We start from the raw sequence: 72089 nt of genomic DNA, 5'->3' as shown, positions 1-72089 counted from the left end.
TTGTCCTTAACGTAAGTTAGTTTAAGTTAGATTAAGTAGTCTATAAGCCTAGGGACCGATGATCTCAGCAGTTTGATCCCATAGGAACTTCCCACAAATTTCCCCGCACTTATACGTACGGTCCCTGTTTCACGCATTCGACGATCTACAGTAGCAAACGATATGTGAGAAGGTAAAACACGCTTTGGGAAACGTTTTGTGTAAGTACAGGGTTATTACAAATGATTGAAGCTATTTCATAAATTCCCTGTAGCTCCATTCATTGACATATGGTCACGACACACTACAGATACGTAGAAAAACTCATAAAGTTTTGTTCGGCTGAAGCCGCACTTCAGGTTTCTGCCGCCAGAGCGCTCGAGAGCGCAGTGAGACAAAATGGCGACAGGAGCCGAGAAAGCGTATGTCGTGCTTGAAATGCACTCACATCAGTCAGTCATAACAGTGCAACGACACTTCAGGACGAAGTTCAACAAAGATCCACCAACTGCTAACGCCATTCGGCGATGGTATGCGCAGTTTAAAGCTTTTGGATGCCTCTGTAAGGGGAAATCAACGGGTCGGCCTGCAGTGAGCGAAGAAACGGTTGAACGCGTGCGGGCAAGTTTCATGCGTAGCCTGCGGAAGTCGACGAATAAAGCAAGCAGGGAGCTAAACGTACCACAGCCGACGGTTTGGAAAATCTTACGGAAAAGGCTAAAGTAGAAGCATTTCTTAAACAGGTGATTGGAAAACCGATGGATCGGTCGTGGTGGAGATCATGATCAACACTTCATGTCATGGCCTCCACGCTCTCCCGACTTAACCCCATGCGATTTCTTTCTGTGGGGTTATGTGAAAGATTCAGTGTTTAAACCTCCTCTACCAAGAAACGTGCCAGAACTGCGAGCTCGCATCAACGATGCTTTCGAACTCATTGATGGGGACATGCTGCGCCGAGTGTGGGAGGAACTTGATTATCGGCTTGATGTCTGCCGAATCACCAAAGAGGCACATATCGAACATTTGTGAATGCCTAAAAAAACTTTTTGAGTTTTTGTATGTGTGTGCAAAGCATTGTGAAAATACCTCAAATAATAAAGTTATTGTAGAGCTGTGAAATCGCTTCAATCATTTGTAATAATCCTGTACGTTTTGCTGCAAACGCATTGGAATTAGCAGCACCATAACAGAGAGGCATGTATGCAAGCTCGTTAAATTTTAACCGATTCATCGTAGTCTTGTATTAAAACTACCGCTAGCACTCTCGTGCTACAGCGCATAATCCAAGAGCGAAAACAGAGTAGCTAGCGGAGCGGTGTATAGCACTGCCATCCTGCCGAGGAGGGTAGGGTTAGAAGTACACCCGCTTCACGTGCGGCGAGATACGTCACCGTTAACATTTGTCATCCACTTTTGAGGTATTTCCCAACATTTGCGTCCCCAAGTTTCTCATATTAAATTACTTGACTCAGCGTAATCTGCATCGCGTCGAGGGTTTTTAAAAAGTTAATAAGAATCACACTGTGAAAAAAATGGAGTAGTTGCAGTTGTGTTGAGAGACGTGACACTGCGAGAAGAATTTGGCAGAGCTCTGGAATGGTTGTCTCAAGGCAGGGCCTCTGAAGTGGACAACATTCCCGAAGCTTGTTTGGTCCTTTGAAGACGCAGCTATAATAAATTATTCCACCTGGCATACAAAATATATCAGACAGGTAAAAGACCCTCGGTATTCAGTGTGAATCTAATAATTCGTCGTCATTATCGTTACTGTCTGAATGAAATGACTTATTGCAGCTGTTGTCTTCAATCCAAAGACTCTTTGACGCAGCTCTCGACGCTAGTGTATCCTATGCAAGTATCTTCGTCCCTGCACAATTATTACAACTTACATCCGTCTGAAGCTGTTTTCTGTATTCATGCCTTGGTCTCCCTCCAAAATTTTTATCCCTCACTTTTCCCTGCTTTGTTCGCCCCGATAGCTGAGTGGTGCCGGCACGGTAGCTCAGCGTGTTCGGTCAGAAGGTTAGCTGTCCTCTGTAATAAAAAAACTGAGTTAATCGATTAACGACGAACTGAAAAGGGTGTCTCACGATGTCCGCCCCGAGCAGATGCAACGAACGTAAACGAACAAAATGAGATTAAAAAAAAAAAAAAAAGTGGTCAGCGTGTCGGCTTGCCAAGCCAAGGGGCCCTGGTTCGATTCCCGGCTTGGTCGGATATTTTCTCCGCTCAGGGACTGGGTGTTGTGTTGTCCTCATTATTATCTTTTCTTTATCATCAGTAGAAAGCAACGGAAACCACCACTGGAATCACTTCCCAAGACGCTCATGAGGTGGACCTCTCTGACGAGGCTCTCTCATGACAAGACCTGTTGTAAGGCAGAACAAAAAGTCAAATAAGTTCCCTCCTTTTGCAAACACGATTCCTTAATGCCTCAGGATATTGTCCTGTCTTCTAATACCTTCTTTTAGTCTGGCTGAATCAGAAATAACGTTTTTTTCCAGTTCGGTTCATTACCAGCTCATTAGTTATTCGATCTACCCGTCTAATCATCAGCAATCTTCTACAACACCACATGTCTAAAACTTCTCTTCTCTTATTGGCAGTCTGCATTTTATATCTCCTTTACACCATACATCACCAGTTATTTTGCTGCCCAAAGACTGAAGCTCATCCACTAATTTTAGTGTTTCATTTCCCAATGGAATTCCTTTAGCATCGCTTGATTTAATTTGTCCACATTTCTTTGCGATTGTTTTACGTTTGTTGTAATGCTTCATATAAACACTTTTCAAGGTGCTATTCATTCCGTTCAACTATTCTTCCAAATACTTTGCTGTATCTGAGAGAATATCACAACGTCAGCAACGTGGACCATGTCCTAAGCTCACAAATTTAAAAAAAAGTTAAAGTTTTATTTCTTATTCCTGAACTTTAATGCCTTTCTGAGTTTTTCTTTTAGTTTTCTTCACGGCTTGGTCAGTGTTCAGACTGAATAACATCTAGGATAAACTTCAACACTGTTTCACTCCCTCCTCAAATGCTGCTTACTTCCAGTCTTTTGACTCTAATAACTACAGCCTGTTTGCTGTACAAATCGTCAATAACTTTTCAGTCCCTGCTGCTCTCAGAATTACAAAGAGTGTATTCTAGTCCACAGTGACAAAACCTTTGTCTAAAGCTTCATACAATATAAACGTCTTTTTGTCTTTCCTTAAACTATGTTCTGAGATGAGTCGTCGGATCAGCATTCCCTCGAATGTTCCCACATTTCTCCTGTACCCGAGCTGTTCTTCCCCAGGCTGACATGTAGCAGTTTTTCTATTCCTCTGCAAATAGTTTATGTTAATATTTTGCAGCTATGACATAAGCTGATAGTTCGGTAATATTCACACCTGTCAGCACCGGCCTTTGTTTGAATTGGAGACGCTAAATTATTCTTGAAGTCTGGTGGTATTTCCCTTGTCTCATATTTCTTGCACACCAGATGGAATAGTTCTGTCACGGCTAGCTCTCACCAGGATATAACTGGCAGTATAGGTTGTCAGTGAACTGAAGAGCTTGTGATGAGGCGTGCTTTCTCAGAAGAACATCCTACCTGCCTTAGAGGATGGCTAAGAATCAGCTTGCCATCTAACAATGCAGTACGGCCTACTATGATTTACGCTAATTTTGTCGATGTGTGTTTCGTGCGTTAGTTATGTTAGTTACTAATTTCTGTTTTAAGATTCCTGTTTATTGACTCTTTCGTTTCTCCACCATCTGTTTTTCCTTTTTCAATGTAATATTTGTTTTACTATTGTCTCTACTCTGAGATACTGATCTCGCCAGCTGCAGCATAAACATACGTATCGAAGCTGGCAAAGTCAATATCTCATAGGCCTTATGCTTCCATGTTCGAAAGAAGTCAGCCATTGCAATCATGATACAGTGGCTTTACGTTCTGTGTTCAGTCTCTTGAAGTGTTAAGATATGTCTGGATCCGGAGTCGTATTTGAGAGAGCGTGCTGTTGTGAAGAAATTACCTTTGACGGAGAGGTCTGGTTACGAACAATCTATACGACATGCAAGATGACTGGTAGAATCCTTCCAGTTTACGTTCAGCACTGAAATATGTTCTACAGTTGGAGGTTAATGTGCCCGTTTGTATCAGTACAGACACTGACGTTCTTCCATGTATTCACATGCAGTGGAGTAGGCTTGAAGAGATTGCGAGGTATTAAGCATTTGGGGACTGATTACTGCATCATTTTAGCTTACTTCATTCTATTATATGTTCAACTTTTCCGTGTTAAAGATGGAAGTAATGCGAGGTCTGTTTTGTATGAAGCTTCTTCTTCTTAGCGTGTCGATGGTAACCATCTAAATAAAGTGTTGTGCTTGAGTAAGGTGCGCTGCTTTTGGACTTCCTGGTGTCAGATCCTCTTGTCTCACTATGCCTAAGGAGATGGTGTAAACGGGGCACTGAAGGAAATGGATCATCGTCTGCTCAACACCTCACGCACAGGACACGTCTTAGTTATCACAGAGTCCCTATTTCAACATACCAGTTTTACTTCGGCTAATGCCCACGCGAAGAAGACTAATTGATCCCCATGTTGGCTATGGCAGGCGATTTTCCTCGGGGAAACTCCTCTTTTGGTGGTATCCAATTACTTTTAGCTTTTTCCTTTCCCTCTTTTCCGCCTTTGACTTCACTATGGGGGAGGTACTCGAGATGAAGCTTTTCCTGCTGCGAAGACGTTGAGCAGCAGGTTCATGCCCATGAAATGGGTATCTGTCATCAGTGTTGACTTTGCTCCTTTCGGATCTGCTGTTACTATTAGCCTGATATCGAATGGAGCTCAAAATGGTTCAAATGGCTCTAAGCACTATGGGACTTAACATCTGAGGTCATCAGTCCCCTAAACTTAGAACTACTTAAACCTAACCTAAGGACATCACACACATCCATGCCCGAGGCAGGATTCGAACCTGCGACCGTAGCAGCAGCGCGGTTCTGGACTGAAGCGCCTAGAACCTGTCGGCCACAGTGGCCGGCTCGGGTGGAGCTATTCCGGCCAGAACTTGGATCTTCTCGAGTGGAATTGGTGTCAAGCATCCTGTTACCTGGCGGCAAGTTTGATGAAGAGCAATATCAGCTTTTTTCGAGTGGCAGGGTTGGTACCACAGAGGGAAAGCATATTTCCTGAGGAGTAGCTTAAGGCTAGAGCCTACGTCCGAAGTACATAACTTGTACGTTTGAGTTTATTAAGACATTGTGTCATGCTACGACCTCCAATCTGACACTGTCACAATATTCCTTGAATGTCAGATTCTTGTCAAGAATAACACTGAGGTATTTAGGGATAGAGCTGTTACTGAGAGGAGTTCCCAGCCATGAGACGTTTAACCTGTGGTTGGCATATTTGTTACAGAGATTAAAAGCGCTGACTACAGTCTTGTTTGGATTTGAGTTCAGGATGTTGGCCTCGTAATACTTTCCCATGTCGTCAAGAGCTACGAAAGTTGTCTTTTAACGCCTTCAGATGTCTTAGGCTGGGTAGAGAGGGCCAGATCGTCGGCATAAATAAATGGGGTGCAGGTCTTGTTACGCGATTGGTAAAAAAAAAATGGTTCAAATGGCTCTGAGCACTATGGGACTTAACATCTGTGGTCAGCAGTCCCCTAGAACTTAGAACTACTTAAACCTAACTAACTTAAGGACATCACACACATCCATGCCCGAGGCAGGATTCGAACCCGCGATTGGTCGTTAGTGTGTATGTTATGTAGTGAGGAACCAAGCACACTTTCTTGGGGAGGATCATTTTAATTTTGCACCACCGACGTTTGGTGTCTTGAAAACTAACATAGAATCTTCTGTAGATGAGCAGCTCTGGTTGTGTCACACGCCTTTGGAAGAAGTTCCCTGATATCTACTGTCTCGTAGGCAGCATTGAGGTCAACAAAGGCTTGTTCTCTAATGAGCTTATCCTCTGTGCGTGGTTCGAGCCGTGCTAGAAGAATTCGTTCAAATAGCTTGAACGGATGGCAGAGTAAAAATGTTGGTCGAATGTTTTCCGGTCGTCTTGTGATTTTTTGGGTTTGACCAAAGCAACTACATGAGCTTGTCTCCAGAGCGTCGGAATGTTGAATGTTTCCAGGCAGTTATTGAACATTCGAGGAAACCAGTCTTTACCTCTTTTGCCAAGGTGCTTTAGCAATTGTACATGACCATTGTCTGCCTCAAGAGCTTTGCCCTTTATCAGAGCTTTGATACATTAGTGATTTCTTCTGTTGCGATGGGGTGGCTGATGCAGCCAGGTACTGATATTATATCGCGTGCTAGCTTATCAATAGTCTTCAGACGCTTCCTGCTCTACTTCCCATTAAGCAGACGTTGATGGGCGATTTAATTTGCGTATCGTACATGTTGGTGAGGGTCGTTGGCTAATTTATTTATTGTGGAACAGACCTTCTTGTTGTTTTGGGTAAAGTCGAGGTCTGTCATCAAATTGCATCACTCACCTCTCACCTCTGAGAGTGGAACCTACTCTCTGCATTAGTGTCTCACACAACTCTCTCGTTACGTCGCAAAAAATGTCTTCCCCAAAGCTGCTACAATAATCGGCAAATAGCTGCTATAGTCATCCTGTAGTCCTGTTATGTAGCTGGTTATGCAGCCCCTTAGAATGCTCTATAAGCAATTTTAAGAAGGATCTTGATGAAAGCATCATAGTTCTCTGGACTGCTTCCAACACTCTGTCTTCAACCAATTTGCTGAAGACTGATCTGTGTTGTGTGGACAGTACTGCTTGGAGAACTTGTTTCTTTTTTATTTGACTGATGTGACAGATAACGAAAAGCAGATCAGGAATGTAACTCTTCCTCCATCGATAACAATAAAATCTCTTCGTTGCTTTGGGTCATGGATGAGTTTCAGTTGCTAGAACTCCGTCCACAGCTCAACATCAAGGCGACGTTGTTACAAGCACTAAATCCCAATCAATGTGGTGGTTGTTGAAATCGCCGATAATGACTCCGTTTTTCTGGTTGTGGTGATTTCCTGTGAATCGGAAAACAAATTTAGCGGCAAGAGGTCTGTAGAGAGAAGCCACAATGCACTTGTCGAGTTCCACTGTTAGGATTTCGATTTCGTCATCATCTGTTAGACAAGGGTATTTTACGACTAGGCTTGGTTTTCATAATGTTACACTTCCATACTTTGAGAGACGTTTCCCTGTAACTAATTCTATACCGTCAATTCTTGGTCGTCAGTCGTTCGTACCACGATGGGATTCTTGTATGCATAAAATATCACAGTCATACTTAACGATACCCCCCCCCCCCCCCCCCATGAACCATGGACCTTGCCATTGGTGGGGAGGCTTGCGTGCCTCAACAATACCGATAGCCGTACCGTGGGTGCAACCACAACGGAGGGGTATCTGTTGGGAGACCAGGCAAACGTGTGGTTCCTGAAGAGGGGCAGTAGCCTTTTCAGTAGTGGCAGGGGCAACAGTCTGGATGATTGACTGATCTGGCCTTGTAACACTAACCAAAACGGCCTTGCTGTGCTGGTACTGCGAACGGCTGAAAGCAAGGGGAAACTACAGCCGTAATTTTTCCCGAGGGCATGCAGCTTTACTGTATGGTTAAATGATGATGACGTCCTTTTGGGTAAAATATTCATGAGGTAAAATAGTCCCCCATTCGGATCTCCGGGCGGGGACTACTCAGAAGGACGTTATTATCAGGAGAAAGAAAACTGCCGTTCTACGGGTCGGAGCGTAGAATGTCAGATCCCTTAATCGGGCAGGTAGGTTAGAAAATTTAAAAAAGGAAATAGATAGGTTAAAGTTAGATATAGAGGGAATTAGTGAAGTTCGCTGGCAGGAGGAACAAGACTTTTGGTCAGGTAAATACTGGGTTATAAATACAAAATCAAATAGGGGTAATGCAGGAGTAGGTTTAACAACGAATAAAAAAATAGGAATGCGGGCAAGCTACTACAAACAGCGTAGTGAACGCATTATTGTGGCCAAGATAGATACGAAGCCCACGCTTACCACAGTAGTACAAGTTTATATGCCGACTAGCTCCGCAGATGACGAAGAAATTGATGAAATGAATGATGAGATAAAAGAAATTATTCAGATAGTGAACGGAGACGATAATTTAATAGTCATGGGTGACTGGAATTCTGTAGTAGAAAAAGGAAGAGAAGGAAACGTAGTAGGTGAATATGGAATGGGGGTAAGGAATGAAAGAGGAAGCCGCCTGGTAGAATTTTGCACAGAGCATAACTTAATCGTCGCTAACACTTGGTTCAAGAATCATAAAAGAAGGTTGTATACATGGAATAAGCCTGGAGATACTGACAGGTTTCAGATAGATTATATAATGGTAAGACAGAGATTTAGGAACCAGGTTTTAAATTGTATGATATTTCCAGGGGCAGATGTGGACTCTGACCACAATCTGTTGGGTTATGAACTGTGGATTAAAACTAAAGAAACTGCAAAAAGGTGGGAATTTAAGGAGATGGGACTTGGATAAACTGACAGAAACAGAGGTTGTAGAGAGTTTGAGGGGAGCATTAGGGAACGATTGACAAGAATGGCGGAAGGAAATACAGTAGAAGAAGAATGGGTAGCTTTGAGAGATGAAATAATGAAGGCAGCAGAGGATCTAGTAGGTAAAAAGACGAAGGCTAATAGAAATCCTTGGGTAACAGAAGAGATACTGAATTTAATTGATGAAAGGAGAAAATACAAAAATGCAGTAAATGAAGCAGGCAAAAAGGAATACAAACGTCTCAAAAGTGAGATCGACAGGAAGTGCAAAATGGCTAAGCAGGGATGCCTAGAGGGCAAATGTAAGGATGCAGAGGCGTATATCACTAGGGGTAAGACAGATACTGCGTGCAGGAAAATTAAAGAGACCTTTGGAGAAAAGAGAACCACTTGTATGAATATTAAGAGCGTTGATGGAAACCCAGTTCTAAGCAAAGAAGGGAAAGCAGAAAGGTGGAAGGAGTATATAGAGGGTCTATACAAGGGCGATGTTTTTGAGGACAATGTTATGGAAATGGAAGAGGATGTAGATGAAGATGAAATGGGAGATATGATACTGAGTGAAGAGTCTGACAGAACACTGAAAGACCTAAGTCGCAACAAGGCCCCGGAAGTAGACAACATGGGTAGATCACATAACTAATGAGGAGGTACTGAATAGAATTGGGGAGAAGAGAAGTTTGTGGCACAACTTGACTAGAAGAAGGGATCGGTTGGTAGGACATATTCTGAGGCATCAAAGGATCACCAACATAGTATTGGAGGGCAGCGTGGAGGGTAAAAATCGTAGAGGGAGACCAAGAGATGAATACAATGAACAGATTCAGAAGGATGTAGGTTGCAGTAGGTACTGGGAAATGAAGCAGCTTGCACAGGATATAGTAGCATGGAGAGCTGCAACAAACCAGTCTCTGGACCAAAGACCACAACAAAAACAACATAACGATCATATACACTCCTGGAAATGGAAAAAAGAACGCATTGACACCGGTGTGTCAGACCCACCATACTTGCTCCGGACACTGCGAGAGGGCTGTACAAGCAATGATCACACGCACGGCACAGCGGACACACCAGGAACCGCGGTGTTGGCCGTCGAATGGCGCTAGCTGCGCAGCATTTGTGCACCGCCGCCGTCAGTGTCAGCCAGTTTGCCGTGGCATACGGAGCTCCATCGCAGTCTTTAACACTGGTAGCATGCCGCGACAGCGTGGACGTGAACCGTATGTGCAGTTGACGGACTTTGAGCGAGGGCGTATAGTGGGCATGCGGGAGGCCGGGTGGACGTACCGCCGAATTGCTCAACACGTGGGGCGTGAGGTCTCCACAGTACATCGATGTTGTCGCCAGTGGTCGGCGGAAGGTGCACGTGCCCGTCGACCTGGGACCGGACCGCAGCGACGCACGGATGCACGCCAAGACCGTAGGATCCTACGCAGTGCCGTAGGGGACCGCACCGCCACTTCCCAGCAAATTAGGGACACTGTTGCTCCTGGGGTATCGGCGAGGACCATTCGCAACCGTCGCCATGAATCTGGGCTACGGTCCCGCACACCGTTAGGCCGTCTTCCACTCACGCCCCAACATCGTGCAGCCCGCCTCCAGTGGTGTCGCGACAGGCGTGAATGGAGGGACGAATGGAGACGTGTCGTCTTCAGCGATGAGAGTCGCTTCTGCCTTGGTGCCAATGATGGTCGTATGCGTGTTTGGCGCCGTGCAGGTGAGCGCCACAATCAGGACTGCATACGACCGAGGCACACAGGGCCAACACCCGGCATCATGGTGTGGGGAGCGATCTCTTACACTGGCCGTACACCACTGGTGATCGTCGAGGGGACACTGAATAGTGCACGGTACATCCAAACCGTCATCGAACCCATCATTCTACCATTCCTAGACCGGCAAGGGAACTTGGTGTTCCAACAGGACAATGCACGTCCGCATGTATCCCGTGCCACCCAACGTGCTCTAGAAGGTGTAAGTCAACTACCCTGGCCAGCAAGATCTCCGGATCTGTCCCCCATTGAGCATGTTTGGGACTGGATGAAGCGTCGTCTCACGCGGTCTGCACGTCCAGCACGAACGCTGGTCCAACTGAGGCGCCAGGTGGAAATGGCATGGCAAGCCGTTCCACAGGACTACATCCAGCATCTCTAAGATCGTCTCCATGCGAGAATAGCAGTCTGCATTGCTGCGAAAGGTGGATATACACTGTACTAGTGCCGACATTCTGCATGCTCTGTTGCCTGTGTCTATGTGCCTGTGGTTCTGTCAGTGTGATCATGTGATGTATCTGACCCCAGGAATGTGTCAATAAAGTTTCCCCTTCCTGGGACAATGAATTCACGGTGTTCTTATTTCAATTTCCAGGAGTGTACAACCGCACGCTCGACGAAAGATGCGCACCAAAAGACTGGAAAGCTGCACAGGTCACACCAATATTCAGAAAAGTTAGTAGGAGTAATCCAGTAAATTACGGGCCCGTATCATTAACTTCCATATGCAGCAGGATTTGGAGCATGCAATATCTTGTGTTCGAACATTATGAATCACTTGTAGAGAATGGTGTATTGACACTCAGGCAATACCGATTTGCAAAACATCGTTCTTTTAAAACACAACCAGCTCTTTAGTCACACGAAGTGTTGAGTACTATTGACAAGGGATTTCAAATTGATTCCGTATTTCTAAATTTCCAGAAGGCTTCTGACACTGTGCCTCACAAGTGGCTTGCAGTCAAAGTGCGTGTTTGTGGAATAACGTCTCAGTTATGTGACTGGATTTGTGATTTCCTGTCAGAGAGGCCACAGTTCGTAGTAACTGACGGAAAGTCATCGACTAAAACAGAAGCGATTTCTGGCGTTCCCCAAGGTAATGTTATAGAACCTCTGAGGTTCCTTATCTATATATACGATTTAGAAACAGCCGTCTTACGTTTTTGCAAATGATGCTGTCGTTTGTCGCGTAATAAAGTCATCAGATGACCGTAACAAAATGAAAAACGATTTAGAAAAGATGTCTGTTTGGTGCGATAATTTGCAGTTCACCCTAAATAATGAAAAGTGTGAGGTCATCCTCATGAGTGCTGAAAGGAATCCGTTAAACTTCGGTTACACAACAAATCAATCCAATATAATAGCCGTAAATTCAACTAAAATCCTAGGCATTACGATTACGAACAACTTAAACTGGAAAAAACACATAGAAAATATTGTGGGGAAGTCAAACCAAGGAGTGCATTTTGTTGACAGAACGCTTAGAAAATGTAACACATCTACTAAAGAGACTGCCTACACTACACTTTTGGAGTACTGCTCCGCGGCGCTGGATCCTTATCAGAGAGGACTGACGGAGTACATCGAGAAAGTTCAAAGAAGAGCAGCACGTTTTGTATTATCGAGAACTAGGAGAGATAATGTCACTGACATGTTACAGGATTTGTGGTGGACATCGTTAAAACAAAGGCGTTTTTAGTTGTGGGGGAAATCTTTTCACGAAATGTCAGTCACTAACTTTCTCCTCCGAACGCGAAAATGATTTGTTGATACAGACCTGCAGAGTAAGAAACGATCATCGTAAAAAAGTAAGGAAAATACGAGCTCGCATGGAAAGATGTAGGTGTTAGAGATCGGAATAATAGAGAATTATTACGAAGATGTTTCGATGAACCTTCTGCCCGGCACTTAATTGTGGTTTGCAGAGTATCCATGTAGATGTAGATGGTTCAAATGGCTCTGAGCACTATGGGATTTAATTTCGGAGGTCATCAGTCCCCTAGAACTTACAACTACTTAAACCTAACTAACCTAAGGACATCACACACATCCATGCCCGAGGCCGGACTCGAGCCTGCTACCGTAGCGGTCGCGCGGTTCCAGACTGAAGCGCCTAGAACCACTCGGCCACTTCGGCCGGCAGATGTAGCTGTTTGATAAAGTTTAGATAATGAAACTGATTTTGTTGTTGCAAATCCCTCAATGTTGATCGACGCCGTCCTTAAGTGTGGTGTTGAAAAGGAACTATTCTGTAGTTCCTTGGTTCCATTGTGGCGAGAGATTTGGTCAAACCAAAGGCACAGCTACCGATGAACGCCGGGTGACCTTCGTTGTAACACCGCACGTGGAGGCACCTCTTTTGTCCCACATTCCGTAGGAATGAAATCTGATTACTTGACGATAGAAGCTTGGTTTTGTAAGAGAGTAATACGAGTAGGCCGGCCGGGGTGGCCGAGCGGTTCTAGGCGCTACAGTGTGGAACCGCGCGACCACTACAGTCGCAGGTTCGAGTCCTGCCTCGGTCATGGATGTGTGTGATGTCCTTAGGTTAGTTAGGTTTAAGTAGTTCTAAGTTCTAGGGGACTGATGACCTCAGATGTTAAGTCCCATAGTGCTCAGAGCCATTTGAAACATTTTGAAGTAATACGAGTAGGATTCTCATCATGAGAGTGCACTCTGTACCCTTGCTTATAAGGAATAGTAAACTTATTATTATCAACCGATGTTTCATAATGATTTACTGGAAATGTCTTTCCTTTTATTCATGCGATACTTAAATGTGCCTCAAATAGGATGCCACCATCTTGTTGTGATCTTGGAGTGCATTCTCAGGCGAAAGTCATTCTGATGATTAAGTTTGCACACAGTAATTCGTCGTTGAAAGCTAACAGTAGAATTAAGTACAGTCTCTAAGCATGCTAGCTAGTTTTTCAGGAACCGAAAAAGGAAAGACGTCGAATGTAGCTGCGCCATGTTCGCTAGCGTGTTATGTGCGGTAACGCTGTGCCAAGGATTTATTATCACTTCACTTACGAGTGATACTGGAGTATTACTACGATTTTTCAGGTAGATAACTACTGCATTCATTCTGAGCTGATTAATACACGATTGGGGAAACAGTCCGACAGAACAGCAGATCGGTGGAAGTGAGAAGCTATCACATATTTGTACAATTTATGTCTTTAACAAAGTTATTCACTTTGAGAGGTGGCAGGAGCCCCCTCTCATATTTATATCTTACTCTGAGTAATTCGATTTTCCTCTCTAATTGCATGCAGTGAAAAGTTGCTATTCCTTCAAACGCGGACTTCCCACGAAGCGTCTCTCGTCACCCGGGTGGTCCAGTGACAGGCGAGTTCTGCTGAGCTTGAAAGGGTTAGGCCGACGGGTGTGAGGGAGTTGAGTGGATGCTTTCCAGACGCCGACATTGTCATAAGAGCGGTGGCGACACGCCAGCAGGGGCCTGAAGGAGCGGCTGGGCTAGAGATTCCGTTATTTCGCAGAAACTTAGTGAAAACACTTTCTGGCGGGCCACCAGCGAGGCGTGAGAATGACTTGTGTTCCCAGGTAGTCTTGGCGGGCAAATTCCCGCATTTTCTGCAAAATCGTAACTGTGATTGGCTTGCTCAGGGCATAGCTCCGTGACGTAGCAAAATCGGCGCAGAAATTGGCGCCAAGAATCTCCATTGGTGGAATGGTAATGCTTCGGCAATAGAGTGGGATTTTCCGCCGGTATTCGAGTTGCTGATTGGAACGTTTAACCACGGCCACTGTCATGGGGGCTGGAATGTTCTGTGTTTGGCTTGTTCAGGTGCTCTTAAGAGAGTCGGCTCTCACCTTTCGGTCGGAGTAGGTTACAAGACTGAGCTCTAGCTGCTCTGGACACCCTGCCTTCCGTTGGCTGTTTAATATACAGGGCTACTACAAATGATTGAAGCGATTTCATAAATTCACTGTAGCTCCATTCATTGACATATGGTCATGACACACTACAGATATGTAGAAAAACTCATAAAGTTTTGTTCGGCTGAAGCCGCACTTCAGGTTTCTGCCGCCAGAGGGCTCGAGAGCGCAGTGAGACAAAATGGCGACAGGAGCCGAGAAAGCGTATGTCGTGCTTGAAATGCACACACATCAGTCAGTCATAACAGTGCAACGACACCTCAGGACGAAGTTCAACAAAGATCCACCAACTGCTAACTCCATTCGGCGATGGTATGCGTAGTTTAAAGATTCTGGATGCCTCTGTAAGGGGAAATCAACGGGTCGGCCTGCAGTGAGCGAAGAAACGGTTGAACGCGTGCGGGCAAGTTTCACGCGTAGCCCGCGGAAGTCGACGAATTAAGCAAGCAGGGAGCTAAACGTACCACAGCCGACGGTTTGGAAAATCTTACGGAAAAGGCTAAAGCAGAAGCCTTACCGTTTACCATTGCTACAAGCCCTGACACCTGATGACAAAGTCAAACGTTTTGAATTTTCGGCGCGGTTGCAACAGCTCATGGAAGAGGATGCGTTCAGTGCAAAACTTGTTTTCAGTGATGAAGCAACATTTTTTCTTAGTGGTGAAGTGAACAGACACAATGTGCGAATCTGGGCGGTAGAGAATCCTCACGCATTCGTGCAGCAAATTCGCAATTCACTAAAAGTTAACGTGTTTTGTGCAATCTCACGGTTTAAAGTTTATGGCCCCTTTTTCTTCTGCGCAAAAACCGTTACAGGACACGTGTATCTGGACATGCTGGAAAATTGGTTCATGGCACAACTGGAGACCGACAGCGCCGACTTCATCTTTCAACAGGATGGTGCTCCACCGCACTTCCATCATGATGTTCGGCATTTCTTAAGCAGGAGATTGGAAAACCGATGGATCGGTCGTGGTGGAGATCATGATCAGCAATTCATGTCATGGCCTCCACGCTCTCCCGACTTAACCCCATGCGATTTCTTTCTGTGGGGTTATGTGAAAGATTCAGTGTTTAAACCTCCTCTACCAAGAAACGTGCCAGAACAGCGAGCTCGCATCAACGATGCTTTTGAACTCATTGATGGGGACATGCTGCGCCGAGTGTGGGAGGAACTTGATTATCGGCTTGATGTCTGCCGAATCACTAAAGGGGCACATATCGAACATTTGTGAATGCCTAAAAGAACTTTTTGAGTTTTTGTATGCGTGTGCAAAGCATTGTGAAAATATCTCAAATAATAAAGTTATTGTAGAGCTGTGAAATCACTTCAATCATTTGTAATATCCCTGTACTTTTATTTAATTGTAACTGTTTGACGAAGTTGCTGAAGTATCGACTTCAACGTAACTTTCCGAGTGCAGTTGACAATTGAGCGTTTTGCATACAAGCGGCGTATGTTGTCTGTCTTGAGCAGTTTTGGCTAAAGTTGACTGTATCGGAGTTACTGTGTGACTTCGCTTGTTAATACACTCCTGGAAATGGAAAAAAGAACACATTGACACCGGTGTGTCAGACCCACCATACTTGCTCCGGACACTGCGAGAGGGCTGTACGAGCAATGATCACACGCACGGCACAGCGGACACGCCAGGAACCGCGGTGCTGGCCGTCGAATGGCGCTAGCTGCGCAGCATTTGTGCACCGCCGCCGTCAGTGTCAGCCAGTTTGCCGAGGCATACGGAGCTCCATCGCAGTCTTTAACACTGGTAGCATGCCGCGACAGCGTGGACGTGAACCGTATGTGCAGTTGAAGGACTTTGAGCGAGGGCGTATAGTGGGCATGCGGGAGGCCGGGTGGACGTACCGCCGAATTGCTCAACACGTGGGGCGTGAGGTCTCCACAGTACATCGATGTTGTCGCCAGTGGTCGGCGGAAGGTGCACGTGCCCGTCGACCTGGGACCGGACCGCAGCGACGCACGGATGCACGCCAAGACCGTAGGATCCTACGCAGTGCCGTAGGGGACCGCACCGCCACTTCCCAGCAAATTAGGGACAATGTTGCTCCTGGGGTATCGGCGAGGACCATTCGCAACCGTCTCCATGAAGCTGGGCTACGGTCCCACACACCGTTAGGCCGTCTTCCGCTCACGCCCCAACATCGTGCAGCCCGCCTCCAGTGGTGTCGCGACAGGCGTGAATGGAGGGACGAATGGAGACGTGTCGTCTTCAGCGATGAGAGTCGCTTCTGCCTTGGTGCCAATGATGGTCGTATGCGTGTTTGGCGCCGTGCAGGTGAGCGCCACAATCAGGACTGCATACGACCGAGGCACACAGGGCCAACACCAGGCATCATGGTGTGGGGAGCGATCTCCTACACTGGCCGTACACCACTGGTGATCGTCGAGGGGACACTGAATAGTGCACGGTACATCCAAACCGTCATCGAACCCATCGTTCTACCATTCCTAGACCGGCAAGGGAACTTGCTGTTCCAACAGGACAATGCACGTCCGCATGTATCCCGTGCCACCCAACGTGCTCTAGAAGGTGTAAGTTAACTACCCTGGCCAGCAAGATCTCCGGATCTGTCCCCCATTGAGCATGTTTGGGACTGGATGAAGCGTCGTCTCACGCGGTCTGCACGTCCAGCACGAACGCTGGTCCAACTGAGGCGTCAGGTGGAAATGGCATGGCAAGCCGTTCCACAGGACTACATCCAGCATCTCTACGATCGTCTCCATGGGAGAATAGCAGCCTGCATTGCTGCGAAAGGTGGATATACACTGTACTAGTGCCGACATTGTGCATGCTCTGTTGCCTGTGTCTATGTTCCTGTGGTTCTGTCAGTGTGATCATGTGATGTATCTGACCCCAGGAATGTGTCAATAAAGTTTCCCCTTCCTGGGACAATGAATTCACGGTGTTCTTATTTCAATTTCCAGGAGTGTATTAATCACTGTACCGTCAGTGATTGTGTGGCGGGCCTTCTTCGTCTCCCTCAGAGGCACATTAGTATTTATAGGAAGTCTTTAGTCTGGAACAACCAGACCAGGATAATTTGTTTCGGGCTATACTCGAGACATTAACTTCACCACGACGGGACGTCGAAGCAACCAGCCATCGCTTCCGGTACGGCAGATCGTGTCCTTGCAGTTAAGTAGAGAGCTTGGTAATGTATGTCGACAGCATCGGCAGATTAGAGAATTTGCTCTATGACAATCAGAGCTCAGCAGAGCGCGCCTGTTCCCGTCTTTTCTTACGTGGTTGTGTCTTGGATGTTCATTGTCTGAATTCTCACTACTGTAGCAGCAATTAATGTTGGGTTGGCTTAAGATTTGAGTTGCAAGGAATTGGCTCCACGTACCACTTCGTCATAAATGTCGCAATCTAGTTTATGGACAACTTCGCCTTCACAGCATTTATTTGAGTATCCAGTTTGATCCAATTTGATGTATTGTAAATGTTTCATGTGTTTTGTTTATGATTTTGAGTTTAGTCATAATAAATCAAATTGTTATTTTGGACAGAACTTTCATTCTGTTAATCAGTAGAGCAACCCTTTCATTTCTCACTACGTTAATGAAACTTTCCCTTATTTAATTAATTTCAATCAAAATAAATTATTGCAGGTGCCAAACTCTTTTCTACTCCACTTGCAGGGTCGATTACAGACAGTTCGCGTTTCTTCTTAATCCATGTGCAACATCAAAAGTCGGAGTTAGAATAGGGGGGGGGGGGGGGGGGCGGGGCTTAGAGCATCATTCACATATGAAGATTCTAGAAGAATTTAGTGTTAAATACACTGCTAGCCCCGGCACCTCGCAACTTATGTAGTTTGTGTTATTATTAGACACACAGGCCCTTAACACCCTGTTGCGTTAATTTATATGAAAGGTTGTTCTGTGATTACTTTGAGCCGTTTATTTTTAGTCGGATATTGTTGGAGACTTTTCAATAGCCACTGCATTTTCCATTTTGGATATCAGTAATATACCGGGAGATCAAAAAGTCAGTATAAATTTGAAAACTTAATAAACCACGGAATAATGTAGATAGAGAGGTAAAAATTGACACACATGGTTGGAATGACATGGGGTTTTATTAGAACCACCCCATATTGCTAGACGCGTGAAAGATCTCTTGCGCGCGTCGTTTGGTGATGATCGTGTGCTCAGCCGCCACTTTCGTCGTGCTTGGCCTCCCAGGTCTCCAGATCTCAGTCCGTGCGATTATTGGCTTTGGGGTTACCTGAAGTCGCAAGTCTATCGTGATCGACCGACATCTCTAGGGATGCTGAAAGACAACATCCGACGCCAGTGCTTCACCATAACTCTGGGCATGCTTTACAGTGCTGTTCACAACATTATTCCTCCACTACAGCTATTTTTGAGTAATGATGGTGGACATATTGAGCATTTCCTGTAAAGAACATCATCTTTGTTTTGTCTTACTTTATTATGCTAATTATTGCTATTCTGATCAGATGGAGCGCCATCTGTCGGACATTTTTGAACGTTTGTATTTTTTTGGTTATAATAAAACCCCATATCATTCGAAGCATGTGTGTCAATTTGTACCTCTCTGTCTACATTATTCCGTGATTTATTCAGTTTTCAAATTTATACTGACTTTCTGATCAGCCGGTATTAAGGCTTTCTGATTGCTACCTACCAGAATAGTTTCAGATTTTTAGGACACACATACACACACGCACACACACACACACACACACACACACACATAAACCTTTCACTGTATTCCGTATATTGTCAATTGGTTCAAATGGTCAAATGTGTGTGAAATCTTATGGGACTTAACTGCTAAGGTCATCAGTCCCTAAGCTTACACACCGCTTAACCTAAATTATCCTAAGGACAAACACACACACACCCATGCCCGAGGGAGAACTCGAACCTCCGCCGGGACCAGTCGCACAGTCTATGACTGCAGCGCCTTATACCGCTCGGCTGTCAATTGGTGGCAAACAAATAATCCCAGGCGCGTCTGAAGACTGCGTTGCCACTTATTTAAAATGTGCGTTGCAAACAAAGCAGGTAAAACACTGCGAAACAGCCAGCGGTTGTTCCAAGCGACGTAGTTGAGTATAGAGAGTGCGAACTCCCGCAAGCTCTTCGGTTTACAGAGAGACTACATCCAACGTCAGCTGTTCCACACTGCGGGGGAGTCCCCTGCCCCGGGCGCAGCGCAGACGGAAGCGACCTCTGCAGTTCCGGGAACCGTGCCACCCGTCACCGGCGAATGCCAGCCGGACCGAACGTTTCGTTTCGTAAGGCGGACTTCACGGACGCCGGGCTCCGAACAACTGATTCACGCGGCCGAGAAACCGGGGGCCGCCTTGCGACACCTGCTGCCGCCTCTGGAGTTATTCTTGGCATGCGGTGGAGGGGCCTACGCTACCTGCATTCAGGGTGAACCGCAAACTCCAACGAAAAAATTTCGATCAATCTGGATTTTTTCTGAGCATTTTGCTATAAGGGACCCGTGGCCTCTACAGACATACGACTTATACACAGATACGAGAGTAATCCCAAAAGTAAGTTCTCCTATTTTTTTTATAAGTACATGTTGTTGTTGTTGTGGTCTTCAGTCCAGAGACTGGTTTGATGCAGCTCTCCATGTTACTCTATCCTGTGCAAGATTCATCATCTCCCAGTACCTACTGCAGCCTACATCCTTCTGAATCTGCTTAGTGTATTCATTTTTTGGTCTCCCTCTACGATTTTTACCCTCAACGCTGCCCTCCAATACTAAATTGGTGATCCCTTGATGCCTCAGAACATGTCATACCAAACGATCTCTTCTCCCCAACCCTATTCAATACCTCCTCATTAGTTATGTGATCTACCCAACTAATCTTCAGCATTCTTGTGTAGCACCACATTTCGAAAGCTTCTATTCTCTTCTTGTCCAAACTATTTATCGTCCACGTTTCACTTCCGTACATGGCTACACTCCACACAAATACTTTCAGAAACGACTTCCTGACACTCAAATCTATACTTGATGTTAACAAATTTTTCTTCTTCAGAAACGCTTTCCTTGCCATTGCCAGTCTACATTTTATATCCTCTCTACTTCGACCATCATCAGTTATTTTGCTCCCCAAACAGCAAAACTCATTTACTACTTTAAGTGTCTCATTTCCTAATTTAATTCCCTCAGCATCATCCGACTTAATTCGACTACATACCATTATCCTCGTTTTGCTTTTGTTGAAGTTCATCTTATACCCTCCTTTCAAGACACTCTCCATTCCGTTCAACTGCTCTTCCAAGTCCTTTGCTGTCTCTGACAGAATAATGCAGTAAAGCTGCATGCCCTCGGAAAAAATTACGGCTGTAGTTTCCCCTTGCTTTCAGACGTTCACAGTACCAGAACAGCAAGGCCATTTTGGTTAGTGTTACAAGGCCAGATCAGTCAATCATTCAGACTGTTGCCCCTGCAACTACTGAAAAGGCTGCTGTCCCTCTTCAGAAACCACACGTTTGTCTGGCCTCTCAACAGATACCCCTCCGTTGTGGTTGCACCTACGGTACGGCTGTCTGTATCGTTGAGGCACGCAAGCCTCCCCACCAACGGCAAGGTCCATGGCTCATGGAAGTACACGTGTTATCACGTGTCATGAATCATTAAACATCGCAAGCTATTGTACGAGGGTAATCCCAAAAGCAAGGTCTCTTATTTTTTTATAAGTACATAGACGTGTTTATTTCTGCAGTGGTATACAGCTTGAACATTTAGCTTTTTTTCGACATAATCACCATTTCTGTCGAAGCATTTTTGTAGACGCTGTGGCAGTTTCTGTACGCCCATGTCATACCAGCTCGCCGCCATGCTGTTCAGAGAGTTATGAACCCCTTCTTTCACCTCGTCGTCGGAGCTGAATCGCTGGGACCACAATTAACGCTGACAGGTACTGTGAGACTCTGAAAAAACTCAAACGGGCAGTTCAGAACCGGAGAAGAGGAATGTTGAGCAAGGGCGTACACATTCTCCATGACAACACTCGCTCACATATCGCTCGGCAAACCGTTGCTCCCCTGCAACAGTTTCAGTGGAACACAATCGCCCACCCACCCTATAGTCCTGACTTGGCGCCCAGTGACTATCATCTGTTCCCTAGGTTAAAAGAACATTTGGCCAGAAAGCGATTCAGCTTCGACGACGAGGTGAAAGAAGAACAGCATGGAGGCGAGCTGGTATGACATGGGCATACAAAAACTGTCACAGCGTCTTCAAAAATGCATCGACAGAAACGGTGATTATGTCGAAAAATAGCTAAATGTTCAAGCTCTAAACTGATGTGAACCACTGTAGAAATAAACACTATGTACTTATCAAAAATCAAGAGACTTTACTTTTGGGATTACCCTCGTACAATAGCTTGCGATGTCTAATGATTCATGACACGTGATAACATTGGCTTCTAATACACAGAAGAGCCAAAGAAACTGGTATACCTGCCTTATACCGTGTAGGGCCCCGGAGAGCAGGCAGAAATGCCGCAACACGACATCGCATGGACTCTCGACTAATGTCTGAAGTAGTGCTCGAGGGAACTGACACCATGAATCTTGCAGGGCTGTCCGTAAATCCGTAATACTACGTGTAGGTGCAGATCTCTTCTGAACAGCACGTTGCAAACCATCCCAGATATGCTCATTAATGTTCATGTCTAAGGAGAGTGGTGGCCAGCGGAAGTGTTTAAACTCAGAAGAGGGTTCCTGGTTCCGCTGTTTAGCAGTTCTGGACGTGTGGGGTGTCGCAATGTCCTGCTGGCATGGTCCAAGTGCGTCGGAATGCACAGTGGACATGAATGGATGCAGTTGATCAGACAGGATGCTTAGGTACGTGTCACCTGCCAGAGTCGTATCTAGATTTATCAGACGTCCCATATCATTCCAACTGCACACGACCCACACCATTAAAGAGCCTGCACCAGCTTCAACAGTCCCCTGCTAACGTGCAAGAACCATGGATTCATGCGGTTGTCTCCATATCCGTACACGTCTGTCCGCTCAAAACGAGACTCGTCCGACCAAGCAACATGTTTCTTCCAGTCATCAACAATCCAATGTCGGCGTTGGCGGGCCCAGGCGAGGCGTAGAGCTTTGTGTTGTGCAATCATCAAGGATACATGAGTTGGCCTCGGCTCCGAAAGCCAATATCGAATGGTTCGCACACTGACACTTTTTGATGGCCCAGCGTTGAAATCTGCAGCAATTTATGGAAGGGTTGCACTTCTGTCACGTTGAACGGTTTTCTTCAGTCGTCGTTGGTCTCGTTCTTGCAGGTTATTTTTCCGATCGCAGCGACGTCGGAGATTTGATGTTTTACTGTATTCCTGATATTCACGGTATACTCGTGAAATGGCCGAACGGGAAAATCCCCACTTCATCCCTACTTCGTGGATGCTGTGTCTCATCGCTCGTGTGCCGACTATAACGCTGCGTTCAAACTCACTTAAATCTCGATAACCTGCAACTGTAGCAGCAGTAACCGATCTAATAACTGCGCCAGACACTTGTCTCTTATATATGCGTTGCCGACCGCAGCGCCGTATTCTTCCTGTTTACATATCTCCGTATTTCAATACGCATGCATATGCCAGTTTCTTTGGCGCTTTAGTCATATGGGTGTAGTGAGTGGAGCTGTGGACGCTAGAAAATGGAGAACCATGTGGAGGAATTGAAGAATTGAGTTCAATAGAGGGGTGACAGCTGCAGAGACAGCCAGAAACATTGGACAGAGCACAGCAAGAAAGTGATTATCTCGATTTAAGGTTTTAATATTAGCTATTCTCCACGTTCAGGCAGACCTTCAGTGTTTGTTGAAGATCGTTTAAAAGCATTAATCCACAACGATCCAATGCGGTGTACTCGAGAACTGGAAAATGTGAAAAACTGTGACCGTTCCACTATGATGCGATATTTGCATGCAATGGGGAAGCTTCAAAAATTGGGTGTATGGATACCGCATGCTCTAAGCAAAAATAACAAAAATCAGCGGGTGGCCTTGTGTGCATCTCTGCTTGCTCGTCATCCATTGGCTCTTGAACAACACCGTCCATTCCTATCCTGTACCACTATTGGTGATGGGAAATGGTATCGTTATGCTAAAATAAGGAAAAGGAAGTAAAGACTGGAACTTAAACAAAGCAGCAACTCACCGTACAAAGATCTGCGTGAATCCGCAAAAGATAATGTTTTGCATGTGATGGAACAGCGACGGTGTGATATACACTACTGGCCATTAAAATTGCTACACCACGAAGATGACGTGCTACAGACGCGAAATTTAACCGACAGGAAGAGGATGCTGTGATATGCAAATGATTAGCTTTTCAGAGCATTCACACAAGGTTGCCGCCGGTGGCGACACCTACAACGTGCTGACATGAGGAAAGTTTCCAACCGATTTCTGATACACAAACAGCAGTTGACCGGCGTTGCCTGGTGAAACGTTGTTGTGATGCCTCGTGTAAGGAGGAGAAATGCGTACCGACACGTTTCCGACTTTGATAAAGGTCGGATTGTAGCCTATCGCGATTGCTGTTTATCGTATCGCTACGTTTCTGCTCGCGTTGGTCGAGATCCAATGGCTGTTAGCAGAATATGGAATCGGTGGGTTCAGGAGGGTAATACGGAACGCCGTGCTGGATCCCAACGGCCTCGCATCACTAGCAGTAGAGATGACAGGCATCTTATCCGCATGGCTGTAACGGATCGTGCAGCCACTTCTCGATCCCTGAGTCAACAGATGGGGACGTTTGCAAGACAACAACCATCTGCACGAACAGTTCGACGATGTTTGCAGCAGCATAGACTATCAGCTCGGAGACCATGGCTGCATCACAGACATGAGCGCCTGCGATGGCGTACTTAACGACGAACCTGGGTGCACGAATGGCAAAACGTCATTTTGTCGTATGAATCCAGGTTCTGTTTACAGCATCATGATGGTCGCATCAGTGTTTGGCGACATCGCGGTGAACGCACATTGGAAGCGTGTATTCGTCATCGTCATACTGGCGTATCACCAGACGTGATGGTATGGGGTGCCATTGGTTACACGTCTCGGTCACCTCTTGTTCGCATTGACGGCACTTCGAACAGTGGACGTTACATTTCAGATGTGTTACGACTCGTGGCCTTACCCTTCATTAGATCCCTGCGAAACCCTACATTTCAGCAGGATAATGCACGACCGCATGTTGCAGATCCTGTGCTGGCCTTTCTGGATGTAGAAAATGTTCGACTGCTGCCCTGGCCAGCACATTCCCTAGATCCCTCGCCAATTGAAAACGTGTGGTCAATGGTGGCCAAACAACTGGCTCGTCACAATACGTCAGTCACTGCTCTTGATGAACTGTGGTATCGTGTTGAAGCTGCATGGGCAGCTTTACCTGTACGCGCCATCCAAGTTCTGTTTCACTCAATGCCCAGGCGAATCAAGGCCGTTATTACGGCCAGAGGTTGTTTTAATGGCCAGTAGTGTACTACGAAGTGCTTCCCCGAAGTGTAACCAACAACGAGCAGGAAGACAGCATCAAGTGGTGCTACTGCACGATATCGGCCACCCGCATTCTGCTAGAGTGGCAAGAACCACTATATAGTAGTTGCATTAGGAAGTCATTCCACACCCACCTTTTCACCAGATCTTGCACCCTCAGATTTTCACCTTTTCCGCTCTCTATCGAACAATCTTTAAGCAGCTTTCTTTCCGGATGAAAATGCGCTCCGAACACGAAACGACGAGTTCGTCGCGTCAAAACCACGTGACTTCTATAGTCGCGGAATCGAAAAGTTACCCAGACTGTTGTAAATAGTGAAGGAGAATATATTGTTGACGACTAAAACCTGTGTTATGCCTATTCGTCGTGTTTCTTAAACTTATGAAAAAACGCTGCGAACCTGTGCACTAACCCAACAGTCAGCCAATGTCACTCAGTTACGGTGATGAGATGAATATTCTGATATCAGAACTAATCGGTGAACAAAGTACAATGCTAATGCAGTTTCCGGGTAGCAACGTCTTTCTTTTTTAGGGCTCTATATCAAACTAGTCTCAGGACTGAAGACCACAACAACAACAACATCTCACTACTTAAAAAAGAGCCCTTATAAGGTCACAAATAATATAGGTATCAAATTGAAACTTATATCAGGTAATAGGGTCTACAGTCCCTTGGCAGTGTGTAAAATTTAAGCTTCTGAGTCCATGAAGTCAAAAGATACGCCTAAATAGCTCATATATTTTGATACTCGCAAACTCACTAATCAAAATCTATAGATGACCCTTTAATATACGTGTTGTGCCTGGTGATCTAGGGCAAAGCGTGAGCCATGATATCGAAAGTTCACGGGATCTATTGTTAGTCGGGTTACGGATTTTTCAGTTTCAGTTTTAACCTAGCCTCCCCCTCTAAAAGATGTTAGGTGTCGCCCGAAACAACACTTGTTTAGGATTCCACATTAAACTGTAGATCCACTTTTCCCCGGTCGGGGAGCTGGTGTAGGTTAGGAATAAGCAAGTAGCGAAGTGGTGTCCAATAGAAAGACTTGCACCAGGCCACTGAGCCACACGAAATCATTATTATTATTATTATCTACATGCATAATTACTTTCATGTGACACCCTCAGAGCGCGAGACCTACTTGCACTTGTCCGTTTTTTTATTTATTTTTTATTTTTACTGCTGTGGAACACCACATGTAAAAGAAATATACGTGGTTAATGTTGTTACATTTGACTGTTACTTAAACTGGTACTGAATGAAGGAATGTGTCATAATAGTTTCTTGTGAAATGGCTTAAGTTTTTAGCCAAATCCAGTGGTGTAATACTGATGTACCTCATAATGTTTGTTTGCAGAATGTACCGCAAGCAGCAGACGTTCTTCGTCACCTGCTACAACACATCAGCCAGTGCTAATACTGGCTTAGGCCACCTTGTGCACGACGAACCAACCAGTACCTTTCTCTCGCCAGAGTTCAGTTAATCAGCGGGAGACTGGTCCGATTAAAAATACACTCCTGGAAATGGAAAAAAGAACACATTGACACCGGTGTGTCAGACCCACCATACTTGCTCCGGACACTGCGAGAGGGCTGTACAAGCAATGATCACACGCACGGCACAGCGGACACACCAGGAACCGCGGTGTTGGCCGTCGAATGGCGCTAGCTGCGCAGCATTTGTGCACCGCCGCCGTCAGTGTCAGCCAGTTTTCCGTGGCATACGGAGCTCCATCGCAGTCTTTAACACTGGTAGCATGCCGCGACAGCGTGGACGTGAACCGTATGTGCAGTTGACGGACTTTGAGCGAGGGCGTATAGTGGGCATGCGGGAGGCCGGGTGGACGTACCGCCGAATTGCTCAACACGTGGGGCGTGAGGTCTCCACAGTACATCGATGTTGTCGTCAGTGGTCGGCGGAAGGTGCACGTGCCCGTCGACCTGGGACCGGACCGCAGCGACGCACGGATGCACGCCAAGACCGTAGGATCCTACGCAGTGCCGTAGGGGACCGCACCGCCGCTTCCCAGCAAATTAGGGACACTGTTGCTCCTGGGGTATCGGCGAGGACCATTCGCAACCGTCTCCATGAAGCTGGGCTACGGTCCCACACACCGTTAGGCCGTCTTCCGGTCACGCCCCAACATCGTGCAGCCCGCCTCCAGTGGTGTCGCGACAGGTGTGAATGGAGGGACGAATGGAGACGTGTCGTCTTCAGCGATGAGAGTCGCTTCTGCCTTGGTGCCAATGATCGTCGTATGCGTGTTTGGCGCCGTGCAGGTGAGCGCCACAATCAGGACTGCATACGACCGAGGCACACAGGGCCAACACCCGGCATCATGGTGTGGAGAGCGATCTCCTACACTGGCCGTACACCACTGGTGATCGTCGAGGGGACACTGAATAGTGCACGGTACATCCAAACCGTCATCGAACCCATCGTTCTACCATTCGTAGACTGGCACGGGAACTTGCTGTTCCAACAGGACAATGCACGTACGCATGTATCCCGTGCCACCCAACGTGCTCTAGAAGGTGTAAGTCAACTACCCTGGCCAGCAAGATCTCCGGATCTGTCCCCCATTGAGCATGTTTGGGACTGGATGAAGCGTCGTCTCACGCGGTCTGCACGTCCAGCACGAACGCTGGTCCAACTGAGGCGCCAGGTGGAAATGGCATGGCAAGCCGTTCCACAGGACTACATCCAGCATCTCTACGATCGTCTCCATGGGAGAATAGCAGCCTGGATTGCTGCGAAAGGTGGATATACACTGTACTAGTGCCGACATTGTGCATGCTCTGTTGCCTGTGTCTATGTGCGTGTGGTTCTGTCAGTGTGATCATGTGATGTATCTGACCCCAGGAATGTGTCAATAAAGTTTCCCCTTCCTGGGACAATGAATTCACGGTGTTCTTATTTCAATTTCCAGGAGTGTAAAAACAGCGGAGTTTACCAGAACGAGTCTGTGAATGGAGATTTCTCGAATAATTTTATGGCCCTTATATGGTGGTTACAGCAACCATTGTTTGATAGTTTACTACCTTTCGACCTCTGGAGCACTATCCTTGCATTCTATAAGCCACAGTAACTGGGCCGATAATTGGGCGATTTATTTGTACAGTGCATAGCACGGGCCATTTTAAAGACATACAGCATTCGTTTCCACGTATAGTGATGTATCTTACTCATTATAACATCCTTTTCATGCAGCGGCAATTTATTTAACCTGGTTTATTGTGTTTAGTTTTATGACCTGCTAGAAATGCGCAACGCGCTAGCTTGCGTGAAAGGGAGGTGATTCACACCCAGGTCGAATCCAAGCGGCGGATTAATGACGTGGGCTGGTACACCGGACAGCCTGAGGGTGGGTTTTAGGCGGTTTTCCACGCTCATTTAGGCATAAGCTGGGCTCGCTCCAAATTCTGCTTCTACACAAATACACTGTCCAGTCGCATTATTGCTACCATCCGGCAAATGCCTGAATAACGTGCCTTTTGCAGTGCGGACCGATACGAAGCATGCACGAGAGGTACCAGAAGGTACTCAAATGGTTCAAATGGCTATGAGGACTATGGGACTTAACGGCTGAGGTCATCAGTCCCCTAGACTTAGAACTACTTAAAACTAACTAACCTAAGGACATCACACACATCCACGCCCGAGGCAGGATTCGAACCTGCGCCGTAGCGGTCGCCCGGCTCCAGACTGTAGCGCCTAGAACCGCTCGGCCACTCCAGCCGACGAAGGTACTAACAGGGGTGTGGATCCATGCTGGCTACAGTGTCGTGGCTAGCTGCGCTAGGTTTCTAGGTTGATGATTCATTGCACGAACAGACCATCAAGGTGGTCCCACAGATTCTCGATTGGGTTTAAATCCGAGGATTTTGGTGGCCCAGGCAGTAGGTAAACTCATACTGACGCATTTTGGACCACGTATGTACACTGTGAGCTGTGCGACACGTTACATTGTCCTACTGGTAGCCGGCCGGTGTGGCCGAGCGGTTCTAGGCGCTTCAATCGGGAACCGCGCGACCACTACTGTCGCAGGTTCGAATCCTGCCTCGGGCATGGGTGTGTGTGATGTCCGTAGGTTAGGTCTATGTACTTACAAAAATAGGAGACCTTACTTTTGGGATTACCCTCGTACCACGAGGGTCGTTCAATAAGTAATGCAACAATTTTTATCTGAAAGGAGGTTGATTTTATTCATGATTCCAATACCCCACATTATTCCCCACTCTTATGGCTAGAAAACCCTGTTTTTCGACATAATCACCATTCAATAAGCCGGCCTCACGCCATCTTACTGCGTGGGCCTGAACGCCCGCATGGACCACTGTACTGTCGAAGTCAGAGCTAAAGTCTCGCTGCATCCACAACTTCTCTATCACCACGCAGTGCCTCCCGCGGAGTGCAACCTTCACTGGGTCAAACAGATGGAAGTCGGAAGTGCGAGATCCCGGTAGTAGGGAGGATGAGGAGAAACTGTCCAATGAAGTTCTGTGAACTTCTCACGGCAACGCAGTCTTGTTTGCAGCCTTACGTTGTAATGGAAAAGCAGAAGTTCGTTTGCATTTTTGTGACAACGAACATGCTGAAGTCGTTCTCCAGTTTCCTGAGGGTAGCACAATACGCTTCAGAGCTAGTCGTTGCACCAGGAGGCAGGACATGAAACAGAATAGCCCCTTCAGAGTCCCGGAAGACTTTATCGGCTGAGGCTGCGTCTTTGAACTTTTTCTTCGGAGAACAGGTGGTGCGGCGCCACTACATGGACTGACGTTTTGTTTTCCATTCGAAGTGACGAACCCATGGTTCATCGCCTGTGACGATGTTCGACAAAAAATTGTCACGATCAGCCTCGTAACGCGCAAGCAATTACACACAGAGCGTCCTTCGTTGCTCTGTATTGTCTTCGGTTAGGCGGTGAGGAACCCACCGGAGCCGGCCGCTGTGGCCGAGCGGTTCTAGGCGCTTCAGTCCGGAACCGCGCCACTGCTACGGTCGCAGATTCGAATCCTGCCTCGGGCATGGATAAAGTTCTAAGTTCTAGGGGACTGATGACCTCAGATGTTAAGTCTCATAGTGCTCAGAGCCATTTCAACCATTTTTCCTACTGGTAGATGCCATTGTGTCGAGGAAAAACTTCTTCTAGGGGTGGACATGGTGCCCAAGGATAGACGCCCGCATCTCGTGGTCGTGCGGTAGCGTTCTCGCTTCCCACGGCCGGGTTCGATTCCCGGCGGGGTCAGGGATTTTCTCTGCCTCGTGATGGCTGGGTGTTGTGTGATGTCCTTAGGTTAGCTAGGTTTAAGTAGTTCTAAGTTCTAGGGGACTGATGACCATAGATGTTAAGTCCCATAGTGCTCAGAGCCATTTGAACCATTTTTTTGATAGACGCATACTTATGTTGATCAATTGTGTCTTCCAGAATGACGAGATCATGCAGGGAATCCGCTCTGGCTTGGACCCTTCCGACGATTGCTGCAGGTTGTTTGCTTTCGGCTCTTTCACGCCATACACGCCAATGGACATCTGTCTGATGGAGCACAAAACATGATTTATTTGAAAAGGCCACCTGTCGCTATTCAGTGTACGTTCGTTTGCGGTAATGGCGTGCAAACTATAGCCTTCGTCACCAATCATCAGGAGTTCAAAATGGTTCAAATGGCTCCAAGCACTATGGGACTTAACATCTGACATCATCAGTCCCCTAGACTTAGAACTACCTAAACCTAACTAACCTAAGGACATCACACACATCCATACCCGAGGCAAGATTCGAACCTCCACCCGCAGCGGTATTGCGCTTCCGGACTGCAGCGCCTAGAACCGCTCGGCCAAAGCGGCCGGCGAACATCAGAAGTCATCATAGGTGTTTGAACCAGGCGCCTGCTACAGAGTCTCATATGCAGCAACGTTCGCTGAATGGTCATTGAGGAGACACTGTTGGTAGCCTCTTGGTTCTTCTGGATGGCCAGTTGCTCAACAGTTGCACGTCTGTTCGCCCGTACGCATCTCTTCAGCCATCGTTCACCCCTGCCACTTATGACATGTGGTAAACTACAGTTGCCTTAGCACCGGTTTTGAATAGCACCATTTTACCAGTCACAGCACGCTTTAACCAAGGCGGAACGTTTCAGAAATGTTCCTACTATTGTCCCGAAAGCCAATGACCATGCTCTTAGGTGGGATTAAAGCAAGACAGAAGAAGGAGTCTGCATTTACATCAATGCTGACGAAGTGTGTTAAATTCTTTACATGTCTACATATGTAACCATACAATTCCATCTTCTTCAGGGTGTCCTTGCAATCTATGCATCCTGCGATGTGCGACAGTCAAAGGGACGTGTGTGGGGCGGTGGCTTCAGTACCGCAAGGTAGTTGTTCTGGAATACATAGTGTAACGGCACCATGTGAGCCGCTACTGGCTTGTTACAAGAGTCACATGCTCAAAACACACCTGGGTGCCCTTCCGACACTCAGGGAATTTTACTTCGGAATTATGTTTTATTATCACTATTAGTATAGTCTGCAATTGTGAATGCGGGGTCGTCTGCTGACTTATACGTGGGCTGTCCGCTGTGGGTTCTCTGAATGTGGAGATGCAGTTTAGCCAACCATTGTATCCCGGGCGTTAGCAGGCCCCGTTAGGTTGGCAAATATCTGCTGTGCAGACTCTCTGAGCCCTTCAAGCCACCGTGTGTGGACCCCGGAAGAGGGGAGACGGTTAGGCATTCCCTGCTGAGACTCTGGTGAGTATAGATGATCTGCGTAATTCCTCCTAAAGTCATCTTAGTTAGGACAGATAGTCAGGTTGCATATAATTGCTATTTTTCTTTTGGTATCACTGATGACGGGCCAGCATTTCATATAAGCGTACCATTATGTAAAGGGAGTGATCAAGGAGTTATTTTCATGATTTTATTAAATAAAATGTGTTGTTATATAAAATTCTGTGTCTCACAGCAACGTCGTATTTTCGTTACCATTCCAGTTAAGTTATTCTAACTTTCAACCTAAAGTAAACTAATACTCAGAAATTTTGTAGTGATATTTGTTCATGCACACGGTCGTAGGCGTCTTTCACAAATGATATAGGTGCCATTTTCAAGTTGAGGATGCCTGCAAAAGCTTTGCAGAAACGTGCTCAGTCTACTAGTAGTCACAATTTGCAGTAGTTGGCGGTGCCCCTTGTAAGACACACATTGGTGACCATGACATAAGACTCTGGCAGCAGCGGTTTAGCCCCCAATCAAAGCGCTGTGGGCACATCAGAGGGCGAAAATGATCAGTCACTTGGTCCGTCTGCTTAGCTGAGTGGTAACGTGCTTGCCTACCATGTAGCTTGCCCGGGTTCGGTTCCTGGCTGGGTTGGGGATTTTGTCTGGTCGTGGACTGCGTGTTGTGTTGTCCTCATCACTAATTCATCACCGTCGCGCAAGTCGCCAATGTGGCGTCACCTGAAAGGAGACTTGCAACCTGGCGGCCGAACTTCCCCTGATGGGGCCTCCCGGCCAACAATGCCATACGAACATTTCATTTTTTTTATCAGTCACTTGGCCAATAACAGGCTAAGGTCATGGGAAACAGATGAGTGACAACATGTGGTCGTGACCAGCCTGGTGTTCACAGGATGTCCGCTGAGGTACTCTCCCGTGAACTCATGTGAATACGAACATGCTACTGCTGGCAAATGGATCGTCGTCAGCAGTGGTGGTGCCCCTTCCACGTGGTTCCTTTGGGTACCATATAAGGTGGCTAATGGCGCTCTCTCACTTGGAGGTCTGTCCACACTGGGGCAGCTTTCCCACCTTTTATTTCCTTGGTGGTGCTGGAGCTCGGTAGTGGATGTGAGGCATGGTGTTGAAGGATGAGCGAAAGTTCGGCCATTCCTGATAGTGATCCACCTTTGGTAAGGGGAACATGAACTAGAGAACCATCTAATAAAATGTTTTCTTGACGCCACACAGAAGCCCAGAGCCTGCACAAGCTCTGATATGAAGAGTCATACACGGTAGGCACCCATGATTTGTCCGTAATCAAATGACCTGATACTGCGCTCCTTGCGCTCGCAGTTATGCTGGTGATCAGTGCAAAATTAGAGCACCTCTCACTCACGTGACAAATTCAAGCGCCAATTCAACGGGGAGGTACTAGGACTCATGACGATTCCAGTTGCACAACTAGGATGGTACTCCATAGCCACGCAATTAAATTAGAAGTCTCTTTCGAGGAACGGTATCAAAAACGTTCTGGAAGTCTGGAAAAGTGAAACCAGTTTGAGATCCCCAGTCGATAATGCTCACTATTTCTTGAGAACAAATAGCAAGCTGTGTTGGATAAGAATGATATTTTATGAATACGTGTTGATATGTGTCAAGAGACCGTATTCTTCGATGTAATTAATAATAATAATATCGTAAATTGAGTCCGCCTTGATGACAAACACCTTGTTGTTCGTTTATTTCTTTATTATCCAAAACTAATTTCGGCAACAAATATCACCATCATCAGTGGGCTTTTTTTAATCTAAAACATGCAGAAAATGGCATGGTTGTACGCACACTAAAACATTATTACATTTTTACAATTCGTCTTTTGAAATATAGTTTTCTGTTGATACTTTCATACTACCTTATGTTTTAGACTTAAAAAAAGCCACTGATGATGGTGATATTTGTCGCCGAAACTAGTTTGGGATAATAAAGAAATAAACGAACAACAAGGTGTTTTGCATTAAGGCGGACTCAATTTCTGATATTACTGTTTTTCTATGCAAACACGGACCAAATGGAAGAGTTCCAAGATAATATTATAGTAATTCATAATGTTCGAACACAGTGCTTTCCAAAATCGACGGCAGTGATATGGGTCTGCAGTTCAGCAGATTACGCCATTTTCCTTTCTTGAGTATTGTTGTGACCTGTGCAAGTTTCCAGTCCGTAGGTACCGATTTTTATGAGGTATATGATTGTTAAATATGGAGATATTATATCAACATGCTCTGAAAGGAATGTGATTGGTATACAATCTAGAACGGAAGACTCACCTTCATTAAGTGTCTGGTTTTCCTGCACTATACTGCAATTCAAATGGCTCTGAGCACTATGGGACTTAACATCTGAGGTTATCAGTCCCCTAGAACTTAGAACTACTTAAACCTAACTAACCTAAGGACATCACAAACATCCATGCCCGAGGCAGGATTCGAACCTGCGACCGTAGCGGTCGCGCGGTTCCAGACTGTAGCACCTAGAACCGCTCGCCCACCCCGGCCGGCTATACTGCAGATATTTGCTTCTTGGCAGTTGTTTTTAATTTGGAATATTTGCTTCTTCCTCTCTGGTGAACTAATGTGGGAAAACAGTGTTCAGTAACTCCGCTTTAGCGGCACTCTCATCAGTAATATTATCATTGGCAATGCGCAGTGAAGGTATTGATTGCGTCTTGCCGCTGGTGTACTTTACATATGACTAGAATCTGCCTGTATTTTCTGCCAGATTTTGAGACAGAGTTTCGTTGTCGAGCTATTGAAAGTTTCACGTATTCAAATCCGTGCTAAGTTTCGAGCTTCGGTAAAACTTCGCCAGTTTTGGGGATTTTGTGCTTTTATAAATTTGGCACGCTTTTTCCGATGCTCCTGCCAACAGTGTTCTGACCCGTTTTGCGTACCGTTGGGGATCAGTTCCATCTTTTATTAATTCATTTGGTATAAATCTCTCGATTGCTGTCGATACAATTTCTTTGAATTTATGCCACTTCTAGTCTACGCTTACTTAATTTATTCGGAAAGAGCGGAGACAGAGTCTTACGAGGTATAAAGCGAATTTTTGCTCCTTTTTTTAAATAGACGTAGTCTGCGTTTTCTTGTGGTGAACTTGGATATTGCGGTGATCAGTCTCGCTACAACGATCTTGGCTCACTAATCGCTGTATCCATCATGATGGTCCCTATTTGCTGAAGATTATTTGTCGCTAAGATATCAAGAACAGAAGCTTTCAGAATAAGTCATAGTGGAAACCAACAATCAGGGAAGAATGGAGTACTTATTATATTAATAAAAAAATGTATGCATAATGTAATGAACGCTTACCATGTGAGTGACAGGATATTAACGATGAAGTTGAAACATAACAATAATTGAAAGATACGAATTTTTTTTTACGTGAGATAGTATCCATGAAGAAACAGAAACAAATGATGACTCCATTGAAGAGTTAAAGGAACTGACGAACATCGAAGACAATGTTATTCTGATGGGAGACTTTAATGCAGCAGGAGGCATACAGGAGAACCACAGAGATGATGGCAAATTCGGACAGGGAAGAATGAATTCAAGAGGTGAGACATTATGTGGACTTTTTCTGAACAACATGACATGGTTATAACAAACGCATGGTATGAACCTTCAAAGAGAATACGCTACACGGGGAAGATATCTGGTGATAATGGGAGACATACAGGGTGTTCATGTTAACAGAAGACATTGAAATATCTCGAAAACTACACATCGGATAAAAAAAGAGTTGTATTTCCAATTTCTCTATCTCTGAAAGGGATACCCAACGATACCATACTCGAACCCCCACCCCACCCCGCCATGGGTGGAGGGAGGAAACTTTTAAATCTTCAGTGGGAAACCCCCATGTTTTATTGCTGAGCTGTGTCCGGCTCGCGTTCATGCCGTTTGTTCTTTGGCATTTTGTCACATCGAGTGGCGTCTTGTTTCTTCCTTACTGGCATAACAAATTTGCTCTCTTGCCTCCTTGAGTGGCAGCAGCAGCGCTTAACGATACTAGTACTGTCGTACTATCTTTGGTGTGACCGCTAGTATTTCCAGGTGGTGGTGGTGTGTGGGGTGGTCAGTGTGTTGGGACAGAGCAGCGAGGAAGTCTCCATGGCGTGAGGCCATGCAGGGACCGCTGGCGGCGTGCACGCGCTGTCGGATCATGAGGCGCTAGCTGCGAGAGCTACAAAGTTCGTTGCCCACCGAACCTGGACGCTCAAGTTCAGTTAACCTGTTATGAAACCTCAACTATTGTGATATCTCTTCTTTCATTTGCGGGTTGTTGCTCACTGGACCATTCAGACTAGCAGCAACGTAAGATGTGTTGGAGTCGGCGAAATCTTGCAGCCGTGTTCTTATATTGTGATTAATTATTAAATTGACTGTTACTTGCCAGTGAAGTGCACCAGCGTCATTTTTTGCCCTGTGGCCTTTAACGCCCCAATCACCTGCCCTGGTCGTTAGCGTAGTTTTCCAGCAGTGTGCCTTTGCTCGTTGTGTTGATGCTGTCTGGCATGGCATGTAGTTCAACAGCCTTTTAAGTTGTTTGGTTCATATTTTGCTTACAGTGGTTATTGTTCCCTTGGTTGTTTTTAGACCCCAATTTCTGAAGATGTAGTGCTGTTTGTATCCTCGTCCTGGGCCGATATTTTCCATCATTGTGCCATTGGTCGGACGGAAGGGAATTAGTTAAATTGTTGGTTGGTCCTTGGACCATCCCTAGTTTGTGTTGCCATCCGATTGCTTAACTTCAACTCTTGGCTGCCTCTCTCACCTCACCTTACGTTTAAGCTACCTTCTCAGGCCGCCCCTTCGAACATTTCTGAGCACCACTTGTTCTGTTTGTTTTAGATTGTGATTTTCATTTTAGTTTGAAGTACTGTGCGAGGCCTTCGGCAGTGTATTAACTCAGTTCTTTTACATTTTACATAAAGGCCTTCGGCTGTGTTAAATTAAAATTTTGAAGGACTTTTTTTTTAAAAAAAAGGAAAAATATTTTTCCTTAAAATTTGTGCTATCTGAAATTATTTGTAATCCAGGCCCTAAGCCGTTAGTTGTTCGATGTGTTATATGTGGCCTTCAGCCAAGGATTTAAATGAACCCCTTTCAATAAGGCCTTCTGCCCTGTGTATTCTTTAAAGGAGAATTTTTTATAAGAAGGAAGGGGTTTATTTTAAGTTGTTTGTCTGGCTTGGTGTCGGGGCCTTCAGCAGTTGTTTCAAATTTGTTTGTGGCTTTAATCCATGCAATAAGTTAATATTTCATTAATTAGGCTTTCAGCTGTTCTGCTGAAAGTTTAAAAAGAAATTTCTTGGTTAGAAAAAAACTTGTTTATTAATGTGTTTTATAGTTGTCCTTCAGATGTGTAGTGTAGGCCTTCAGCCACTAATTGTTTCCAATTGCATGTTTTATTTTAAAAACGGTTTTTACCTTCTATTTTTAATTGCTCTTGATTTCTAAGCCAGGCCTTCAACCCAAAATGCATCTCAAATTTTCTTTAACTAGGCCTTCAGCCGTATTGTCTAATTGTGATCTTTTAAAGCAATGTGTAAATAAGTGGTTCGTAGAAAAAAAAGTTCTGTGTTTGATTGTGCAACTCACAGTAACTGTTAACGGCCCCATCCACAATTATAACCTTATACTATGCGCTCTCTGAGTACCCACCAACCAGGTTTCAATTGCAGATTACGATTCTACGGTAAAATCTACGTACATTTTGTTTGAAGCATTTTCTTCGTTTCGCCACAAATGGCGCTTTAATGGAAGTAATAGAAATGGGTACACAATCGTAATTTACGACATGCTACTCAATGGCCCTTGAATATTCGATGGCACGTGGGATTCCACCTCCATGCCACGAGGGTAGGACAGACCAGTATTTCACAACTTCTAATTGGAAACCCCATCCCCAACGTCGTATTCCTCCGACATATCGAACAAATGGTTCAAATGGCTCTGAGCACTATGGGACTCAACGTCTGAGGTCATCAGTCCCCTAGAACTTAGAACTACTTAAACCTAACTAACCTAAGGACATCACACACATCCATGCCCGAGGCAGGATTCGAACCTGCGACCTTAGCGGTCGCACGGTTCCAGACTGTAGCGTCTAGAACCGCTCGGCCACTCCGGCCGGCCATATCGAACAGGGGACTTCTCGACGCCCATGTAGCGAACGATGACGTATCATAACAAGCAGTAAACTGCGACCAGAGCTCACGTGTCGTGCAGACGCAGAACAGATAGCGGCTCTAAACATTACAATACTACAATACTTGCACTGTGTTTATTGCCTGCACACCTACCTTTCATTTCGAGAACAGCCGTACAAGTGGACGGCGAGTGTTTCAACCACAGAAAAAAAAGCTGAAACGGTTCTCACTTACGGAGAATGTAGGAGAGATGTTGAGGCTGGTGTTACCTTATATGCCGAGCGTTTTCCACTGAAAGTTCGCTCTCGTTCGTTCTTTTACGAAGTTGTGAGCGCCTTAACATCTGATGGCAGCGTACAGAACGACAAAGGGAAACGAAGCAAACGTGTTACAGGAGAAGGTAATGAAATAGCTGTAGTGGCGGCAGTGCACCACAAACCAGAGATAAGCGCATGGCAATTACACCGTGATCCCGGTATGTCCGTAGGTAGTGTTGTCACAATGCCGCAACGGCGTGTCACCGCGTCAAGAAATTTATGGCGCCGATTTCCATAACCAGGTACTGTTTCGTGAATGCACACGTCAACAAATGTAAACGCCCCATCACGTTCTTCGCCAAGGTAATATCTTCCGATGAGTCTACAGGGTGGTCCATTGATGGTGACCGGGCCAAATATCTCACGAAATAAGCGTCAAACGTGAAACTACAAAGAACGAATTTTTCTAGCTTGAAGGGGGAAACCAGATGGCGCTAGGGTTGGCCCGCTGGATGGCGCTGCCATAGGTCAAACGGATATCAACTGCGTTATTTAAATAGGAATCCCCATATTTTATTACATATTCGTGTAGTACGTAAAGAAATATGAATGTTTTAGCCGGACCACTTTTTTCGCTTTGTGATAGATGGTGCTGTAATAATCACAGACATATGGCTCACAATTTTAGACGAACAGTTGGTAACAGGTAGGTTTTTTAAATTAAAATACAGAACGTAGGTACGTTTGAACTTTTTATTTCTGTTGTTCCAATGTGATACATGTACCCTTGTGAAATTATCATTTCTAAAACGCATGCTGTTACAGCGTGATTACCTGTAAATACCACATTAATGCAATAAATGTTCAAAATCATGTACGTTAACGTCAATGCATTTAGCAATACGTGTAACGAGATTCCTCTCAACAGCGAGTAGTTCGCCTTCCGTAATGTTTGCACATGCAATGTGCATGCATGTTGTCAGACGTTGTCGGTGGATCACGATACCAAATATCCTTCAACTTTCCCCACAGAAAGAAATTCGGGGACCTCAGATCCGGTGAACGTGCGGGCCATGGCATGGTGCTTCGACGACCAGTCCACCTGGCTTGAAATATGCTATTCAATACCGCTTCAACCACACGCGAGCTATGTGCCGGACATCCATCATGTTGGAAGTACAGCGCCATTCTGTCATGCAGTGAAACACCTTGTAGTAACATCGGTAGAACATTACGTAGGAAATCAGCATACACTGGCATAATGCCGCATCATACATTAACCCCCCAAGGTTACTGATGTTCCACTTGTCGCAGCCATCGTGGATTTTTCGTTGCCCAATAGTGCATATTATGCCGGTGTACGTTACCGCTGTTGGTGAATGACGCTTCGTCGCTAAATAGAACGGGTGCAAAAAATCTGTCATCCTCCCGTAATTTCTCCTGTGCCCAGTGGCAGAACTATACCCGACGTTCAAAGTCGTCGCCATGCAATTCCTTGTGCATAGAAATATGGTACGGGTGCAATCGATGTTGAGGTAGCATTCTCAACATCGACGTTTTTGAGATTCCCGACTCTCGCGCAATTTGTCTGCTGCTGATGTGCGGATTAGCCGCGACAGCAGCTAAAACACCTACTTGGCCACCATAATTTGTTGCAGGTCATGGTTGACGTTTCACATGTGGCTGAACACTTCCTGTTTCCTTAAATAACGTAACTATCCGGCGAACGGTCCAGACACTTGGATGATGTCATCCAGGATACCGAGCAGCATGCATAGCACACGCCCGTTGGGCATTTTGATTTCAATAGCCATACATCAACACGATATCGACCTTTTCCGCAATTGGTAAACGGTTCATTTTAACACGGGCCATGTATCACGGAGCAAATACCATCCGCACTGGCGGAATGTTACGTGATACCACGTACTTATACGTTTGTGACTATTACAGAGCTATCTGTCACAAACCGAAAAAAGTGGTCCAACTAAAATATTCATATTTCTTTAGGTACTACACGAACATGTAATAAAAATGGGGTATCCTATTTTTAAAAACGCAGTTGATATCCGTTAGACCTATGGCAGCGCCATCTAGTGGGCCAACCATAGCGCCATCTGGTTTCCCCTTCAAGCTGGACGAGTTTCGTTCTTTGTAGTGTTTTCGCTTGATGCTTATTTCTTGAGATATTTGGCTCGGTCACTATCAATGGACCACCCTGTATAGTCACAAACCATGGTAGCGCTAACCGGGATAACATGCACTACTGGAATGTAGACAATCCCCACTGTTACGGCAAGTTGATCATTAACGTCCTAGGCCAGAAAAGTATGGTGTGACATCATGTGGAACAAAAACATTGGCCCGTATTTTATCGACGGGACGTTGAATGGACACAAGTATCGAACTTTTGTGGAATGGGAATTACCGGTACTACTGCAGGATATTGCTCTGGACGTTCGACAACGCTGGCCTATGTGGCTTCAGAATAACAGTTGCCCAGCGCACTACGCAACTGAAGAGCGGGAGATAATAGATCGTATTTACTCTGGTCGGTTAATCGGCAGAGGTGATCCTATGAATTGGCCCGCTGGCTCACCGGATGTGACGTAGCCGGATTTCCTTTCGTGGGATATTTTAAAGATAAGGTGTAGTAGCGACTGGCAACAAGCCGCGAAGACATGGTCGGCCGCATCAGAAACGCCTCTGCCGACATTCACACAGGTAGGTTCCTGTTCTGTGTGCGGTCATTTGAAAATCAGATCATTAAGTGTATTGAAATCGGCGATACTGCGTTTTAACTCTTACTGTAACCGGAAAAGTAAAGTAGGTTTTGCCACAGTGGCGCGTCGGAGGAATGGAACGTTGCGAATGAGGCTTAAAATTAGAAGTTATGAAATACTGGCCTGTCCTACCATCGCAGCATGGAGATGTCCCACGTACCATTGGATATTCAGCATGAAGTAAATTACAATTGTGTACCCATTTCTATTACTCCGATAGGAGTGCCATCTGTGGTGAAACGAAGAAAATGCTTCAGACAAAAAGTACGTACATTTTGCCGTAGAATTGTAAAGTGCAATAAAATACGAGGGTTCCCACTGAAGATTTAAAAGTTGCCCCTCCACTCACCCGCCGGGTGGGGTGGGGTGGGGGGTCGATTGTGGTATCGTTGGATGTCCTCCTCCGAGACAAATAAATTGGAAATACAACTTTTTTTGATTCGATGTGTAGTTTTCGGAGATATTTCAATGTCTTCACCTAAAATAAACACCCTGTTTAATTGATTATCTAATAGTAAAGCAGCGGTACAGGAAGCAAGTGAAATCTAGTCACAGTTTTGCAGATGCTAATATAAATAGTACAACACACTTGTGGCAAAATACACTATCAGATTTAAGAAACAACAACTGAAATCTATTAATTGGACACTATATAATCTGAAGGTGGCAGAGGTTGTGCAAGAACTAAAGAATGCAACAACGGAATCTACGAAGGAAACAAGCAGGTGGAATGTCACAAAGTAAAATATAACAAACGCAACTACAGGCATATTAGGAATAAGGTGTTAAAGCCTAGGAAGCCCTATATGACCCATAAAATGTTGGAACGTACTGGCGAAGGGAACAAATTAAAAAAAAATCACTAACAATGAAAGCAATAACAAACAAGGTAACAACAATGTGTCATGTGGAGAAAGAGAAGTGACTTGAAAATTTTAACAAAGACGTAGAAAATGACATTAAGTATGAAATATAGGATTAAACTTACTGCAAGATTAAACGGTTGCAACACAGATCGAAAACCAAGTGCATCATAGCGAGGGACAAAAATGGGAAACAACTATTTGGCATAGGTGTAAGGTGAGAGATGGAAAAAGTATACTGAAGGCCTGTGCAGTGGTACTGATACTGGAAGTTTAGATGAGCATATTGAAGATGAAAAACTAATTGACGAAAACAATAAAGGACCAAAAAAGCAAAAGAAGAGTTATTCTCTGCACTGAGCAGATTAAAAATAAATAAGGGAATGGGTTTAGATGACATCACTGCAGGACTCCTACAAAACAGTAGTGACGAACTCAAAAGTAAATTATTTACTGTGGTGTCTAAATGCTGTGAAGAGGGTATCATATGGCCTGACTTCACAAACATGGAACTGTTGCAGTTAGTTATATGTTCCCTAAATAATTTGAATGATTCTTTTACTGAAATGATGTGGAACGGATCAGTTTACTGGATATATGTACATGATTAGTGTTAATATTTATGAACACTATTATTTTTAGTCCTACTCATGTAACTACACGCAATTCATTTTTTTAACTGGCAACTCATTTTTTAGTAGAAATTCATCAAGGGAATAGAAGGAGCTGTCCAGGAGAAATGATTTGAAATTAGATTTAAAACTTACTTCGCTACCTGTTAGACATTTTATGTTATTGGGTAAAAGATCAAAAATTTTTGTTGCTGCATGTTGAACTATCTGAGACACCGACAGCATTAACAATGAGTCACAAGGTACCTACATGACGTTCGTGGGTAAAAACCACGTATTATTCCTACTGCTCGCTTCTGTGCAATCAATACCTTCTTCCCAAATGATGAGTTACCCCAAAAATCGTTCTGTACAACATTATTCAGTGCAAATACACGAAATATTTCAAGAGGTTCAAATGGCTCTGAGCACTATGGTATTTAACAAATGAGGTCATCAGTCCCCTAGAACTTAGAACTACTTAAACCTAACTAACCTAAGGACATCACACACATCCATGCCTGAGGCAGGTTTCGAAACTGCGACCGTAGCGGTCGCGAGGTTCCAGACTGAAGCGCCTAGAACCATTCGGCCACTGCAGCTGGCTATTTCAAGAGGTTGAGCCGTTTCTTTCCAAGGTTAGCAATTATACGAAGAGCAAAAGTAGCTGAAGTTGGCTGTTTAAGAAGGTCAATAATATACTTCTCCCCATTCAAATTTTCATCAGTGCGTACATCCAAAAATTTGGGGCACTGTTCCCTATTTACTGACTCCTGCTCATTTGCTACTTGAATTGTTGGTATGAATCCAGTTGTTGTACAGAACTGTATGTAATGTGTTTTTTAAAAATTTAGGGAGAGTCGATTTTCAGAGAACCACTTAATAATTCTTCAGAAAATATCATTTACTTACACTTACGTTCCTTTTGTCAAAGTGGATTCATTGTAACTCTAGTATTGTCTTCAAAAAGTACCGGTTTTGCTTGTCGAATGTTAAGTGGAAGGTCATTCATATATATATAAGGAAAAGGAATCGACCCATTATTGAACCCTGTGGGACTCTCTTCGTGATTTTTTTTCCCAATCACTAAAATTTCCTACATTTCTGACATTGTCTGAATAATTCAGCACCAGCTTTTGAGTTCTGTTTGTTAAGTGTGACTCAAACCAGCTGTATGTAAAGTCATCAATTCCATAAAACCTGAGTTTTCCTAAGAGATTAACGTGATCTACACAGTCAGACGCCTTGAAGAGATCACAAAAAATACCAACTGACGATATACTATTATTTAAGGCTTGTACTGTTTGATGAATGAATCTATAAATAGCATTCTCAGTTGGGCAACCCTTCAGGAATCCAAACTATGATATACTAGGTAAATTGTTTCCACTTAAGTGTGTGACTACTCCAGAGGACATTTTATAGTATTTTAGAAAAAGAACTCACTAACGAAACTGGTTGATAAATGTTTTAGTGTGTATTTCTATCTTTCTTATGCAGTGGTTCAACAATTGCATATTTCAACTTGTCTGGAAAACTACTCTGTATGATGCACTGTATATATCATTAAGGTCATTACTTATTAAGCTGGAAAAACTTTTCAGAATTCTATCTGAAATTCCATCAACCCCACATGAGGTCCGTTTTTTTAGAATTTTTATGATTTCATTTATGAAGAATGATGGGTACACTTAGTTGCTTAAAGTTTTGTGAAATGATATTTTTAATATATTATCTTGCTTCGTGCAAGCCATTTAATCGTATATTTGCCGCTACATTCAGGAATGAATTGTTAAAAGTACTTGCAGCTTATGTATTATCAGTCACAACATGGCCATTTAGTTTAATTGTTATGGAATCTTGTACACAGTCTGGCTATCCTGTCACCAATTTTACAATGTCACATATAGTTTTATTCCTATTATCTGCATTATTTTTTTCTGTCAGGACAGGCATACTTATGGACATTTTAATAACTTTCCTTAGAAAAGTATAGTATTTTTTGTAGTAAGCAAGTAATGTCGGCTCTTGACTTACTGTGGTGTTTACAGAAGTTTTCCTCTTCCTGTTATAAGAGATTTTAATTCCCTTAGTTATCACTGCTTATTTGTTTCTTTTTTTTTGTAATGGATCATCTGGATAAATTTTTAGAAAAATGGCTTTTAAATCTTGACACAAATTTACTACGAAATAAAGTGAATTTGACATTAGCATCTCTTTCTATATGTACCTTTTTCCGTACCACACATCTTAACTTACTCTTAAAATATTGTGTCCTGTTTTCGTTAATAAGTCTCACTTTTTATGAACCTGCCTCAGTGTTACCCAAGAGGGCAAATGCAAAGGACTGTGCAACTTATAGAACACTAGTGGCCCTTCTGTCACATGCATAAAAAATTTTAGTGTCAATAGTTACAGAAGAAAATAGAATGAAACGTAGATAATGATAAATTTCGCTTCAGAACAGGGAAAGAAACGAGAGAAGCAATATTAGCGTTACATCAGGCATTGGAAGGAAGATCAGAAGTAAACAGAAAAAAGATGTATAGTTTTCATTGATTCAGATATGGCATTTAATTTTATTTATTGAAAGTTATTATGAAAAACACTGCGCCAAGTAGCACTGAATTGGAAGGACAAAGAATATGCAAAAGTTAAAATACTGAAGTGGATATTAACTGTAGCAAGAAAGAAGAAAAAACAAAAAGGGAGCCACCTTATTTATTTAATATGTTCATCGAGGAGGCAAAACAACAATCAAAGAAAAGATGACTAGAATCAAAATCAATTGTATTCATAGTCACTGTATCAGACTTACCGTTGACAGTAGTAGCAGACTCAGAGAAAGAACTAAAAAACAATGTTTCAGTTCTTAAATAAAGACGTAACAACTCTAATATTAAACGTAAATAAATAAATAAATATCAAGAAGACAAAAGCCATGGTTATAGACAAGAAACGAGATGGAAGTACGACTGACATAAAAATACGTAGTGAACAACTGCAGGAAGTAAACGAATTTCACGAATCTCGGTAGCATTGTGGAGGAAAACAATAGATGCCTCGAGGAAATCAAGAGATGAATAACGCTGGCCAGGAGTTCCTTTTAAAAAAGGAGAACCTCCCACTGAACGAGCACGTCAGCTTCCACACTAAGAAAAGATTTGTATACACCTTTGTATGGAGTGTCGTGATATACAGATGTGAAACCTGGACTTTAGCAGAGCAGAAAAAAGGTCCCTCGAAGCTGCAAAAATGTGTCTGGAGGAGAATTATAAGAACTAGCTGGACCGGCAGTAAAAGGAATAAGATGGTTCTGCATGAAACGAGGAAGAAGAAAGAACTGCTGAAAGTTATAGGCCAACGCAAAATAATACTTGTTGGACACTTAATCAGACATGATTAAACACTTTCGTAGCCTAAATCGTAGGGAAGAAAACCAGGGAACGACCGAGAACATCCTACTTAAAAAAATATTATATGTGAGATGGGATTTTTGCAAAGATGGAGCTAAAAAGAACTGCAAGGAGAGCAAGCTGAGGCTGCAGAGACAAGGCTTGGGTTTTTGAAAGAAGAAGAAGAGGTCAAGTGCGTTGTCGCAAACATTTACACTTCGAGGTGATTTGTGAACTGCTGAAAACAATTTTCGGAGGAAGTATTTAGCGCAATTTCTGACGATTTTGTATGCCTACCATCGGCTATGAACACGTATTTTCGCCAACATATCGAGGGTACTTTGTGGGCACCGCCAACTACTGCTGTATGAGTTGGGTACTATATGAGTTGGGTACCTATTTGAGATGATATTCAAGTTTTCTTGGAAACAACTGTCTCTGTTAGTAAAATTATTCACCAAACGAATCCTCTTTCTCCATCGGGCGCAACGACTCGTGTAGTCCATGGAAGACGCACGGAGCACTGTCGATATCCCAGCTCTTGCAATCCAATGAATCGGCTATGGCAGAGCACTGAACCGACACCGATCACACTATGCGCTACGAAAAATTTCGAAATTCTATCATCTTTTTGGAATAAGAAGTTGAGAATCATTTGGCGAAGAATTGGTTCAAATGGTTCAAATGGCTCTGAGCACTACGTGACTTAACATCTGAGGTCATCAGTCCCCTAGAACTTAGAACTACTTAAACCTAACTAACCTAGGGACATCACACACATCCATGCCCAGGGCAGGAGTCGAACCTGCGACCGCAGCAGTCACGCGGTTCCGGACTGAAGCGCCTAGAACCGCTTGGCCACCGTGGCCGGCGCGAAGAATTGAATTAACAGATATAGTGGTTTCAGTATGAAGAAATCATAGAATCCTGGGCTTTCTTTAAAACACTTGCGAAGACGTCGCTACAGTGCAGCTTTTAATTATACATCAGTATTCCGGTCCGCCTCGATAGCTGAGTGGTCATCGTGACGTTCTGTCACACCAAGAGGCCCGGGTTCGATTCCCGCTCAAGGACTGGCTGTTGTGCTGTCCTCTTTATTATTTCATCAGCAATGGAAGGCAAGGGAAACCACCACTGGAATCACTTCCGTAGATGCTCATTCTGTGGACCTCTCTGACGAGACTTCCCCCAGGACAAGACCTGCCGTAAGGCAGCACACAAAGTTTTTTTTTACTCCATTATGGATTGACTGCGTGGCCACAGATTTAATTTATGCATACTTTTTTGATGGATCAACGTCTTTGGACTTGTGTTTCTGTGGGCGTATGCGCAGTGGCGAGTTTAAAATGATGGAGCGTGTACCGTAATTCCACTCTGTCGACTCACTCCGAAGAGGACTGATAGATATACTGCCGAAATATCATGAGAAGAGGTAGGCTCTCTGCTGCTGCACATGCGAAATGTAGTGGACTGAAAGTTTATATGTTTACTTACATAATTTTCTGAATTTCGCGTGTAATATTTGTAAGATGGCAAGAATTATGCCCCTTACATGAAGTCATTAAAGATCACCTAACTCACGTTGAGCGAATAGTAGGGCTGAACAAAAATGACTGACAAGGCACAATGCATCTTGTAGAGGGTATAGTATGGAGGTATTGGAATAATTAATGTCGGGTGATGGTTTGAAGCTAATTCACACAACATGAAAACTTAGTGGAGCACGTCGATTTACTGGAGGCTAGTTTATCCCAGGGAAGTATTCGAGTTGACCGTGGACGGCTGGGGAGCGGCGAAGGGAAGCGACAGTAGGCAGCTTAGAGCGGCTCAAGCTCTGAGAAAGCAGTAATGGGGTGTGGCCTCCAGCTGCCTTAAGATGAGTGACAGTTAGTGGGTGGTCGACCCCATGCTGGTGTACCAGGAAGCAGATGGAAAACTTGTATGCCTGTTGATAAATGTCCGTCATCCTGTTTTCAGTGAAATGTGAGAGAAAGCCATGCAAAGCTACGGTGGAGTGGTCAACAGAGGCCAAAATATGCGCGTTCATGACTATAGCAACTTCACGCTGAATTCACAGTCCGCAGAGCCTGAAGTAAATCAGGTGAAGAGCGACAGAATGAAATACGCCGGCCTCCGATGGGAACGTAGGACTGAGGAATTTGAAGTACTCTCCTGGGAGTCAGAATTCCGGAAAAAATGGTGTTGTGTGCAGACGCTATCCTTGATGGGTGGCCTGGGAGGAGCTAAATAGCAGAAGTTGAGAGGAAGGGAAATTTTGTGGGAATTTGTTCACTTCCCAGAGCAGGCATTGGTCGGCGCTGGGAAGCGACGCATAATTAACGCGACTTGCGCTGCAATTGGCGTAAGTGATTTTGTTCGAGGGGAAACTGAGGCAAAGAGTGGACTGGCAGAAGTCTCCGTAAAGGGTCTTCCATTCCCAGCTTGCCTTGAGTGCGGACGTGGCGTTCTTTACTCAGCTTGCCTGAGAAAGAGTGAGCATCTCTGCAAATTGGACAGCAAATGGAACGATTGAGCTTGGAGATAGAAAGTTTTGGTTCAGCTATGTACTGAGCAAGATAGCTAGGAGTGAATGGACGAGTGCAGCCTTGCAGCACCACGAGGCCGGCCGACATCCCCACAACGACGACGCCCCGCCACGCTGAATTCGGTGATATTGCATCCGCTCCGGCTGATTAAATTGTTGGATCACGTCGACAAAGTTTCCACGAGGGTTTCATGGGCCGTGTATTGGGGAATTCTTCTCGCACTTTGCATTACGCCTGGGTCAGTCGATAGGAATTAATTTTGATTTATCGCGCTTTACTCCACGCAAACGCAATTTATTACCACTGCCTGATAGGAGAGTCATGTATAGTGTGGTGATTGAAGGTCGTGAGTTAAAATAAATTTGTACTAATCGACTGCATCTGTTTTCAATCAAGTAGTTGAAATCCCAAGTCACTTTCTTAATTAATTTTATGTTCAACATTTGCATCTGGTGTTCAATAGCAGAATATAACATTAATGTACACCCCTTTTTAATTAAAAGTGGTCAATTCTGAATCAATTAATGTCAACACCGCCACCGCAGTTCAATCAGGAGCCACATGGCCTTATTACTTTCTTTGTGTTATCCGATATTGCGACAATCTTGCACTCTCTGTTGATCTGTTAGTCAATTAGCTGGGGTGAACACACGCCAAAACCAGATAAGCGACGGGTGGTGTGTTACACTTTCGGTGAAAAAGTATCATTAAAAATAAAGTTTCACGAAAGTGCCAAAGAATCCTAGAAATTACAAGCTACGTTTAACACTGGATACTTTTCAATAGCTTGGGTGAGTACCTGCGCAAGTGGATGGGATTTTGGCCTGGCAGGTAACTTTTTCGCCAGATGAAACGATTGAAAGCAGCGGAACTCTTATCGTTTACAAGCTTGCATAGTCACGGACTGCAGATCTGTGGTCATAATCATATTACTTGATGAATTATTGATACTGCTGACTGTACTTTTCATTTTGTCTTGTGTACGTTATGATACTATCGAAGTTGTTGGAGTTCGTTGCTATTAAGTTTCTAACATCATTTGAATGTCGTATGTGTTTCTCAAATTTTCGGATGAATGCTTTCCAAATTCTATATTCTTTTGATTTACAGTTTCTTGGATCTTATGCTAAAGCGATTTAGCACTGATGCGTACAAAGTATTAAAATATTTCATATACATGTTGTTGCACAAAGAGGATTACATTGTTTGACCTTTAGTAACTGTGGATGTATTAGTGATAACCTGATACCATTGTGACTATACGATGCTCTCATGACTAGTGAGGTAGACATTCATTTGTTTATTATTTGTTTATTTTCAGTTGCCAGTAACTGCACTTAAGTAATAAGACGGCTTGAAACTTGTCCTTGAAGCAAAGAACATGGATTTTAAAGTGTTATTGGAAATGAGAAAACAGGAAAGAAGCACAGAGGTGATGCCAGGCAGAGTTTGATACTGCGCCACCGTCACGCGTAACAATAACGAAATTACGGGACAGATGTGAGAGGAAAGGAAGTGTGAGTGATATGAAGAAGCGACGATGTGTCAAGAAGAAATCAGTCGCGGACGAAAGAGGGGTGGGCGCAGTGGTACAAGCTTTCGTATTATCCTCAAAGACGTCCACACGGCAAGCTGCGCGTGAATGATGTGTAAGACAATCAAGTGTTCACCGCAGTTTAAAGCAAGCAAAGTGGGAACACTGCCTTCCAAGTTTGCCCCACACGATGAGTCAGGACGATCCGGATATGCCCCCCAAACGTCGTGAATGGATATGCGAAAATGAACTGTTGACTCATGTCGTTGTTTGGTCTACTTAGGCGACGTTTAAATTGAATGGAACCATCAATCGCCATAACTGTGAGGACTGGGCAAGAGATAATACCCGTGTTTCGGAAAAATCGAGCTGTTAATCTTCTTGAGTTAGCAGTGTTGTGTGCTATGTCTGTCAGAAAACCTGTAAGGCCATTCTTTTATAAAAGAACAGTGACAGGAGTAAAGTACCTTACCAGGTTGTATAAATGACTTGTATTAACTGTTCACCAGCCTACCGAGATGAAGATTGCGGAAATTCTTGGATGAAACATATGTTGGGAGGTGGATAGGCCGACGAGGAAGTGTTTAGTTCCTGCCGAGATCTCCTGATCTAATGCTGTTAGACTTCTGTCTGTTGGGAGCTCTGAAGGACACCATCTACGCCACAAAACCACGTACGCTGGATGATGCTGAGGGAGGCGATTGTCACTGCCTGTGAATCGGTTCCAATGACAACCATAGCACATCTGTATCGATCTATTCCACTGCGTCACAGGCGCTGTATAGCTGCCGACGGAGGACATTTTGAACATCTTCAACAGTAAACCATTGTCAGTAAAGTAGTGACCATGTACGTGATTTAAAACTGTATAGCATTTGTTATTTTTGTTAGAGTTATTAAATTTCAAACAGTGTAAACCCTTTCTGTGGCACCCCATGTTTTATAGCTATTAATAAAATCGTAGGCATTTTTTGTACACTAAAAGTGATGGCAAGTTATATTTGTCGGACGGGGAGAGACAACAAGAAGAAATGATCCTCCCCTCAGAACCGAACCCAGGACCCGCGCGTCACGTACAGAACTATTCCATCGACCGTGAGGAGGAAGTTATCTATAATGTAATGGTACGTGACTGTGACTTGTAGTACAAAGACATATGCCGTAGGACAGGCAAAAGGTAACGCGATTTATCAGGTTTTTTTCGGCACCATTGGTTAATAGTGTGCTTTTGGATATCGAATTTTTGATTCCATTTTCCTGCAAGATATTTCGCCGATCAACGCAGTCGTCTTCTCCAGGTGCTATCACCCGTATAATTATTCGTATTCGTTGCAAGGACTTCAACCAGGCTGTGGAGAACCGTTAGGTCATGCCGCTATCAGAGCCTATTTCGAATCCCGACACCAGTTCTGCTCTTTGACGCTTATTTGTCGTTCACCGCATTCGCAAGTCCACCTCAGTCAATTGCGGCTCCGCTATGCCGATATTGTGCAGACTACAGTATCCGTGAAGTACCTTACCGTGTTGCAGGAACGAATTGTGCCAACTGTTCACCAACTGTACAAATGTGAAGATATTTTTTTTCCTTGCAACAAGACCGTGTGCTGTCGCATTACCAAGTCGCGTGTAACAATTCCTGGATGAAACATTTGTTGAGAGGTGGACAGGTCGACGAGGAAGCGTTGAGCTGCCATCCAGATCTCCCGATCTAACGCCGTTGGATTTCTTTCCGTGGGAGATTCTGAAAGACACCATCTACGACACAAAGCCACGTGCTCGAGATGACATCAGAGGGGCATTTATCACTGCCTGTCAACGTTTCGATGCGATCTCCTTTGTTACGAAATTCTCGTTTTCTGAACACTTGGGAGTAATTGCAGAGTAATTCGATGATTGTTTCACTGAGCTCTTTTGACACTTTCGTACTTGAGCTGTAGTGTTCCTTTTGCAATATCTACCATTATCGAGGTGAAACATAAATAAAAATGACTGTATGTGACTCAAAATGAATTACAAACATTGATTTATCTGCGAAAGGTAATAACACTAACTGTAAAAATATACAATGTAGATCGATAAATGCAGAAAAGACATTATTTTTATTGTATGGGATTATAATGTGATTATCTTTGTAAGAGTATAAAATACAATGCAATGCTCATTCTTCTGTCTAGTCTGTTTTGTTCTGTTCGTTCTGGTGTTAGCTGGAATAAGGTACGCAAGCTATTGTGCTACGCTAGCATTTGTTTCTGTCGTAACGTAATTGCAAATATTTAATGGTGTAAACTGTGTCCTAGTAAGAATATATTAGTATAAAGTGATCTTCGTGTGTTATTTCAAGAACCTACGCCACATTTATCTTATGAAAAGAATATTTAATGAAAATTATTTAGCATGTTTCCAGCTGCTGCGGAGCGAGTAACAGTGGTCTCTGACTGTTAACAATTAGCCGCCATTACGCGGTACATTTAAAAAATATTTTTTCACAGCACAATGTCTGATAACCGGAGCGGAAGAAATTATGTAAAAATATTCAGTGAGATTAATTGAAGAAATCCAGTGAAATAATTTTATTAAAACTGTCTATTTTCTGTGATAGTGAACTGGAGCTAAGTAATACTACGCTATTGCATTTACAGTAATTTGTAGGGAGCCTCGCGCTCGATAAAACCAGATATGGTACGTAATTGGCAATCTACGAAATTCGTTACTTTGCTTATTATATCTCTTTTGTATTTTTTTTAAGGCTTAACCTAAAAACTAACTTCACCAAATGGTTCAAATGGCTCTGAGCACTATGGGACTCAACGTCTGAGATCATCAGTCCCCTTGAACTTAGAACTACTTAAACCTAACTAACCTAAGGATATGACACACATCCATGCCCGAGGCAGGATTCGAACCTGCGACCGTAGCAGTCACGCGGTTCCGGACTGAAGTGCGTAGAACCGCACTGCCACCACGGCCAGCAACTTCACCAAAAATCAGTAACATATCACGACAAAATCAAACAAATTTACTAGGAGAGTGTTCCCTCTAAATAAATAGTTACATTATTTTTTTTAAGAGATATAATAGAGCTTATTTTCTGCTACGAGGTTCAAAATGGTTCAAATGGCTCTGAGCACTATGGGACTCTACATCTGAGGCCATCTGTCGCCTAGAACTTAGAACTACTTAAACCTAACGATTCTAAGGACATGACACACATCCATGCCCGAGGCAGGATTCGAACCTGCGACCGTAGCAGTCGCGGGTTCCAGAGTAAAGCGCCTAGAACCACTCGGCCACAGCGGCCGGCTGTTAGGCGGAAAATGTTACAAATGATATGATGATGTAGCAATCGGTGCTGCGTTATCGCCTTTCTTGCCGATTAAACAGGTCGCACTTTCAAACAAAAGCTCAAGAATCCGCCAAGGTCAAGCCAACATGTCTGCGGTGTAGACACATGGAATGAAAAAAACTTCAAGAGTTCATCGAACATTTAAATTCTATACAGCACATTATAAAATTTGCAATGTAACTTGAAAAAAGAGAGTCAGCTATCATTCCTCAACCTCATAGTTAAGAGAAGAAAAGATTTATTTCTGGGACGCAGTGTGAATAGGAAACACACGTACACTGACCGCAATTTCTACACGTCAAACCATCACCATCCAGCACAGAGAAATTCCGTTCTAAAGACTCTTGTCCATGGCTCTCAAACGCTGCCAGACAAGCAGAGCCTCACCAAAGAATTAGAGACACATCAGCGTTCCGTAGCAGATTCTGAAAGGGCGTTCCACCCAAAGTTAACGACGCCTGGGGAAGAGACTGAGACAATGAAAGAAAAAACAAAGAATCGCTTATCTGTCTTGTGCTAGCTCATATTCATTAAAGGTTAATAGACTCATACAGAAACTGACATCAAATATATTTCGCTCTTGCTAACAATAAATCTTCTTTGTAATAGATCAGTAAAATGAAAACCTGAAATACTTTTTTAAATGTTATTTATTGTGCAGAAGTGGTACAAAGCTGCATCACTTTTCAACGCGTTATTGATTTGTTCAATTTGTGAAGCTCTTTCTGTTGAATAAATCATTTAATATTGCTGAATATGTAACCATTTGTTTGTTCAAAATGGTTCAAATGGCTGAGCACTATGGGACTTAACATCTTAGGTCATCAGTCCCCTAGAACTTAGAACTACTTAAACCTAACTAACCTAAGGACATCACACAACACCCAGCCATCACGAGGCAGAGAAAATCCTTGACCCCGCCGGGAATCGAACCCGGGCGTGGGAAGCGAGAACGCTACCGCACGACCACGAGATGCGGGCATTTGTTTGTCTGTACGTGTTCATCACATCCACCGATTTCCGTCCCATTCGGATAATTCCTTCGTGGTGCATCATTTTGGGGTACTGATGTCATGTGACTACGGCCTCCCGTCGGGTAGACTGTTCGTTGGGTGTAAGTCTTTCGATTTGACCCCACTTCGGCGACTTGCGCTTTGATGGGGATGAAATTATGATGATTAGGACAACACAACACCCAGTCCCTGAGCGAAGAAAATCTCCGACCCAGCCGGTAATCGAACCTGGACCCTTAGGATTAAAATTCTGTCGCGCTGACCACTCAGCTACTGGGGGTGGTCATTTTGAGCTGAGGACCGTTAAGACAAGAGAAATTAGGGCTCATACGGAGCTTAGAGGCAGAAGCTTTTCCCTCTCCGAAACAGGAAGGGGAATGACTAGTAGTGGTATCAGGTAACCTCCGCCATGCACATTGTGGTGGTATGAAGAGTATGTAGGCACATTTAGATGATACAAGTCTCGGGGCGCAAAGGCCCGGTTTCTGCAACAACGTAATTAAGGATCCTGTCGAAATAAAGACGGAAGACCTAATAAACCGAGATGGTGGTTCAGTTTCAGTGGGAGTTGGGATATGGCAACTATTTTTAGTGAGACATCATCAGACCGCTCATCTGCCAGAGCTTGGAAAGGGAATGAGTGCCTCTCAGATTAACAGTGCGGCCATCCAAAAAACAAATGGGCAACAAAGAGCATCAAAGCGCATAGCGTATGCAGTGAGTCTCACTCGACAATAAACAGCCACGCGACACAACAGTACTTCACAATGTGGTTGCAATCCCGGTAGTGAGTACACATAATAACTGCAGAGGTAAAAAAAAACGGAAGGAGACGACTGAGTCGGTCATGGAGAAATTTTACAGCAAATAGAATCCATGATTCGGCTTAGTTGAGGATAGCAGTACAGGGTGTATCAAAAAGAATCGCCCGAATTGGCACGTCTACATTTCTGAGAATAATAAACATATAGACCGAGCGAGGTGGCGCAGTGGTTAGACACTGGACTCGCATTCGGGAGGACGACGGTTCAATCCCGCGTCCGGCCATCCAGATTTAGGTTTTCCGTGATTTCCCTAAATCACTCCAGGCAAATGCCGGGATGGTTCCTCTGAAAGGGCACGGCCGACTTCCTTCCCCATCCTTCCCTAATTCGATGAGACCGATGACCACGCTGTCTGGTCTCTTTCCCCAAACAACCAACCAACCAACCAATAAACATATACAATTAATTTTGTTTTTGATGAACGGGAAGTTCAAAATCTTTTAACAACTTTTCATAGGTGTTCAATAAGTGCCCCTTGAGATGCACGGCATATGTCAATGCGGTATTCAGATTGTTCCCACCCTGCAGCGAGCGTGTCGTGACCTACAGTCTCCACAGCTCCTGTTATTCGATGTCTCAGTTCATTCATTGTTGTTGGTAACGAAGGCACATAAACAGAGTCTTTTATAAAACCCCACAAGAAATAATCAAATACAGTCAGGTCCGGTGACCTTGGAGGACAGTAATCTAAGGCTGAATCATTTGGTCCAGTGCGACCGATCCATCGTTCAGTAATCTTTTGATTTAAAAATTTCCGCACTTCCAGATGCCAGTGTGGCGGCGTCCCATCATGTTGGGAAATGAAATAGTTCGAATCAGTTTCCAACTGTGGGAAAAGAAAGTTCTCAAGCATATCGAGACATGTGTTTCGTGTGACAGTGTTCTCGGCAAAGAAAAATAGACCATACACTGTTTCTCGTGAAACTGATCAAAATACGTTAAACTTTGCAGAGTCCCTCTCATGTTGTACAACTTCATGTGGTTGTTCCTCACCCCATATTCTCACATTATGCATTATGATGGTTCACCTTTCCATTTAAATGGAATGTTGCCTCATCACTAAGCGTGGAAGAAAACTGTCAGCTTCCATCTTGCCAAGAATGAAATTACAAAACTCCACACATTGTTAGTAGTAGAACAACTTCCACACCACTCCACTCACCATTGTTACCAAATTTATTCAAGATGGCGGATCCAATATGGCGCCATTAGATATGGCACAGTCGCAATGACGTCATGGCGGGAAGTTCAAATTTTGGCAGGAAGATAGGTCAATTGGGCTACCTCCACTAACCTAACTCCCTCCCCTCCTCCCTCCCCATCAACATAAAATGGCCGGAAGTTAAAATTCCATCAGGTCAATGCAACACACCATGGCTACCTCCACTAGCCTAAGAAAATGGCGGGAAAATAGGTCATTTGGGCTACCTCCACTAACCTAAGTCATCCGGCTGCCACCTCTTCCTAGGAATTGGCAGGAAAAGGCTCAGCTCGTGCTGGATAGGATGGATGTAAGTCTTTATTTTGCAGGGAGTCTTTATTTGAACAACTAGAGGCAGTAGCTCCATCCAGTGTGTTCACCATGAGGTCCAGAGGCCAACTGACCTAGTACACAGTATTGCCACCAGGGGGCACAGTCCCTTCTGTGACGTAATCCAAGATGGCGGTCTGGGCAGGAAAAATGGCGGGAAAAGACTCAGCCTGTGCTGCACTGCTGGATAGGATGGATCATAAGTCTCTATTTTTCAAGCAGTCTTTATTTACACAATTTGAGACAGTAGCTCCATTCACTGTGTCCTCCGTGAGGCCTGGAGTCCAACTGAGCTAGTACACAGTACTGCCACCTGAGTGCGCATTCATCCCATGGCAGTTTGGGGGGAAAATGGTGGGAAAATGACTCAGCCTGTGCTGGGCTGCTGGAGAGAGGAAGGACTGCACTTTATTTATTTTCGAGCAATGTTATAGGGACATATTTGACATAGTATATTTATTACATTGATACAAAACACTCACCTTGACGTGTTTGGGCTCACAATACACAACATACAGACACGCAAACAACTCATAAATTGCCAAAACAATGCAGTACACAGCATACAGACCTGCAAACTACTCATAAATCACCGAAATAATGCAGTACACTGATGTGCAGACACACAAACAACTCGTAAATTGTCAAAATAATGCAAGTAAAAGGTTCTGCAAACACACTCACAATGCTTAAACAGCCGAAAATAACGCTGTGCATAAACACTCAGAAGACATAAGAAACTCTTTCGAACTAGCATCAACAGCGACGTATCAGTGAACTGTTCCAACGCACACATATGTCGACATCGCCGACACCACACAAGTGCTTTGCAGCCTGCAGCCAGCAGGTGAAAGTTGCATCTATTTTCGGGTGTAGAGTTCTACTAGTGTTATACTGACATCAGATGTCTATGTAAATAAGAGCCAAGTCATCCTCTCGACACGTAGATTGGGCAGAGCATTCACGCCGCTCCGATATGCCAGATGCCTCTGGGCTACGAGCACGTGTTTACTGTTGCTGGTGCAATACCTCTCTGCCTATGGATACTGACATCACAGATTGCGCTATAGATATCCATTCCAATGCTTCCTAGAATAGAACAGGTTGCATTGTTCCTAGTGATCCTAACAAGACATGCTAGCCATGTCTAGCTGTCCACGCGTTTACCCCCTCAGTGTGGCAGATGCATCGCCATGAAATATTCGCATTGCACACAAAAATAGCCCAGAATAACACCTACTGCATTCTCCCTGATAGTCCTGAAGAGGCACTCCGTCCATCATGTGTTACCCTCCCTGGAAATCGCTAAGTCCTACTTTCAACAAACATCTCCAAAACGCAAAACGTCCTCACCGCTATGTAGAGCCTCCTATGTCCCAGCACAAAGGATATCTTGTGAATAAATGAAGCATTTTTGCTTGGCTCTTACTGAATTTGCCCGCCAGATTACTGATGGTGTGCAAGCACTGTTCGCCTTTTTTTTCTGCAGCCGAGACTTTCAGTGGCAAAAACTATTTTGTTCAGATCGCCAGTTGCACTGACAGTTAAACCCCGCAAAAGTGATCTACATTATCGTCAAATGCATCCCACATATTAATCGTGCCACTGTGCAGCACCAATGGAGGAAGCGATCTCTGTAAACGCTGCCCATGACCACAGCCACGAAAGAGCGTGTCAACCAGTGAGAGAGGCCAGCCGACCATGGACGACCCCACATCCCAGGAGAAAGTTATCAATATTCCCAGCGCAAATGCTCGTCATATTGAATCTTCTCAAATATCGGCAGAGTATGCACGTGACACATGTGGTCCCAAAGGCATCTCAACGCAAACTGGGTATTAGTTCACTATTCACATGCCCAGGGGAAGCCACAAGCCAAATCTTCATAAGCGATAAGTTTTCTCGGAATCTCTGAAGTGATGTACAAAGGATGGGGAAGACTCTTCTCGGAACAAAGGCATTACTGTTTCTGGCCCTGACCTGCTTGCTTACAGCTACACTTTCTACGGCCATCTCCAGACTCACAAGAATATTGGGAACCAGACACATATTTATCAGCGTAACTACAATTAAATATTAGGATTGCTGCCATAGTCTGACACAGAGCAATGTACTGGATATGCCTCGTCTTAACGAGTGTGGTTCTGCAATGAATATCAGTATGTATAGCCCACATGATTTTCCACTTTAAAAAAATCTTTCATTCCCCTTATGGCTATCGATATGCTGAACCTATACCTCCCTCACAACAGGGCGCGTAGTAGCGACCACCAGATGCTCGTACATATACCGCAAAGATTGTTCTACAAAGGCTGTGTTGGTTCCCCTCGGCATAAAGACGTCACTGCTTCTCGCCCCGACCTATTTGCTTGCTTGCTTGCTTTCTACACACATCTCCAGACTCTGGAACTACAAGAACACATATATTTTCACATAGTTTGCCAGAATATTATATGATTACAAGATAATTCTCGATATCAAGCACATAGCAGTATCCTACCGATTACTTGCACAACATATTTCTGAAGATATAGACTGGAAATTATTTCTCTACAAACCCGAAACTTTAGCGAGGTATAGCACGGTGTAAACCATTAACTAGAAACGTATCCCATCAGCGCCAAACAAAGCCCGCTCCTGCAACACGAAGTAGTGTAAAAGACAGTATGGGAACTGGGAGAAGGACAAGGATTTTGCTACTGCATTGTGGTGCGTCCCCAAACTACATACAAGTACAGCTGTCCGAAGCAGATCCACATCCCTCCGGACCCATTCACGTCTATGACCCCAACATACTATCTTCGTTATTCTGAACCATCCAAAACAGAAAAATTACAAACTCTATAAGCTCCACTAACTTCATCCGATAGAGAACACAATAAGATTTTTACCACATCTGCCTCCTCCCATGTAGAGAGCTGTCTGGTATACATTGATGATGTATATGTTTGGGAATTAACAATGAATGGATGTACTGCGCAGTCATCTATCTACATTAACAATGATACTCGCAAACTAGAGAAGAGACGATTTAGCTATGATACTGAAATTGGGAAATATGCTGTCGCATCATTGGTCGATGTTGAAATTACTGTAAAATTGTTGCACTATCAGTTGTGAAGCTTATTATTTCAGTACATTGATGGTGTCTTTTCCATCCCATCCGTCCACTGGTATGCTGTTGGTTACCACGAAGTGATTGACTGACATGCTTGTTTGAGTTAGAGAAAAAGTTTTGGTGGAGGGACAACACCTTCTGAGGATGGCTAGCACCAAAACAGTGATCGCGTACATGACTCCAATATGAGGAATCACTCAAAACAGAATCCAGAGCCATCAGCTATTCCATCACTGTGACAGATCAGTATAAATGTAAAGGTCATCAGTCACGTTCGGACAGCAGTTTCGAAACTCCCCACAACGCCACCAAATTCTTCCAGGTTCCTTATGTTGTCACTCTCCTTCATTTAAAATCATCCAATGTGTGTGGTGTGTTATGGTAGAAGCAGTAACAACATGACTTATACCATGCGACAAAGAGAAGAACAAATGTATATCTAGTATTCCATACATAGGCAATGTATCACGGAAGATTGGAAATATTTTCAAAAATCACGAAGCAAAAATTCGGTTCTCTACATCTAATAAACTACAGCAAAAAGTAATACATAATATAAAGTGTAATCATGGTCCATATTCAGTCTCTGGAATATACAAGGTAACATGCCAGGAATGCTCCATGTTCTACCTGGGAGTCATTTCCCCAAACGCGTCGTGCGAAAAGTAAAACAAAGAAAAATCGTGACTGGGAGAGGAAGATTTATTTATAAACAAACCTATTAGTTCTATTTACATCTAAACCAGGATACAACAACCAATTTGTCCAAATTTTCTTCACTCACGCCCATGAGTTTATCGGAAAAACGTTTTTGTGCGTATAAAATGATCTTTCTACATTTCAAGAAGTGACAGTTGCATATTTAAGCTAAGAAATTTCGGGCAAAGTCAGATGAAGTTAAAAGTTCTTTACATTTTCATGATAAAATATTTTTTGTCAGCTTAATAAGCTAGAAATCAGAATTAGAACCGATAACTTGGTTCATCTTACGTTTTGCTGCAACTTCACTTCTCCACGCGATGATTGCAAAGATTTTTCATCCTCAATCGTTGTCAGAGACTCCACCACTTACCTGTGGCTTCCAGCTCCTTTATTGATGCAGGCAAATGTGCAGAATTTGATCTGATATAAATCAGATATTACTTCAGATGTGTTCTCTTGAATGCCACTTTATTAGGGGTTTGACTCAAAATAGTAATAAAACAGGGGGCAGTAACTTAAAGCTTTTGAATAGAATGAATCAAGCAGATGTTAACTTCAACATATTTGCGGGATTTTTGTTCTCTTACCGACTTAACTTCATCAAAATTATCACAGTGAATGATGGCAATATTTATCTAGATATCCCATCCGATTAAAATACGTAGGTTGTGGTCGCAAAGCTGAATCTGGCAGTACATCTGTAAATGCGGCTACACAGACAGGTGCTTTTAAAAATACTTTCAATAAGAACAACAGCATACAGTGTGAATTGTTTAATGTTCTCATAGTTAACGAACATTTATATTTCGCGCTTCTATTTACCTCTTTTGAGGAGGATATCAGCGTATGTACATCGTCTGTTTCAGACGTAATGTTTCAGAACATCTAAAGTGGTAAGGTAGGATGAAATGCTGTATTCTTTTGCGTTCCCTGCCTTAGGCAGCATCGCTTAACAGCAATAGGACCCTTTCTTACTCAGATTTATTGGCACGAAGTATACTGACGTCTACCGACATCTGCCGAGTCGAACTGTGGCGCTTGAACTCACTATAAAATATACAGACAGTAATAAAATTAGCGAAATTACGTATGTTCTGGACTTCTAGCCTAATTCGTATGAAAAAAACCTGAATAAAAGGTCCTGTCATGCAAGTTCTTGTCTTATATGCACTTCGACGAGAAAAATGATGTACTACGCATCATAAATATTTAAATTCGTGCAGCTATATCAATGAAACCTTAGAAATATGGATTTGCTTCCGAAATGACAAAAACATAAAAATATGCTTTTGCATGAAAGTCCGATTCTAGTCATAACACACCACATTCTGAAGAATGACTTGTGGTACGGTTGTATGGGGTTTCATGAACGAAAAAGCAATGCTCGGAGAACACATACAGCACTCACAACGCGTTGAAATTTTCGAGGAGAGATGAATATACACCAGGCTTTTATTCATTGTCTTGTGGCTTGAGGAAAAGGAAAGCAGAGAGATATTAACACCCGTTACAGCTGGTGTTATTAGAGACAGAACATCAACTCTGCTGGTACCGGGTTCGATTCCCGGCGGGGTCAGGGATTTTCTCTGGCTCGTGATGACTGGGTGTTGTGTGATGTCTTTAGATTAGTTAGGTTTAAGTAGTTCTACGTTCTAGAGGACTGATGACCATAGATGTTAAGTCCCATAGTGCTCAGAGCCATTTGAACCATCAACTCTGCTGCAGAACTTTTTTGAAATTACTCTGTATCACGCGTTTTACGACTTAAGAAAAAGAGAACATTCTGAGCACGTGACTCGCTTAATAGTGGGAGGAAACCTTCCAACCAAACGGAAGGAATAAATAGTGATCCTGCTTATGCCCGGAAATAATCGAACAATTGTAACACATTGTATATGAAGTGTAATACATATGGGTAACAGTAGCAAGTGAATTAAAGTACTGTGTCAATCTCCTTAGGAAAGGTGGTAAAGATGGTATGACTATCACGATACCAAATCAAAGGCTCGTCCGTCCGTAAGAAAGCTTACTCTATCCTCACAAGACAGGTGCAGACACGTGCCAAGGTATCTATGTTGTTGTGGTCTTCAGTCCTGAGACTGGTTTGATGCAGCTCTCCATGCTACCCTATCCTGTGCAAGCTTCTTCATCTCCCAGTACTTACTGCAACCCACATCCTTCTGAATCTGCTTAGTGTATTCAACTCTTGGTCTCCCTCTACGATTTTTACCCTCCACGCTGCCCTCCAATGCTAAATTTGTGATCCCTTGATGCCTCAGAACATGTCCTACTAACCGGTCCCTTCTTTTTGTCAAGTTGTGCCACATACTCCTCGTCTCCCCAATTCTATTCAATACTTCATCGTTAGTTATGTGATCTACCCATCTAATCTTCAGCATTCTTCTGTAGCACCACATTTCGAAAGCTTCTATTCTCTTCTTGTCCAAACTATTTATCGTCCATGTTTCACTTCCATACATGGCTACACTCCACTCCACTCCACTCCACCTTAATCTATACTCGATGTTAACAAATTTCTCTTCTTCAGAAACGCTTTCCTTGCCATTGCCAGTCTACATTTTATATCTTCTCTATTTTGACCATCATCACCTATTTTGCTCCCCAAATAGCAAAACTCCTTTATTACTTTAAGTGTCTGGCCTGAAAAGTCAACTATCCGCGTCTTGAAATGACAGTTTAATCATAACTGATTCATAATTTCAAGAAAGGATACCGAACTTGTTTATGTGAGGCAGACGGCTGATCTTAAAATGAATTTACGAAGAGCCAGTTGGAGGATTGCAGGTTATTAAAAGCCATACATTGGAGGAAGTCGACGAATACGTGTACCTCAGGGGCCGGCCTGACACTGAAAGAGGGCAGAGAAGAAGAGAAAACCAGCAGAGTGGCTCTTCTTTAAGGTGCGTGCAGAAAACTAAGTTTCGTTCTCAAGGATTACGGCATTCCGATGACCCTGAAGAGGAAGTTATTCAACGCGTGTATGTTCCCAGCCGCCACTTATGGTCAGCATACTGTCACACAGGCTCGGCGAACTGCCAGGTGATTATGAGTCACGCAGTGGGTGATGGAAAGCCACGTTCTAAGGACTCGCTTCGGAAGAAAATAAAACCCGAAAACGTAAAGCCACTCCGCGAAACAGGATCTGAGTGGACCAACCAACAAAGAAAGTACCGTCGGCAAGCCGCAGACTTGGGGCGCAGCTTACACGTTTAGGCGATGGTTTTAGAAGGTTAAAGAAGTGAATGCAGATCGCAACAAAGCCGACAGTTTTACTTAATTTGGATGTTGCCCACACTCAAGTGAGGGTGACAATTGCTTGATAAAAGAAGGAATAGGGCAAGTACGTGATAATTGTGATCGTCGAGTCAGGAATCATAAATGAGAAGCCTGTTTGTGGCTTACAATGCCACCATCAGACTTTAACTGACTATCGTCGTCGAAGAAGTTACAATAATCGTGAACAACATCAAAAAATATGTTACACGTCAAGAGCGAGGCACGAGCACAGAGTAAATGTCATCTTTGATCGTGCAATAGTAATTCAATTAAAAATATTAAAATTAAATAGTTAATAAGTATAAATGAAAAAAGCAGAAAAACTCGAGGAAAAAACCTGCCAATGAAAGAATTTAAATTAAATTAACAATCCCAATAAAATGAAATTATCACGTTCCAGTGCTACAGAAGAACAACTTGAAGAAATGTTTTTCCCGATATTGTAACTTGTCTGACGACGATAGTCAAAAACTGATGACGTTATTGTAAGCTGGAAAGTAAATGACAAAATTAATGCTGTAGAGTTTATACTACATTCAATTTTCAACTGTAATTATGAAATTGTTATAGCAAGAAGCGATGGAATAAATAGTTAACATGAGTTCACGCATTTCTTTGTTGTCCTGAACTGTGGATAGCGCTCTCTTCAATTAATGGATTATATATTTAAACGGATTAAAGGGATATGCCTGTGACCTAGTCGAACGCTGGAACAACGCTTCCCCATAGCTAAAGAAAGTAATCGAAGACCAGAACCAGGAACTAACGATCCCTTCGTCGTACAATGAATGGAAAATATCAATACATAGGCTTCTCTATCTGATGTTTGCATCACTGAAACCATTCTAGGTGTACTGATGAAACACCTTACAAAATACTTAAAATACTGAAATACTAAAATAAACGACATATCGAACAAGATTTGAGAGAGCTGCATAACACCTTCTGAACTAATGGATAGTGCAGTCAAATAACAATAACTTAGGCAGGAAGACAAAGGCAGAAAATGAAGAAACAAAAGAACAGCGCGCGGTGGAGCATTTAGCTTACGTCAAGGATATGAGTTATCGGCTTTGCAAAGTGCTTCACCTAGGAGACATCAAATCAGTTTTCCAAAGTGGCTGCAGGATCCGGATTTGGTAGGGTCTACTAAGGAGGCAGCAAAAGCGCTCAGCACCACAGGTGTATAAGAGATAGAGAGTGAGTGGGGTTCAACCTACACTAGGGAAACTGAAAGGCCTGTTAGTACGCCTGTTATGAGATAATTTTTGGAACAGTTACACAACATACGTAAGTTCATATTAATTCCTATAAGAAACCCAACCTCTACTTGAATAATTAAGAGAAATGAATTGATATTACATTTATGAGTGGTTGCCAGTTTCCGTAGTAATCTAAAACAGATTTGCATGCTGGTTGAAAATAAGGGCATGTTTTGGAAGCACAATGGATGACACGGGCACAGAGCAGAGTGCTGGAAGAGTCATAAACCCTGCTGCGTCCTTCTTAGAAGGCCAGCGAGGGAGATGCCATGGTGAGGTCTAACACACACCTTTACCATGATGCCACCATGCAGATGGACAACAGTTAGGACATCCTGTAGCTAGCACTCGAGCAAATGATTTTACGAGGTTTAATGACAAGGCTGAATGCCCTATTGTCAGCCGATCGTAGAAAGCCGAGTTTCGGAATGGACGCTGGTGATCGCTATCTTGCAGGTGAAAAGACAGCCCCAAGCCTAGGCCTTTGAAAACGGTGAGATGCCGCTAAATGCATGGAGAAAAAAAACTTGGCTTAAGGACGTAAGGCCTATAGACATTAGTTTATCTACACTTTTTCCAGAGAGATAGAGAAGCATGACAGTGCTGAAAAGAAGCTGTATCACTGGCCGAGGAGAAAGACGCTGTAGGTATAGAGAGGAATAACATTTTCAGAGGAGTGTGGGAGAAAAGAAATCATCTGTTAAACAAGTAAAACATCGCCCAGGTTGGGGGACACAGATTCTCTGAGGAACATTTCGGTCGGTCGGAACTCATAGGTTCCAGAGCCCAGTCAATCAAGTTGAGCATGTACCGAAAAATGCAGTGGAGAGAGGTTTCCTTGTCAGACGCTCCACAGGGGAATCACTTCATTTCACTACTTCTTCTACCTCGTTAGTCAATTCTAGATCTTGTTTCTCGTCTTGGAGTAATGCTGCCACTCCACCATCTTTGTCAGTTCCAGCCACCAACTAATGTGATGTGTTTGGGACCATCCAACACTTAGTTGCAGGAAAGGGACGCTGCCATTGTCATTGATTGAGATCGCAGTACTTCAGTCACAGACAGTTACACTATGGGGAGACCAAGCCAGTACTGTTCGAGATGTAGGGAATTTCAGGTCAGTCTATAATTTTACAGTCTCAGAGCCTCCCTCTGAAATTTGCCTTGAGAAGTCGTGAACCGTTTGCTTCCAAAATCAACAAAAGTTGTGACATATTACCATCAATAATTCTTCGTATGACACGTACCTTGAGTAATTACGCAGATTACTTTCAATAATTCTGCATATTACGATCTATAATTCTACTTATTGTCTTCATTAATTCTAAGTATTGTCTTCTGTAGGTCAGCCTATCACTTTCAGTACTTCTACACACTAAACTCGCATTCGGGAGGACGACGGCTCAATCCCGCGTCCGGCCGTCCTGATTTAGTTTTTCCGTGATTTTCCTAAATCGCTCCAGGCAAATGCCGTGATGGTTCCTTTGAAGGGGCACGGCCGACTTCCTTCTCCGTCGTTCCCTAATCCGATGAGACAGATGACCTCGCTGTCTGGTCTCCTCCCCCAAAACAACCCAAGTACTTCCACGTATTACCTTCACTACTGTAGTTCTATCCTATTCTAAACAATTTCACAACGATCACTCAGAAGTTGCGCGATTTAGCCTCAGTTTTTCCCCAGATCCTCATCATATTTCCATTTAAATTGGCTGCCATTATTAAATTTTTACTATCAAGTTGCCACAGATGCCCATTATTGTATTGGCTCTACAACTTTGCTTCTGCAGTGTTTTCTCGAAGTTCGAGGCTTTATTGTGAAAAACTTACAAAAATTTTACTATTCAAAGTATTGGCCATCGCTAGTCACTGCTTTCTTCCAGCTGTAGGGCAGCACACGAATCAAGCAGTGTATAAACTGGGCATCTTTTGAGAGGAGCCATGAATCGATTCTATTGGGCACTTGTTCATATGACCGCAAGTGCTGGTCAGCTGGTTCGTGTGTCATAGATGGAGAAAGGTAGCAGACTGGCAGTTAGAAGGAGGAATATGTAGAGAATACAGCAGGTGAGGTAGAACTTCCCATATCAACGTTTCGACATGTGGTCGAGCACTGTCAAGCTGCAAAATCATCTTTTAGTGTCTGTCGCTGCATCGCGGCCGTTTTTCTTTCAGTGCTCGGATCAAACACATCAATTGCTTTCGATAACGATCTCCCGCAATTGTTCCCGTCGGTTGCAGTAGCATCGAAATCTTTCTCTCTTTCACAACCATGCCGGTCTTCAACGTCAAAATCACCGTTCTTGAAGCATGGAAACCATTTTCTGCAAAGTTCTGTCACTAATAGGTGTCTCATCGTAGGTCTTACCCAGCTTTTTATGAGCGTCAGCCGCAGATTTCTTCATACAAAAACAGAAAATAAAAACCTCCCTCAGATGACGTTAATTGGGCTCGTCAGCTGACATATTCAGTCGAGAATAACTCTATGATGTGATCAAAAATCGACTAATATTTTGATGGCGTTATGTTCTCAAATGCCTAAGCTTACTGTATGACACTTACTACCTAACTTGCACCACTACTTTCCACTACTGCCGTCTGTTGCAAAACGGCGGAAGCAAAGTTGTAGACCTAATGCATGAAGAATTGGTTGTCAATGAAGATTCAAAGCTATTAAAGAGATTAGCTGTCAATGGGCACTGATTTACGTCAAGGGGGCCAATTGAAAATTTGTGCCGCACTCACTGATATAAATCAATGCACACTGCCAACTAATGTCTTGATTCATACTGGCTGCAGGATCAAAACGATAAATTATCAATGATAGCGCTTGAATATCATTTTACTTTAGCATTTAACCGGCAAGGGGAGGAGAGGTGGAGGTGTAAAATTTCTGATCACCAGACTTCGCGCCAGTATCATGGTTTAAATACTAAACCTCTCTGTAGTGTCTTATGAAGTGAGGGTATGTGAAACAGCTGACAGTGATCCATCTGTCGGATAGGGTTGTTGAGCCCCTTGGCGTCATTCGCGAGGAGTGAGCTATATGCAGGCACTGGATTTCACTGCCTCCCTTCTCTCATCATCGTCATCATCATCAACAACAACAACAACACAAACATTACACTACACTCCACATACTCACTCATAATACACATGTGTAGTATTGCAAATGTTGTAAACAAATAAACGGATAAATACAAAAATCATTTTGGCTCAATTGTTAATTGTCTAACATTTAATACGCAAATAATCCCAAGTAATTAGGATACATATATCAATTAACAGTTTATCGACCCTTCCCAACAACGTATCTTACGTAGTGTTTACCCCAGGGACTCCGTTCGAAACCTTGCTTTTCATATTACATACTAATGACCTTGCAGACAACGGTAATAGCAATACTAAACCTTGCGCTGCTACTACGAATAATGAGGTCTTTTTCCCTTCATATGTATTGGACAAGGCTAGTTTTATCAATCACAATTAGATGAATGACTGTCACCATGTAGCAACACCGTAACCTAGTAGCTTTCTCTTGACGTGTATTATGATTTAATTATTGATATTCTGTACAAGGCAGGCACGAGTGGAGAAGGAGCGGGCGTCCGAATTTTAGGTGGTCTAGATCATTAGCAGAGGCTGACTGGTAAAAAGTGATCCCCAAAGAGATTTATTGCAAAACTTGGGTGTACATTTGTGCCTGGAGTAGGGGAGAGGCGACCAAAGTAGCCTTCAGTTCGCGAAGATGTATGTCACTGCATAGGAGAGCGGGAGAGGAGCGTTTTAACTGGACGAGCGTTTGTGGACAAGAGAGAGCTTCACTCCTGTTCAGTTCCTCGCCGGTCTGTTCTCGAGGCAATCGGTGATTCCTCTCCCGCCTAAAATGTTAAACCAAGTCCACCGAAGGCAACCGTTATTCTGCGCTCCTCACTGTGGAAATTCTAGCACGTCAGCATCTCACGCTGAAAGCATGTGATCGTGGTTGTTTGCCAGTGTCAAAGCTGGTTACCGTATCCCAGTAGGGAGAAATAAACAAAATAAAATTTTCTTTTCGTAATAATACATCAGGTCGTTTCTCTCCAATGCGAGGAGCGCAAGCACAATTCTAATGAACTATACTTCAGTTGCAGATTCACTTTTTCCAAGTGTGAAGAGAATGGAAGTTATTTTTTGTATCTTTCTAAAATTTTCCGTGAAAACTGATCGTAGTTGCTAGATGTACCTACGTCTACCGGAGGCAATCGATCACAACTACTTCTCAAAGATGCTACTGTTCATTAATCTTCGTAATTCTTCTGTGTACAGTTACGAATGCTATTAACTTCCATTATTACTTGAGATCAGTCACAATAGAATAGTTATTTCCTTTTCACCTCGTTATTCCCTTCAGATATGGCTTCCTGAATACAAAATAATTTCACAATATATTTGCAGTCACTAACACTCAAATCCGTTGTTGCACACATTGCTATTACACTCTAGTATGAAATAATGTCACAACACCATATATGCCTAACATACATTTAGTGTGCACTCATCGACGTAAGGTACAGACGTATTGCAACTTTAGTACATATTCATTCCTTTTTTACAGAACAATATTACCAGTGGAGTTCATGACAATGTGCTCTCGGATTTTCTCCCAGGCGTTGGTCGTTTGCGACTTCGTGTACTGAGCTCCACTGCCACTCACTAGAGTGAAAGATGATCACTGGGCCACGTTATCAGGAACGCATGTGCTCAACATGTAAGAAACGGAAGAGACACCATGCTGTAAGACAACAATTCACGATACGTTCCATTTATAAAATGCTATAATTTCGTATTATCTGATGTCTCTCATGCAGGGAAAGACGACTGTGTTTTTGTTAATAAATTTGAAGCATTACATATCCCTACTCTGAGCTGAGTATCATTAGGTTTTAAGATTACTAGCCCACTAATAGCCTAACACTGGTGCATTACCATCTCCTTAATCTATGAGTGATAAGTATGTACTCAAAACTAAGTTTTACTTATTACTTGAATAATGGAAATATTTAAACAACTCTTGATTAGTAACTTCTTAAAAATCTTTAACATAGAGATAAAATTTATTTTTAAAATATTTGTTGTAGTTATTTACACTGAATATGCTTAATGTTTCTCACATTGTTGACAGTTAATAGAATTCTTGTTCATTTACTGATACTAATCAACTACGTTCCTTCATCCAGAGTCATATAAGAATCATGAACAAGAATAAACATGAACTGTACTCGACATTTAAGTGCAGTTTAAAAATTATAGGAGATATGAGTTTCTTAATTCCCTCTTAAAGTCGAGAAACTGTACGTTCTATTGGTGTTTATAGTCTATTACCCATCTAACTAAACCTAATGGTAGCGCCCATTAATTGTACATCTAATGTGGACTGTACCAGCTTGATCAATAAGTATTTCTGTTGTACAGAACACTGAGATCCAACAAGCTATACAGATGCTTGACTTCCACATTATATGTTGAATATAAAGTAAAATGAGCATAACAAGTACTGGCTATGTGTTTATATTCAATATTTGGCTTATAATATGATAATATTAACAACATGTTCTTTACATGTATTCATGTAATAAAGTACATCTGAAGTCCAATAATCCCCATAAGTGCTCTCAGTATAATCGCAATGTTCAGCACAGCTACATTAACATAAATATTTATTTAATCAAAGAAGTGTTTTCTATGATCTTTCCATACCCTCCTTACCAACGAGAGTACAATGCATTCTCCATTATTTTATATGTGAAATCATGTTATGCAAATGCTTTCTTTAAATTGTCATACACATTATTCCTTATCCAAGTGATATTCTTTTACTAAATAGTTTGTTCTTGGTAATTTTATCAGCGTTGTACCAAATTGTAATGTTACAGACGCTTTACATAAGCAACATCAGTTATTAATTTATCATAGGTGCCGTCTCTGAGACACAGTTACACTTTACTGTTGGCAGGAATAATCGTGAACCATCACGTTACCAATAAAACTTATATTTTTCTCCTGAATCACACTTTGTTGAGGGTAAATTCCGGTTTGCTTTTTAGCACATATGTCATGGAGTGATAAGCAAGGGACAATTGTATGATGATACATTTGAGATCTAAATCTGCTATTAGTACTGCTGTGATTGATCATACCAATTTCCAACCAAGGTGACAGATGAGAACACACTCAAGAAATTCATTATTTAACCCACAACACTACTGTGGAACAATGATTACTAGACACATATGGGAGTTATACCATTTAATTCTTATTTTGTAATAATAGCTTAGGAGTACTGATTAGCACTATAGTGTCATTAACAATTGGAATCCAGATATGGAGTTTAAGACATATCAGCTGTGTATGTAGTTAGTCCCATAGGAGCTACTTGCATCAATAAAGATCCTAATGGAGCAGCACAGACCCCTTGATTGCATTGGCTCTATCATTTTTCTGAGAGAGTAGCAATGGCGTCAGTGCCAAAATTGCCTCCATTCACCTGTCAATTTGGTATTTGCACTCATGCTGTCGTCAGAATGCTAAATGCCAACTACACATGTGGTTGGTTAGTGCTAATCCTTTTGTCAATCTTATAGGCGATTAGGACATTACAAAATCGTTGATCCCATGAGTAACACATGTACTTTGTATAAAAGTCCTACTGATACCACATTCCTTTTATCCCCTAAAACCTCTTCAGCCACTATTCTCTCTCATTTCCCCTTTTACCTTCGTTCTTATGATATAAGGCTTAACATTAAAATAATAATTCACAATAGTTACTCTGCATTTTCTGTGTTTTCCTATGAAGCTACACATCCCTTGCTAATATCCTAACATGCTTGTGATACAGTTCAGAGGTGCATATAGCTTGTATTGTAGGTGTGTTCAATTACAACATCTAGTGTAACTGATATATGAAGAGTCTTCACTACAAGGATTTAAGTATGAGAAAGAGGGAATAACCAAAGAAAAAAATGATAGACACCAAGTACAGGTAACCCATCCAGCCTGCACACCAGGAATCACCACTGCAGATAGGATTTGTCCCTGTGGATCAGAGATGTAGTGTTCATCACTCGACATTATAGGTTTCTTAAGTCATCCCTACTGTAGCCTCAACTTTTTCTTCCAATTCCTGCAACTGTAAGAATCCCACAACCTCCGAAAAGCTCTCCTTTTCTCCCCAAACATGTCTCACTTATAGTCACTCTAAGGTTATTTATTACTGATTCAATATTCTTCTTATCTAAATCGTATTTCCTTTCTCATATATTCTGGTAACGT

This window comes from Schistocerca americana, chromosome 5 (genome assembly GCF_021461395.2).
Source record: "Schistocerca americana isolate TAMUIC-IGC-003095 chromosome 5, iqSchAmer2.1, whole genome shotgun sequence".
In the NCBI taxonomy this organism is placed as follows: domain Eukaryota; kingdom Metazoa; phylum Arthropoda; class Insecta; order Orthoptera; family Acrididae; genus Schistocerca; species Schistocerca americana.
The sequence above is the reverse complement of the archived record's forward strand: the minus strand, read 5'-3'. Positions refer to the sequence as shown.